Raw genomic sequence first — 72,089 nt, 5'->3', positions numbered from 1 at the left:
TGATGTGGGTGTGACACACCGCAGCATAGATGACTTAAAAAAATGCTGGTACGATTTGCGCAGCCGTGCAAAGGAGCGCATTGCCCAGAGGCTGAGGGAGGCTAAGAGCATCGGAGGAGGACCATCTACAGTCCCGGACAACACAGCCCTGGAGGACCTGGTCGAGGGCACAATCCTGCCTGAAGCTGCTGCGGGGGTCACGCAGATGGATACATCCGGCGCAGCCTGCAGTACTGAAGGTAAGAGGCACAATGATATACCCATCAATGTACATCATAATAGCGCCCATACAGTAATAAGAAGGCAGGCAGCTGTAACCAACCCCAGTCCACAGTCCATATACAGTAACTAATGCATCATGGGAGTTGTAGTCCCCTGAACCAATCATTGAGTCACATAGCACATAGTGTGACCATTGTGGCCAAGATGCATTACAGACAGGGAATACAGGGAGTGAGAACGTAATAGCAGACATAGTCACCATGTAGCAAAACTTTTTCCAATGAAACATTAATCCTGCACTGTTTCACAAAACAGGTGCTGAGGAAGGAGACAGTGATGACAGCGAATGTGGGGAGACCGTCCAGTCCACCGCAGAGACTGCCGTCGCAAGACCAGTCACACCTCCCAGCACATCCCAGGCACCCACACGACGCAGGGCTACAGTCCCTCCCGTGCAGCCAATGGAGAGCTCTCCTGAACCTGAAAGGGCAACTGCAGAAGGGGCGCCTCGGGTCAGGTCCCCCACCACCACCCCGCAGACACCCGTCCCAACGAGGCGAAGACGCAGGGCAAGGAGCCATTCAACTGCGCAGGAGCCATCGGCACCAAATGTCTGGGGACCAGTTGAGCTGCAGATGACAAGGGTGCAGCGCCTGCAGGCACGCCACATGGGGGCCATCAGCCTTCAAATGTCCAAACTGAACAAAAACCTCTCCACCATGGCAGAGCGCATGAGTGACCTCACTCAAGCTGTTGTGGAGGGCAACAGGGACACCAACGCAACATTGCACGAGCTCGTGCGTGTGATGCAGGAGGGACAGATTAACGAGCGGAGGAGGCATCGCCAATTCATCGGGCGCCTGTCTGGATTGACACGCTCCAACCTCAAGTTGAGCAACGCCACAGCACTGCTGTCATGTCGGTCTGTGGCAATGCAGATCGACATGGGGCATTGTTGTGGGGACGTGGCCAGGGCCCTTGGACAAGTTACAACAGCTGTAGAGCAGATCCAGGCTGGTGTAGGTGGCCTCAGCAATGCCACTGGCGATGAGGGGAGTGAGGGGGCATCCAGCGTAAGCAGCATGTCTGCACCAGTCAGCACCGGCAGAAGGTGTAGTGCACGCCGTTCAACACCTACAGTTCCACCAATGGGTGAGGAGGGCGCAGCAGGAGATAGGCGCCTCAGTGTGCGTGGGAGGAGGCGCTGAGCAGTCACATCCCTCCGGACAATTGGCCAATGTGGCGTAACCATGGTCAGGACGTACAGAGGGACTGCCAATGGAGTCCCAAACCTTGTTCATCATCGTGCCTCGGTACATGACGTCAATGTATCCTCAGGCTACATGTCTGTTCAGACACCCAAGAATCCATGTGCAAGTGACAATAAAAACTTTGCATTTGATGGATGATCGTTTCTGTCTCATTAATACGTACCTTTGTTGTGATGTTGGGTGATGTGGGCACGTATCAACTGCCCCGCCGCATAGCTTCCATGATTTGGGTGTGGTGGGTGTACAGGGGGCTGATTGGCTGCAGTGCCGTGGTCATCTATGGGTATGCGTATCGTGGTAGCTACGATGGGCTACATTGCACATGCTGCCACTATCCGACAGCAGGTCACCGGCTGGTCCTGCATCGCAGCCCTAGGTCTGTGAAGGATGTGGAGGCGACTCTTGACCTATCCAAATGTCCTTTCAATCACATTACCGGTGCTTGTGTGTGGTGCGTAGTACCGCAGCTCCAGTTGTGCGCCTGTGTTCAACTGTGGAGTCAGGATATCGTACCTCACCGCGCATGCACTATCACCTACAGGGTAGCGTGGAATGTGTATGTGTCAGGTTTGCATTGCCATTACAGTATGCTTTAGTGTGCATGAGTATATTGTCTGACCTAGCAGGTGTCCCTCGCCATGTCCCCCCCTGAGCAGGCGTGTGTGAATGCCAATGTTTTGGAAGATGTATGGATCATTGATGCTCCAAGGAGATTGCGATGTCCGACATGATGTCATCCACATTGCACATTGGTTGGACGTGGATGTAGTGATAACAATTCCGGTCATGGAAGCTCTACTCATTGACTGATGGTGGACATATGGGTCGTGTGGGCTATCTAGCCATTCAATTCACATCAGGGAACTGTGCAGTCCTATTTGAATGGAGTCTTGGTGGAATCAAATCCTTTTGAGTTCTGGGGAGGCTGATGTGGTCGTGGGTCTGAGTCAACATGGCAGGCAGGGAGGATCTCTGGACACGTGAGTGGGAGCCCAGTGATACCCCTCCTGCTAATGCCACTACACCCTGGACACCTCATGATGCAGTGGGTGCAGGCAACATTACACCTGGACATGGGGACCCTTTGTATGGGTCCTCTGTGTTTAGCGCAGCATTGGTGTTTTCAATTTGGATATGTGGGTGAGTTGTATCGCAGCGTTGATCATGTACTACTCATATAAGTCCTCTTGGGTGTGTCACATCTGAGTGATGCGCAGGCAGTATGCCCTCTCCTGGAATCTCCGTCTGCCCTGCCCTGCTGCATGGGTCCTCATCCCCCTATCACACATGTTGTGTGCCGCCTTTGTGTGACTCCTAAATGGACTCATTGGTTAGTTGCAATAGCCCTCACCAGCTCTATCATTGTTTTTGCAGTGAAATGAGAAAAAACATTTTTTACCACCTGCTTCTGATACTCCTCATTCTGCACTTGCTAAATAGCGATTTTAGGTGAAATCGCTATTAGCGAATTTCGATGCATCCATTTGCGGGTTCATTCTGCGATTCCTTATTTGCTCCCGCAATTCTGGTTGGTGCGGATTCCGAATCGCTATCTCTCGGGGATCCCGTTATTTGCGAGTCGGTATTTTAGCGAATTTCGGGGATTTGTTTGATGCATGGGAAATCGGTGGTTTGCGCTCGCAATTAGCTACTCGCAAATTTTGCGAGCTGTTTTAGGCTTGATGCATGTGCCAGTTTATTGTCAACAGTGGCACTTATGACAGGCTGCCACATGGTGGTGCTGTTTGTGAAATTTAGACACTAGCACAACAATAGTTGTTAATTAATTCAGTATATATTAAATGACTAATAGTTGCCACCAAAGCCATTCTTATAGCTTTGGGAGCCTGGAATAGTCCGAATTGTCACACTTGTAACAGTGTGATGGTTAGAAGTTGTGCTTTTACTGTAATTTGCAGAGCTCACAGCAGCAGTGGGTGGTGCAAGTGGAAGTGACCTCCTGACAAGGGTGTTGCGATGCATTTTATGATTTGTCCCTTATAGGAGCCCATAAGTCTGGCACTATGTCATAGGGATGGGTACTATGATGTAGTATTTAATGCCGGGAGTGAGAGATCAGTTGGAGAAGAAGAGGTTGAAGGGAGCAGTCTGTTTCTGTGCTCTCTATAGGGTCGGGCCTGTAGTTATTAAATATAGAACTTGAGCTCTTCAGAAGCCCTACTTTTCATCTCCACAAAGGGCCCAGGCACTTATTGTCTTACAAATTTCAGAAGGTTCAGAATACCATGATTTTGACATATAATAATAGTACTACTGCCCTAACCAATGGAATTTGTTTAATCAACGACTGAAGAATGAAGCACTGCATGGATTCAAATATATGCCACACCGATGGTATGCAGATGGTTTCAGCAGGCACATAACCCACTGAACTATTTATCTGGATCAGATCTTGTAACCTGCAGGTAACACAAGACTTTCCACTACAAATGCATGAACCAGCTGAGCAATATGACTTGGATCTGAGTCTTTGACCTGAGGGTTACAGGCTTTGCAGTTCAGGTGGTGTGTTAACATTGTTACTCAACTGCAAAACAGGTAACACGCAGCATGTAAAAAACATAAGTGTACCTGCATTCACCACTGAATGGAGGAACCTGATGTCTTATTCGGCAGGGACCCTGAGGGCAGGCTGTCACAAACATAAATGTGTGATCACACTGGTATGGTAAAACTGACATGTAATTGGGCCTAACAAAACACCTTTCTCCTCAGTTGCAGATTGTACCTTGAAAAATGCGTTTTAATCTTTTACTGGAATGTGGCTGGAAAAAACACCCTTTTGCCTCAGGATTTTAAATGTTTTCTCGGAGGAGACTTCCCAAAGCCTCCTTGGGAGGGTTGCGGTCGCTTGCTTCGCTCACGTAGCCCACTGGCTCCCATAAATACTGTGGGGTAGATTTACAAGGCCCTTGCGACACTTTTATGCCGCCGTTGCGTCACTTTTGTGACGCAGCGGCATCGTAAACAATGCGCCACGTTGCGACACATTTACAATGTGACGCATCTATGGAGATGCACGTCGTCGTAAAACCCTGCGTCACATTATACCTGCGTCAGGTATAATGTATGCAGGGTGGGCGTTCCGACGCAAGAAAGCCTCATAAAAGTGACGCAGTGAAATCTACAAGATTTCACTGAGTCACTTTTATGACGCCACTGCGTCAAAACCTTACGCCTGCTTAAAGCAGGCGTAAGGAGTGATGCAGCATAATAGAAATAGGCATTCCAAAGCATTGCTGGAGTTGCGTTGTGCTTGCAACACGACTCCAGCAATGTGTTGCCTTTACTCCAATAGATGCGTCACGCGTCTGTTAATCCTTGCCACACGGTGCGCCGCATTGTAAATGCAACACATCCATAGTGGCACAAGGGTTTTTTTACGTGACGCAAATTAACTGATGCATCTCTGCTAATTTGCAGAGATGCGTCAGTTCTTGTAAATCTGCCCCTGTATCATGTACTCACCCCACTTAAAAATGTGAGAAACCCCAGGTGTGGATGTTCCTGCGCTCTGCTGATGATGATTCTGAGGTGTCCACTGTCTCGGGTAGTATTGCACTCCAAATGTATACTCAAGTTACTCCCTTTATATGTATTTCAAAGGGTTGAGAAGTCAAGGCTGTAGCGTCCTCCCCAGCCCGGGAGCATGCGAATGAAATCCGCTACACACGGAGCTCTGGATTGTATACATTTATTCCTCAGCATACAATCACACACTGCTATTCTGATTATGTCATGACCATTAATAACCTCACCTTAACACCTCCCAGCACGTTACGTAAACTTCTGTTGAGTCCGCCCAGAACCAAAGGGTCCTAGTGCACGTTGGGCCAGATGATCATAGGTAGCCGTTTGCGAATACCAAATACCAAATTTTTGCTATTCGCTATTTGGTAATCGCAAACACCCATTTACAAATGTATGTGTTACACATTTTGCGATTCCCAGTCGGTCACAAAGAGACCTACCTCATGAATATTAATGCGGTAGGTCTCCGTTTGCCACCCATTCGGAATCGCAAAAATCACATGGGTGGTTGCCTGCAGGGGTCAGCAGAACACTGTGATTGCTTTTCGATAAAGCAATTTTCTTTTAAAAGAGCAGCCCGTTTTCATCAATGGAAAATGGGTTGAGTTTCAAAAAGATAAATGGAAAGTTTTCTTTTCATTTTTTAAGAGTAGGCAGTGGTCTGTGGTACCATGGCATGATGTCAAAAAACGCTTTTACAAACATTCATAAAGGGGATGGGGTGCCCTCAGGCCCCATTCCCATCTGCGAATGGGTTACCATCAACTTGAAGTTGGTGGCAAACTGCGAATGTTTTGTAACTGTATTTTAATCGCAAAACATACATGCCCTTGTTGTGATTCGTTATTAGGAAGGGACACCCTATACACGCCCCTTCATAATACTGAATCGCAAACCCAAATTACGATTCGGCATTTTGTACATTTAAAAATGCCTTTTTGCCTTTGCCAACAGCCCGGTTCACAGAATTGGGCGATTTGCGAATGTAAAAAAGCCTTATACATCTGGCCCATAGTCTCACGATACTACAAAGGCTTACTTCATGAAGCAGCAGTAAGGTTGGAACTCAGACACAGGTGACACACTAATCACAATTGACACGCTCAATGTTGAATTAGTGCTATTTCATTTCACAAAAATAAGGGTGTCCTTTATGGTCTGATGGGCTCGTCGCCAAGCCTCTGGGTCTCTGCCAGCCTAGCAGAAGTGGGTGCTCCCTGTTTAAAGATCCCTGCCATTTCTGTACGGACCTTTCAATGAAAGAGCTTTCGCTAACAAAACAGGAGCTCTTTTGCTGAAAATGTAACTTGGGCTGGTCACAGCAGTGGTGCTGGAACAATGTTAAGAGCGGAGGTGTGGTCTAATGTTACATCACTGAAGTGATAAGGATTGAGAAAATTCCAAGCGCTACACAAAGAGCAAGTACCACATGAGCCACTCTAATTGAGCAGAACATAGCCAGAGGTGCATTTTGGAGCATACCATTGCAAATGTATTACTGAAGCACTGTGTGGTAGCACAGTGCCCTTTAAATGCAGCACATTTTTTATTGAAATGGCCACTTTATGTACACAAACATGCAGTTGTACGCATAAGACTATAAAGCGCACAAAAGATAATGCGCGGAAATTGGTTTTCAGCAAAATGTTATCCTTTACGCATCACCAAGTAAAGTGTCTTGATTTATTTCAAATCTGTTTTCATCACAGTTCAGAATTACAAAAAAGGTGCTACATTTGTATTTTCCTGTTTTTATATTCTGAAATGTGTACAGATCATTGAGATATTTAAATTTTGTTGCGTGTTAAACAAATTTGACATCCTACAGTCAATCCTTTCACACTTCCTGCACCACAGTAAGATTGCCATATAGTTCAGTTTACAAATGCCTCTCAATTTTCAGTCAGAGAAAGAAAAGTAAACACCAATCTCCATGTTGAAAAATAAGGAGCAATTTGTCAGAAAACAGAGCCTGACATTTGAACTCTATCTTTGAATGCACAGGAAATTAGGTAAGATAAAAGTGCATCTTTATTGCTGATTCACCCTTTGAGCCTAATCATGATTATTTTGGGGGTGCTGCAGCACCCCAGTACCCCACTTCCATCACCTATGGGGTGCCAGTCCTTTTTGTTTCATAAGAAAAAAAGTTTGTTTCTTTAAAATATAAAAACACTGACCCTAATGCACCTGCAGTGTTTTCCCAGCGTGCACGGGTTATAGTTATATTTTACTGTTTGCATACACGGCCTTTCAAAATAGCATTGGTGGGGGTCATTTATACAGCAGGCACCCTGATGCTAATCTACTGGTGACCCTCTGACTGCTGCCGGCCCTCAGTGGATCCTCCGACTGTAAATGAACTGGGCGAAATGGGACATCTGCCTACTTACAGCGGAAGTCTTTTCCCGTCAGCTTCTACCTGACCCGGAAGTCTTTAACCAGGGCTTTAAGTGGGATGAAAAAACTAGAGGGTCTCTGAAAGGGGCGTGGCCAAATATAATTAAGAGCGTAGCTTAAAAACACGTAAGCTAAACCTCTGTGCTTAGCATGGTGTACCGCCCGACTTGTATTTTGCTGTTTCTGTCATTGCATCCAGATATATGATACAACAATATTGAAAAGCTTCCACTTAAAGCCCTGGTGACACCACCACAATGTTGCTGCTCCTGAGTTTCAAAAAGAGAAGGGAAATCCAGAGAGAAAATGACTCTCGTTAAAGGATTTTCCTTCCCCTGCAATGCGGACCTGGCATGCCTGTGTTACGCCCCTGCATGCCGTAACTTCTCCAGTAGTGGAAATGAGCAGTCTGAGCACGCGCAAATCGATATGCCTGCTTTGACTGCAGTCTGGAAAAAAAACATACCGCCTGTGCCAGGGTACAAAACAGAGCCCAATAGAGACCTGTTTCTAGGACCCCTTTAAAAAACTGCCGGTGCTGGGCACCGGTGAGACCCGGCCCACTTAAAGCCCTATGTTTAACTATAAGACCACAGTTGTGATAAAGTACAGTATTACAAATTGCATGAGGACCAATACTCAGCATTCTTCCATGGAATGGAGATTGCAGGAGCATGGAAATTTATGGATGCTTTTTGATCTCAGTTATTTTATTATTTCAGTGTTCCCTGATGACAAAAATGTGTCAGACAGAACGTTACTCGGGTACAAAATATTCTATGGTGTTTTTTCTTTGCCTTAATTCCTTAGAGACTCTTGGTAGAAGACAGCTCAGGACTTTCAAGCACCCTCACACCCGGTGGTTGAAAATCTGAAAATACTCTTCAAGGCTTCAAACCCCTTCACCCAAAAGTGAATCTGGATTTCCAACCACAAAAGATGCAGCTTTGTAGTTCCAAAGAACTGATTTTAAAATAACAAATCCATAGTGTAATTAATAGAGGTGGTTAATTGAAGTGATGGACACTCAATCAATCATCAATCACAATGTAGAGGGAGCAGTTATTGCTCTAACAGGCCCTAGAGTCAATGTTCAAACAAAGATACTATAGGGGCTGAAAATTGCACAGCACCCCACAGTAGCCTCCCTCTGAGGTCCCAAACTTTAGCAACTGTATCTCGTGCATGACCAGATGCAGTTTCCGGTTTGGGTGGTGTGACTCCCATGGGACCTGGGGGCACCCACAAGACCCACTAGTTCCCATTAGTGCTTGTAAAACTGGCATTTAGGATCAGGGTCCTTCAGTACTTGAACAACTTTAAATTGCAACATCTCCTGAATGTAGACATGTTGTCAAGGAGTAAGTTAAAAAGAATACTACGTTCAGGCATATTGTAGGATAGAGAATACTGAAGTCTCTCTTCGGCTTCCACATATGTGATTAAAGCTCCAGTAAAATCAGAGAAGGTATGGGGCACTAAGTCCCTTCCTTCAAATTGGGTACTATAGGGTGGAGCATTTACCACACATAGGTTCTCATTATGAGTTGGTGGTTGTAAAGAAATGTCTCTTTATGCATGATCACTCTCAAAGTTTGATGATGCTGGTTTTTCAAGTCTGAAAGTGCACTGAGGCCTGCTAACCAGACCTCAGTGCCAGTGTTTTAACCCATTACAAAATGTATGTTGAATTGACTACTCCCAATTGGCATAAGCTGACTTACTTATAAGTCCCTAGTAGAAAGGTACCAGGGGTAACCGGGGCATGTAAGTCAGAGTGACCACCCAAGCTTGCAGCACTGATTTTGTCACCTTGTGTTTGACAAAGTACAAAATGGCTCCCAGTCTGCCACTGCGACCTGGAAGAGCAGTTTTAAAACTGCTAGCTCGATGTTGCCATTTAGGCCAATGGCAAAGCCCCCTCTTACAGTAACAATATATATAAGACTCCCCTAAAGAAGGCCAATGGAGCCCTACAAAAGGGAGCTGTATATTTTAGGTAGGACATATAGTTTTAATATGTCCTCAGAGCAAAACTTGCACATTGTTGTTTTTGCTATGGAAAGGCTAGTAGCCCAATCGGCCAATACCAAGTTACCGGCTGACCTCTCAGTCCGACTAACTTCTGAATGGGAATAATAAAATGGGTACTTCAAGGTATTGAATTAATTGTGGCATTGAATGCAAATTGATGCCCATGTCACTTTTAAGGGAAGGAAACTTTTGTAAAGTTGCCACTCTGTTGCCCAGTTTGTCCAGTGACCTTGCACAGTTGCTGGCCACTATACAACCTTCTGCCCTCCTAGGGAATAGTGTGAATGACTCCCAGGCTCAGGAACAACAGAGGCCTGCCACAGAGGGAGGTGTTACCTCCCTTTTGCAGGATGCCAAACAGAGTTTTAGCCCAAAAGGAGAGCTCCCAGAGGGAAGCCGCCTTTGGTGGGCAAAGGGCGACCACACTTGTGAAGGACTGCCCCTTTGTTGAGGAAGACAGGATGGTGGTGTGGACAGATAGAGGGCACCAGTTGGAAAACCTGTTTTACTGTGAGTGTGTAGCCCACAGGTAGCCACAACTCTAGGTTGGGCTACCAAGTTCCTAACATCCAAGGAAGGGTTTAGACATCTTAGGAGTGGGCAGAAGAACGCACCCTAGGATTGTTAGATGCCATACATAGCCAGAAATCATCACAGGGCGGAAGGATCCGGTTAGCCGATTGGCTAGTGACCGCATCAACCACCCAGGGTACTTTCTGGACATAAATATGGTACCCCTGGCATCCTGAAACTCAGATTATCATGGAACTGGAGAAAGGACTGAAGAAGCACTGTCATGCTGACCCCTGGACCTGGCAAGACGAGAGAGGCTGCACCGACTGCTGGAATGCACCTGCTGCACCTGTGGCTCCTGGAAAAGTCGCTCTTGAGCACCAGACCACAAAAGTGTCTCCAAGGATCAGTCAGCTCATCCCCTGGAACAAGCACCAGGCCATCAAATCTGAAGAAGCCCATTCTGGCAAGTCAGTAGTCACATTCGTCAAATCACCACTGACTGCCGATGGGCAACCCAAGAGACTGATCCTCGATGGCCAAAAAGTGCACCCGAATCTGCTAGACCCAGTAGTGTTGTCTGAGTTCTGATTGTCCGCCAAAGATGGGACCCATCTTCACCAAAGGAAACCGCTGGACCCACTGTGTATGAATATTGGAAGCCCAGCAGCAGCTGGCCTACTCACTCAAAGAGGACCTCAATGGACGATGACCCCTGTGGCTGAAGTCCCTTGGACCGGGCAATAACCACAAGGACACCCCCGTTGATAGCACAGCACCCAGATAATTCTTCAGTATACTGCATCCCCAGCATCAGGACCACTCACATGAAGTCTATGGCGGTCTTGATATAAAGTGTGGAACAGGACTTGAGACTGCTTGGGTGGCCAGGTAACTGTCCATATTGGCCCCCTCACCTTCTCCCTGTTGAAACTGGTGGCGCAACTCGGACGCAGTAGCCAAACACAACGCTTTCAAACTTTTCAAAAGTTATCAAACTTTACAGTTACCAATGCTTGTTTGCACTTTGGAAATAAAAGTAGAGATTTACCTTTCTTTTTAAAAACCTACATCTCTGGAACCCACCGGTGGATTATGTTAATCTTGATGACTAGCAATTCCTAAAAATATAGTCAATTTTTATAAATTGGTGTCGGATTTCTTTCATGTGGCATGAGCATCTTATTTCGTTGTTTGGTTCTTATAAATGCTCGTTTGTTTAAGCCTTTCTGCTTGAAGTCACAGCTACCCAGGGCTGAACTAAAGATTTTACAAACGAGCCTTACTGGAGCCAAGACAGTTTTGCAAGTGTAATACACAGTAAGGTCGCACAGCCATACCATATAATACACCACAATCCTCACAACGGTTAAATTCTGATCCTGAAAACTCAGAATTGGAAGTATTTAACACACATGTTAAGTAATGGTATTTACCTTGTGTGGTAAATACACTGCTGTGTTAAAAAAAACTTGTATTGAGGGCCTATAGTAAATACCATTAACTTATAATGACATCCCAAGTGAAAATCTACTGGCTATTGGTAGTCAATATTTATCTAATACTTGGGGTAAAGGTAGAAAAGAGGGCCAATTAAAAGTCAGTGCCATGTTAAAAAGTTACAACCTCATTGACCCAAAGTAGAGTTCACTATTGCTAGTTTTCTACCCTGTGGGTTGTGTGAAGGCAGAACTGGGTAAAAAAAAAGGCATCCCCCCAGAGTACATGATAGACTATCCAGTGGCAGCTGGTGGATTTTCAAAGGGATGGGGCAGAATTGATAAGCCTGAGTATAATGAGCAAGAGCTTGAAGCAAGTGAGCCAGAAGTGCAAAAGGAGGGTGTGGGGGTGGTGTTCTCCTCCGCAAGAAGATTTTGAAAAAATGTATTAAAATGGTGGATTTTACAGTACAGATGTACTACAAATTGTTAAAAAGTGATGCATATATAGCGTTTCAAAGCACAAGTGTGAAGAAAACATTAGAAAAAAGTCAACAATCATAGCTGCCTCCTCTGCGCATATGTTCTTGCACCTCTCTAACTGCTCTCCTAACCATTGCTGCCTTACATGCTCTCAAGCGCCTGTACCCCTATAGTTCTGGTCTTCTCACCACGGCTGCCTTACCAGCTCTCATCTATCTTCACAGCCTCACAAATGATTGTCTTTTAGCCCAGCCATCATTTCTTACCCCTCCTCACCCACCTAGCCCTTACCCTCCATGCCACATAGCCCAACAATATCCATTATATTTCTCCTCAGCCAACTTCCTTTTTGCCCCTTAAAGTCTTATATACTGTTCCATCATGCCGCTCTTCCCCTCACCTATTACTCCTTGCCTGCGTTCACCTACCTGCATCTTTTAGACTCTATTTCCCTCGCCCGCACCATCACTGTTCCTCTACCCCTTACCAGAACTCTAACTAGCATGACCGCCTTCTTTCAGGTCAGTAAGATAGTTTCCAGGACTGAACTTTTATGTGATCACCAAATGCATTCTGGGTGTCGTAGTTTTCCCCCCCTTTGAACTAATTAGACTAACATTTGGAATCAATAATTTGTAAGTGACAATTTCAAGGCTAGAGACAGTGTCTGTAATGGCCTAGAGTGTAGCAGTCACTATATTATTCAGTGCTGCATACAGACCCCTTTCTCAATCAGCATTTCCATCTCACCAACCTGTACACAATTACCAGACTCACCCTTCCACCCACAAATTTTCCTCCCACGATGCTCTGTGCTCAAGCCCTCTTCGCCCTACCTCGCCCTACAGCCTCATGCCATTCTCCTGATATGACCCCTTCCAGCACTGCACCTTCTTACACATCAACCGCACTCTACCAGCTTACACCAACCGCAGTGTATGAGCCAACTCCGTCCGCACTTAGTTAACATGTCAAACAGTGAGCAAAGAAGGAACCCAAGCAAGAAACAGTGTAAGCAAATCACTGACTCACTCCTGACTCACGTCACCAAATGTAACAAGTGTCGCTAATGCAAAAGAAAACTAAGACGATATAGACCCGCAACTCCCAGCATGCACACATTTGCGGTAAGATGTTGCCACATGGTGTCTGGGTGTCAACATCCGACTGCGGACCTAAGTAGAATAAACAAGCTGCGAACTGTGGCTTCTAGAATATTTACAAGATGGTGCTGATAATATAGACAGGTTCTCCTATGTAATTTTAGAGTAAGGTCTATTTCACTAGGCAAAGAAATTAACACATTCTTTGTTTTTACATACTAAGTAGCGTATGCCTGTCAGAAGAATATTTCATTTTTTTTTTACTTTAGTCCACATCATCGACAGATTTATTTAAAAATCGGAGTCTTTCTCTCAGTACCATATCCAAACATAATTGTATTGACAAATTACAGACTGCAGGGTCCGCCTCTGTCTGGGTGTAATCATTGGACAATTTAGAATATCTGCTTGTTTTCGCACCCAAAAGTGGCAGTAAGTATCTCTAGAGCAGTGGCTCTCCCATGTTCCTCCCAGAGCCTCCCTTCCTCTCACACACCGTCACCATCATCCTGTTCTACCCGCACACCCCCCATGCAATCTCTCACCTTCCCTCTGCCTCCCTACCCTCTCCAGGCACTCAGACTTCCGCACCACTGCCCACGTGCCCTAGCTGCTGCCCCTCCATGCCATCGGGAGACCATTGTGTGCACCTCTGAGCAGAGTGCCCCTTCTTACCTGTGCCTCTGGCTCCTCAGCCAACCTGTCCCACATCTGGCAGCCGCTGGGCTTGGCTCAGCAACAGCCTCCACATTTTCATGCCAGTGTCCCTCCCTGACCTTAGGAGGGCTCCAGTGAGCATATTAGCAAGGGCAATATCGCCGCTTTAGCGAAACTTTCCGCCGTTAAACGGCGATATTATTGTCGCCCAATTAACAAGCTGTCGCTAACAGTAGTTAGCGACAGCTTACTGGCAATAGCGCCTGTGTCCTTCCCGCTTTGCATGTCAACGATAATCATCGCTAATGACATGCAAAGTGGGCGTACCTCACCTAATCCTGAATGAAATCCCTCGCCACCACAACATCGCCCTATTAACAATGCGGGTCAAGCGACAACAAAAGCTGCGCTGCCCGCGATTATTGCTGGAAATTAACACCTGCTCCAGACCTGACTTAGCCATGCTAACAATGGGAGGTGGATTGACATGTTAAATCCGCACTCCCCTATCAGCTAGGATTACTGTAGCGCACTGCCATTATCGCAGCTTTTCCTGCGCAGATGCCGCATAGCGCCGTCTATCGCTGGAATGTACATCGCCATTGTGCAAAGCGTTGATAATACGCCGCTGAAACGGCGATGTACTCCAGCGATAGGCGGCGATAATGCAAATTGCGCTAAGCGCGATTTGCGATAATTAGCACAGGTCCTTGCTGATATGCCCCTCACTGTCTAGGCAAAAGTAACAATATTTGTCCAATCCCGGACTTCCTCACCAGAGCACCCCACCCCATCTTGGCTGATACAGCCCTGCTGCCTCCTCTGTGACCCTCTTAACAGGGCCCCCTGAGCCTTTCTTTGCTCCTTCCCGTGGCTTCTTGCCCCCAAAGACCTCTCTAGGTTGGTGGTGACAGCCTCACTCCTCCTGACCCCCATACGCCTTAGAGGGAGGCCCATGTGTTTGCCTCCGAGCAGGCCTCCTGGGGTCAGTGTTCAATTTGTGCACTGGATACATTTCACAGGCTTCAGAAGATTACACAGGAATAAAAATTCAATTTTGGCTCAACATTAACACTTGCATGATAATAAAGGATGCATGCCATCTGATACTTATTTGTTTTATAGCAAAACATTACTCTGACAAAGTAACATACATGTTCTATTTTTTTTGTTTAAATGTTATTTAAAAAGGTCTGGAACAGAAGAAAGTAAATCCAACGAGCACAACGCAGGGAGCAGCGGACAGACGGAGGAACCAGGGCCATAAATGGGCTATTTTTATATATAACATATGAGTCATATTTCGTTTTTACATTATTGTGCACTTTACCGCATGGTTTCTAGGGAGGCATTGCATTTGCATCTCATTTATATACAATTATGTTTAAACAACACGTCCTAACATGGCGATTACTTTCGATATCTTTTGTATCTGTCACTCAAATGTGTCCGTTGCTTGTGTCACTGATGCACTGACTACATCAGTTCCTCTTCCCTTACTGTGATCAAGGCTACAGTTGAAACGCGTTGGTAGAGACCTACTTTGTGATTAAACGCATTTAAACTGCAGAGTGTCCGCGACATCCTTCAATTTTGAGTATTATTTTAGCTATAAATATATATATATATATGATTGTTGTGTCGTCAGGGCTCTGTTACGGTGAGCTTCTTCCACCCGGGTCCCCACACGTGGTGAATAACACACGGGACAGTTTGTGCGTTTGCTCCGTCACTGCTGCCGTGGCCGTTCTGCCGACGTGCATCAGTGACGTCATATTTATTCCAGCTCCAATACACGTGACCTGACGCGCACGCCGTTGCGTGTCGCGTCAGTCTTAGTATCGCGACATTACATATGATCTCCATCGGGCTGCTACTGCGGATGGGGACCCCTCCACCGAGAATGGCTCAATCGGCGGGATGTTCGCCATTTTGCACGTGCGCTGCCTGTACCAGGCGAGGCCTCCTACACGTGTGCTTCTTGCGCCGGGCGAGACCTCCTCCTATCCTTGACCGTGATGGCTCACAGATGGCAGGGTCTGCTCACAGGCCGGGTGTGACCTTCTTCAGACGCTCCCCCGGTCGGGCAGGGGTGTGAGGATGGTGTATGGCTCTCCCCTCGTGACCTCCTGGGCCTTTACTATGGGCTGGGCGTGGTGATCCTCCTTCCCCCCAGGCCGCCCTCCAGACAGGCCATCTACACGACCACACAACTCACTGGCACTGAGGAGCAGGGGCCCACCGGCAGTCCAGGCAGCCACAGGCAGGAGGCAGGGGGTTGGAGACGCTCCGCGCGTCTCAGGCAGGCAGGGGGCGTGGCGCACGTGTAGACTAGCGCGCTGGGGCCGTCGAAGCAACAGACGTCCCCGCGCGGTTACACCTTCAAGCGGGAGCGCTCCGATGCGCTCGCATTCACCGCCACAGCACCGGGGCACAGGGATCGCAGCGCGTCTCCGCGGGGCACGAGCACCGCGAGCGGGGAGCGCTCGCCGGCCGCCACACCAACGGGACGCAGGCAACAGACCACGAGGGCACGCCCACCCTCGTCGCCACTTTGTTGTGTCGTCAGGGCTCTGTTACGGTGAGCTTCTTCCACCTGGATCCCCACACGTGGTGAATAACACACGGGACACTTTGTGCGTTTGCTCCGTCACTGCTGCCGTGGCCGTTCTGCCGACGTGCATCAGTGACGTCATATTTATTCCAGCTCCAATACACGTGACCTGACGCGCACGCCGTTGCGTGTCGCGTCAGTCTTAGTATCGCGACATTACATTCCTCCCCAACACACAAAAAACCACAACGACAACTCTAAGACCTATCGCTGCATTTTAAACACGAACTTATCAATACCTCAGTAGTCATCATATCTGTGCTAGGCATTTGCAGTTCGACAACTTTCAAACAAAACAAAACAGTCTTACTTGACGTAGTCTCGTAAACGCCGGGATGGCTCAGGATGCGGCCTCAGGTCATATCGTGATCCCCCACAGTCTGGCACGATACCCCGGCCCCTACTCACAGAATTATCATCTGCGCCACCGTCTCCATCCTCTGGCATGCCAGCGTCCGCTGGCGGCAGAGCCTCTGGCTGGTGGCCTTGCTGCGATGCGGCACTTCCTTGATGCAAAGAGTCTGCTCCTCCGCTCGCATGGTCCGCGGGCTCAGCAAGTTCTACGAGTCTCTCCTCTCGCGGCGTGTGCCCCGGGGGCCTGGTTTGGTGTCCTTCATCTGCCCTAGAGGGCACGGGGACTTTCTTGAAGAACGAGATGTTCCTTGTTATCTTCTCGACGCCTTTCCTGGCTGTCACGCACGTGCCCACGACCTTCTCCACTGTCCATGGTTGTGACTCAAAATTCAGACGAAACTTGCCTCCTGGCCTCCGATTTCGCATGAGCACTCTGTCACCTGGGGCCAGGTGTGGGGTCACAGCACGCCGTCGGACATCAACCTGAGCAAAGGCTCCACGTCGTTGCTCGTCAATGGCACTGTCATTGGGAGTTTCGGGCCTCCACTCTGGGTGGTGTGGTATGGTGTCGGTGACAACCCGCCCCATCAGCAGATGTGCAGGTGCCACTCCCGTGGTAGAGTGGGGCGTCTGGCGATAGCTGCGGAGAAACGTGAAAATGGCTAGCTCCACGGACTGGTGCTTCTCGTGGGCAATCCGTATCACTTTGTTAAGTGTCCTCATGAAGCGTTCAGCCTCTCCGTTCGCTTGAGGCCATCGAGGGGTGATGCGCCGGTGATGCACTCCGAGAGCCTGCAGGTATGCCGCAAAGTCCTGGCTCTGAAATGGTGACCCGTTGTCGGTTCTGATTTCCTTGACTATGCTGTGTGTTGCCATGATCTTCACGAGCTTCGGGATCACTTCCTGGGCACTCAAAACCGTTAGTATTTCCACTTCGGGATATTTGGAGTGATCATCTATGGCAACCAGAGTGTGCCTTCCGTCCGGTAGGCTACCAAAGTCGACACTTATCTTGGACCACGGCCTTCGGGGTCGAGGTTCCATCACAACAGGGGCTGGCCGTGGGGCTTCCCCCGTTACCTGGCAGGCATGGCATTCTCGAACGGTGGCTTCTACTAACTCGTCCATGAGGGGGAACCACACTTTGGTTCGGAGCCGGGACTTGGTCTTGACTATACCTTGGTGGCCAACGTGGGCCAAATCCACCACTCTCTGGGTTAGGGACTCCGGGATGACCAGTCTGTGGCCTCTCAACAAACATCCGGTGCCGTCTTCCGTCAGCTCCATTCTTACATTGTATAAGCTCTCCATTATTTGTCGTGCCCTGGGCGTCAAACTTTTCCACTCCTCTCTGGCCCGGTTCCAGTCACTGTTTTGGGCCGCCACTCTTGCTCTCTGTAGGCACTCATCTTCACTGGTGGCCTGCGATAAGCTGGCCATGGACACTGGCCTGGGACACGATCGCGCAGTGATGCACCGGACGTACTCTTCTGTTTCAGCCGCCTCCTTCATCTCTTGGGGAGTTGCTTTGCGAGGGTGGCGAGATAGGTAGTCTGCCGGGTTCCGGGCGCCCGGTTGGTACTCGATCTTGCAGTTATAATTTTGCAGTTGCAACATCCATTTTTCGATTCTCGGCGGCGGCTTGGTGGACGTGCCCGCAAACAAGGATACCAGTGGTTTGTGGTCAGTGGTCACAACAAATGGTTTGCCGTAGACGTACAGGTGGAAATGATGACACCCCCAATGAATGGCGATTGCCTCTTTTTCTATTTGTGAGAATCTTTGCTCAGTCTCTGTAAGCGAACGGCTGGCAAATGCCACCGGGGCCCATTCCTCAGCACTTGTCTTCCGTTGTAGCAGGACTGCGCCCAAACCGACTGGACCGGCGTCGACGGCAATTTGTGTCAGCTTGGCCGGATCGAAGAATGCCAACGTCGTGGCTTCGGAGAGCGCCTGTTTTATTTCCTCGAACGCTCGATCATGGTCACTGTCCCATGTCCAGGAGGTGGATTCCTTGGTGAGCTCTCTCAGTGGCGCCGTGAGGTTCGCCAGGTCCTTGATGAACCTGCCACAGTAGTTCACCATCCCTAAGAAACTCCGCACCTCCGTGATGTTTGCGGGAGCGGCCGCTTCCTTTATGTCCTTTACCTTGTCTGGATCCGGGTTGACGCCATCCGCCGAGAACGTGTACCCAAAGAATTGGATCTTCCTGCACAGAAATTCGCACTTCTCCCGATGCAGTGTGAGGCCTGCGTCTCGTATGCGTCGTAGCACCTGCACCAGCCTCTCATTGTGCTCCGCCACGGTCGTGGCATGCACCATGATGTCATCGCTGACGTTGATCGCTCCAGGGATTCCAGCGATGAGTTCTTGTATTACGTTCTGGAACACCTCAGCAGCGCTCGACACTCCAAAGCTCAGCCGCGTGTACCGCCTTAGACCTACGTGCGTGGAGAACGTGGTGATGTTCCGGGACGCTTCGTCCAGCACGAGTTGGTGATACCCAGAGCGTAAGTCCAATTTTGAGAACCATTTGGCGCCTGCCATTTCCCCGACGATGTCATCGATGGTCGGAGTGATGTGTCGCTCCCTTTTGATGGCAGCGTTGGGGAGCCGCATGTCCACACATATTCTGACCGCGCCTGGTTGCTTGGGTTTCTTCGCTACAACGATTGGCGACACCCATGGGGTTGGTCCTGACACTTTCTCGATGATTCCCGCCGCTTCCAGCTTCTTCAGCTCGGCTTCCACCAGCGGCCTGAGGTGGAACGCTATGCGGCGATGTCGAAGTGCTATCGGCTGCACAGTGGGGTCGATGTGTAGGTGGACCTCTTTCCCCCGGAACTTGCCTATTCCGTGGAAGATTTCCTCGAACTCCTCCAAGGTGTGTTGTATTGACTCTTGGTGGACCCCAAATGCGAACGTTACCACTCCCAGATCTTCTGCCGCTCTGCAGCCCAGGAGCATGCCTTGCCCGTCTTCGGTCACATAGACGTTTGACGTTATTGACCGCGTCCCATGGGATATCACAGTCCTGAACTTTCCCCGTACTTTCAACGGCTCCTCCTGTCCATATGCGAATACCGTGATCGTCGATGGATGTAGTGTTGGCTGTGGGTGCATGGATCTGTGCATCGCAGCGGCCATGATATTGATGCTGGCTCCTGTGTCCACGACCGTTGTGACCTCTTGCGACCCTACTCGGATGCTGCATTGCGGCAACCTCCTGGTCCTACGTACCGCCGTGCATATCATGTGTACTCTGTGTATTACCTTCTCTTCCTCTTCATCATCGTCCATGTCACTGGCGACGGGGCCTCCTTCCTCAACTGTGTTTACGGCTTGGCGGGGCTTTCGGAACTTCTTTGACCGGCACACTTTCTCAAAGTGGTTGAAGCGTCCACATCCCATGCACTTCCTCCCTCGTGCTGGGCACTCTGCCGAGGCATGGGGCGAGCCACCGCAATACCCGCAGGACTTGGGCTGGTCTTGGGCGGCGGGGCCTGGTCCTCGTCGGGGCCATCTCTGTTTTGGCTTGACCGCCACCGCGTTGACCGGCTCGGACTTCACTGGCGCTTGTAGGGCCGCCTCCATGTGCGCAGCGCGCGCTTTCGATAGTTCTTTCGTCCGGCCCATTGTCAGTATGTCTGCTAGGGGCTTGCCGGATTCCTCCAAGATCCTTTCCCTCAGTTTGACGGACGCGCACCCCTGTATTATCTGGCCTCTTATCTCCTCCGTCTCATCCCGAAACCCGCAGGTGGCCGCTAAGTTCTTGAGACGAGCGTGGAATTTGTCGAGCGATTCCTCAGGCAATTGGCGTGCTTGGCGGAAAATGAAACGTTCATAGTCGCGGTTCGCCATTGGTTCAAAGTACTCGTTAAGCGCCGCTATTAGTGTTGTGTGCGTCTTGGGGGTGTTTTCCGCAAGCGTCTTCACTATGTTGTGAATCTCTTTTCCTCCAAGTTGGATTATCATTGCGTGTTTTTGATCTCTTTGGACCTTCGTGGCCTCGAAGAAAATGCGCACTCTATCTTCCCAGTCTCTCCATCGGGCTGCTACTGCGGATGGGGACCCCTCCACCGAGAATGGCTCAATCGGCGGGATGTTCGCCATTTTGCACGTGCGCTGCCTGTACCAGGCGAGGCCTCCTACACGTGTGCTTCTTGCGCCGGGCGAGACCTCCTCCTATCCTTGACCGTGATGGCTCACAGATGGCAGGGTCTGCTCACAGGCCGGGTGTGACCTTCTTCAGACGCTCCCCCGGTCGGGCAGGGGTGTGAGGATGGTGTATGGCTCTCCCCTCGTGACCTCCTGGGCCTTTACTATGGGCTGGGCGTGGTGATCCTCCTTCCCCCCAGGCCGCCCTCCAGACAGGCCATCTACACGACCACACAACTCACTGGCACTGAGGAGCAGGGGCCCACCGGCAGTCCAGGCAGCCACAGGCAGGAGGCAGGGGGTTGGAGACGCTCCGCGCGTCTCAGGCAGGCAGGGGGCGTGGCGCACGTGTAGACTAGCGCGCTGGGGCCGTCGAAGCAACAGACGTCCCCGCGCGGTTACACCTTCAAGCGGGAGCGCTCCGATGCGCTCGCATTCACCGCCACAGCACCGGGGCACAGGGATCGCAGCGCGTCTCCGCGGGGCACGAGCACCGCGAGCGGGGAGCGCTCGCCGGCCGCCACACCAACGGGACGCAGGCAACAGACCACGAGGGCACGCCCACCCTCGTCGCCACTTTGTTGTGTCGTCAGGGCTCTGTTACGGTGAGCTTCTTCCACCTGGATCCCCACACGTGGTGAATAACACACGGGACACTTTGTGCGTTTGCTCCGTCACTGCTGCCGTGGCCGTTCTGCCGACGTGCATCAGTGACGTCATATTTATTCCAGCTCCAATACACGTGACCTGACGCGCACGCCGTTGCGTGTCGCGTCAGTCTTAGTATCGCGACATTACATATGATGTGATCAAGCCCAGTTGATGGGCGAAACATGTCCTCTGCCATGCTGAGCGTCAGCTAAATAAAGAAGCAATTTTGCACGAAATTGGTGCCCGTGTCCCGCTTGTCGACCAGCAGCAGTCGAGGGAACTCGGTGATACGTGTATATATATATATATATATATATATATATATATATATACCGTATAAACTGTTGTTTTGTGTGCCAAATAAACCAATTTTTCCCAGCGAACCCTAGCGTGCTGGAGTCTGTCCAAATTCAGTGCCAGGCATTTGAAGTGGATATATATATCATGTAACAAACAACGCAAACACCAAACAAGTATCACGATTTGATAATATGCACTGTCACTTTAAAATTTTGAAAAAAGCACTGAAAAAATGGTATTTAAATGGTCAGGTGACTTCATGGCGTGTCATGTGATCAAGGCTCTACGGAGTTGAAACGCGTTATGGCTGGCATACCGTAAGACAATAAACTGCACAGTGAAGCGCTAAACGGTGGATGATTGTTTTGGATATTTCAAACCGGTTTTTGCCTTCCCCGGTTGTACACGGATCCCCCCCTCGACGTCGGGCTGACAGTGCGCAAGGAAGACGCTGTCTGGTAACGGACACCAAATAAGAAATCCAGGAGGATTATCGTGTGTTCAGCCCCCCAGTAACGCACAAAACGTATGCTGCAACCTACGGAAGCAAAGCGAGGCAGGACGGACTCGAGTCGGAGGACCTGAGAAGTGCTGACAGCGGCTAGAGGTAGGAACAGCAAAGTACGCGATTACACTGGGTAGAGGGGTGTGCCACAGACTCAAGTAAGGAACTTGCCATTCATTATTATTGACGTGCAAAGACTCACTACTTCGTAGTCTACTTAAATACTAATAATAAAATTCAATAACCTTAAGGATATGTCAGCCGATATGCTAAGAGATCGAGAGGCAGCTGCTACAGCGATGTTCGATGATATGAACACGCCGAGTTCAAACTACGTAGCCCAGAATGCACCAACAGTAATGAAAAATGTAAGTCTCCATGACAAATATCGGAGCTTAGAAAAGTTAATGAGAAGCGAGCAGAGTAAGTGGTGCGAGGGCCTTTCTCTCCAGCGTTATTTAGATGTGGGAAGGATTCCTCGGGGTCTCCGTATACTAATTGCCCCAGCTATGAGACGCCAGATACACAGATGTTAAAAGAGTGGGCGGAAACAAACCTGGTATTTTCAAGGAGACTAGTAATTTTGCCAGTCAAATATGCCGAGTCAGATCGTTTGAAATTACAAGGACAAATAGACAATCTGAATGTGGAAATGGAAACCATGGGCCAGAATGAGGAAGCGAAGAGATTAAAAGATGAGATGACACAGCGTTTAAAAAAAGAGGAAGATAAAATAAGGGAGCGCAAGACGTACAAGTATCACAGAGATAAAGCTGATTTCGAATGTGGACGCATTTTTACCTTTGCTAAAAAATATGAAAACATGAAAATATCGAAATATAGCTCCAGCCATCAAATGTCATCAAAAGGTAACAAAGGATCAAAACAAGTTAATTCGTCCACTTCTGACTTAAGCTCAGCAATTGAAAGCGAAACCGAGGTTGATAACAGAGACAAAAGAGTCCCAGTCGCAATTTCCCTTTGGTGAAGAACTTGATTTTTTAGTCGAGGAGAGAAAAAAAACGCTTCGAGCAAAAAGACAACAACCAGCAAAAAAACAGTCAAGTGAAGAGAATGGAGAAGGGCAAAACAAAGGAGAACCAACCATGCGATGTCAAACATGCCGGTGGAATCGGAAATAAAGGGAGAACAAGGCAATGTCAATAACATCACGGTGATTAATCTAACATCAATGACTCTTAACACAGCCGAATCACAATTGCTCTCACTGGGACTCTCCTTTTGCCCGGAGAGTTCGTTCGACTATGCCGCAACTAGGATTGATGTTTACAAGTCCATTAGAAAACTTCAAAAACAAAATCTCATCAAAGGGGGAAACACCAAAGCAATTGTGACATATTCAACTCCCCTCAGCTGCTCCCCATAAGCCTATGGTTTAACAAACCACGATATGCTACTCTTTAAAGACATGCAAATATTGGCACTATCTACTAACGACCAAGATGAACAAGCAATAACCACTACAATAAACACTGATGACAAAACTGCAATTACGAAGTTCAAGCCACGTTCAGTCTATGTGCCAATCATGCCAAGGGATGTTATAGATGTATACCATGAACAAGTTATAATGGGACTTAAAGATCTGAATGCCAAAGTCAAAAAAATGAATAAAGACACCCACAGGACAAAGAAGAACAAACAGAGTATAAAATATCAACAACTAATGAAAAACTTGTCAAGCAACAAAGATAGCATCATAAGAAATGCTGACAAGGGCAGCAATTTGGTAATTTGGGCAAAGGAAGATTACAATAAAGAAGCATTAAGCTAACTCACAGACCTACAATGCTACCGTAGAAGTGATCCATTGAGGTTAAAAGCAACATACGATAGCTATTACAGCAAACTTATGGCCTGGAGGAGTCTGGGGTTAATTAACAAGGATGAATATGTTTTTTTAAGGAATAATACACCCACTACCCCGGTAATATACTTCATACCCAAACTACACAAGAATTCTATCAAACCTCCTGGATGTCCAATTATCTCTGCGAAAAATAATCTGACAGAAAGTACGTCACAATATATAGACTACTTTCTTCAAGAGTTCGTACAAGCTTTGCCCTCATACTTAAGAGATACTGGGGATTTTTTAACAAAGATACATGACTTTAAGCGGCAACAAGGCTACCTATTGATAACTATGGACATCACAGCTTTATATACGAGCATCAATCACAACGACGGCCTGAAAGCAGTGAAACACTACCTTAGAAAACGGGCTGCTATTTACAAACCACACAACAAAATGCTCATTGACATGATTGACTTTTGTCTTCATAACAAATTGTTTTTATTTCAGAACACTGTCTACCAACAGCTACAGGGAGTAGCTACGAGGGCCAGTTTCTCCCCCAGTAACGCCTGTCTCCATATGGGTTGGTGGGAGGAACTGGTCCTACCTAGAAATGTTTCAGACACTCTAGAGAAAAAAGTAAAATGTTGGTGGCGCTATATAGATGATCTGTTTTTGATATGGCATGGTTCTGAGATAGAGGCCAAAATATTCATTGATGAACTAATTATAAACGATATTAATTTGCACTTTACATCTTGCTATTTGAAAGCGTTTAGAGCGCGCTGCGCATTTACTCGCCTGCTATATCGCTTACTCCTGGTATTTTTTAACATCCCTTTTTATATTTTGGTTGCAATTTATTTGATATTTTCCCCTGATCTTAACTTGCGCCCTCTTACTTGCACGATAAAAATCTTGTTGTCACCGCTGTTGGGCGGGTCCTTTCCCTGGTGAATACGAACGTTTGCCGGCCATATTGGGGGAACTCTGGGACGCCTGGCGGCGCCATTTTGGAGTTTGGACGCTCTAGTTGTCATAAGGACGCTAGACCGCTATTTAAGGGGGTCATGCCGACGCGCAGCGGAATCGCGCAGCGGGGTCGCCGGCTTTCCGCCTGAGTTCAGCCCGTCTGCGCCCGTCCGCGCTGAGGACGCGTTGCAGGACAGCTGGGCATTGAGGATATGTATCTGTCGCCTCAGGTACTTGGTTTATATTCATTTCAGGAACTGATTGCTCTAAAGCCTTCCCATTTAGTCTGTCACCATAGTTTTTCGCCGGTAGGCCTTTTACGCACTACGGTTTGTCATACTTGTAAGGACACTTTACGCCCCTCGTGTTCTAATAATGGGGTGATTCAAGCTCCTATCACTCAAGGGAATGATATCCAACTTCGAAAGGGCTTCCTAGTCAATGCTAGGTCTCTGATTAAAAATAATGTGGCTTTCCATGAGTTTGTGACCGCAAGGAAACCTTCCTGGGTCTTTGTTACTGAAACCTGGGCGTCGGACTCTGCTGGTCACGACCTAAGGCTGGCTGTTCCTGATGGCTATGCTTTGCAGAGACTCGATAGAACAAGATGTAGGGGAGGAGGGCTGGCTATTCTCCATGAATCGTCCCTTGTTTGTAGTACTAAAGCCTTGTCCGAGTCTTCAGACTCGTTTGAGGCCATGTACTTCTGTATTTCTTGCTCCCAGTCTGTATCTTTTACAGGTGTTCTTATCTACAGACCACCTGGACCTAGATCTAATTTTAGCTGTGAGTTGTTTAGAATTTTGGAACCTTATTTTGGTAAGCCTCATCTGACCATTCTTGGAGATCTAAATTTTCATTTAGAGGATTTGGGTTCCAATGATACACGTTCATTGGTCGATTCGCTGGACGCATGTGGCTTTGGCCAATTGGTAAGTAGTCCAACCCATCGAGCAGGACATATCTTAGATGAGGTTGTCAGTCGGTTCCCCCTTACGGCTGATCTGGTCCGACCACTTGGCGGTGCCTTTGGAACTAGCAGTTCCCCTTGTAGGAGCGCCTAAATTGAGGTCTACTAATAGAGTACCTAAAAGGTGCTATAAGAACATTACCAATGAGTCTCTCACTCCTTTCATAGGGGCTATCTCACATTCCTCTTCTAAGGATGCAGGTGAGGCTGCGCAAGAGCTTGCTAATTCCATCTCTAGAGCGGTTGATGTGTTAGCCCCAACTTCCCTTCGGTATGCAGCAAGATGTAAACCTTCTGCTCCATAGTTCTCTGAGCCATTAAGGCTTCTGAGGCAGGGCGTTAGACGACAGGAAAGAAAATGGCGGAAACTCTGCGATCCTAGGGAAAGAGAGACATATAAACATCTGCTGCGAGATTATAAGGCCAGGGTTATAAAGGAAAAGCAGGAGTTTTTTTCTAATCTCACCTTATCCCTTTCGTCTTCTAAGGAACTTTTAAAGATCATGGACTCCCTTTGTTCTCTTCAAGTGCCTGATCCTGTGGTAGGGTCGCAAGAGCTTTGTAATAAAATCTCGGAGTTCTTCCACAACAAAATCGAGGACATCTACCTCTCCCTGGAATCTCAGAGGAGCACTTTGGGAACTTATCCTTCCTTGGCCTTGGAAAAAATGGAGTTGTGGAATAGAAATCCTTTTAAGACCCTTACTCATTTTCCTTCGCTGTCCCTTGAGGAGCTTGAGCTTTTGCTGAAAAAGATCAAATCTGCCTCTCCTTTGGATCCCTGTCCCCTGAAAGTGTTGAAATCATGTCAGGATTCGTTATTACCTCCTTTGCTGGAGGTGATGAACGATGCCATGGCACAAGGAACCTTCCCAGTAGCCTGGAAAAAGGCGATAGTGAGGCCTTTGCTTAAGAAGCCCACCTTGGACCCAGAAATACTGAAAAATTTCCATCCGATATCTTTGCTGCCCGCTCCAGCTAAAATGCTTGAATCCCACCTGAATTTTCACCTGTCGGCCTTTCTGGACTCCTCTGGTTATTTGGACAACTCCCAGCATGGTTTCAGAAAATTCCATAGTACGGAGTCGGCTCTTACTATGGTGGTAAATAACCTCCGACTGAAGGTGGATCAAGGTCAGACCACACTCCTGGTCCTATTGGATCTTACGGCAGCTTTTGATACCCTGTCTCCCTCAACTCTAACGTCTCGTTTGAGGGAGCTAGGAGTAGCGGGCCCGGCCCTAAGCCTTCTGTCCTCTTTTTTAGAGCTAAGAGAGCAGAGGGTTAAACTTGGTGAGTTTCTCTCCCCTGCCAAATCCCTGCAATGTGGGGTTCCACAGGGGTCGGCCTTGAGTCCGGCCCTGTTTAACATCTATGTGGCCCCATTTGCCAGGCTGGTGAAATCTCAGGGGATGGAGGTGGTGTCATACGCCGATGATACCCAAATTATGGTGTCCTTAGCTCATTCGGCCTGCACCTCTGCACTCAGCTTCAGGAACTGCATGCAAGCAGTTGCAGACTGGATGATCCAAAATTCCCTGAAGTTGAACGGTGAAAAAACAGAGGTGCTGATCTTTGGTAATAACCAGTGTCTGGTCCAATGAGTGGTGGCCCCCATCTCTGGGAACCTGGCCTACGCCACCTGGTTTGGCTAGAAATCTCGACGTTATATTTGACACCTCACTGAATATGACTCTACAGGTCAATAGAACGGTGGCCACTTGCTGGGGGGGTTATTAAGATTCTGAGGAGAATTGTTCACTACCTCTCCCCTCAGGCTCGTAAGCAGACGGTAGTTGCCCTAGTGGGTTCAAGATTGGACTACTGTAACGCTTTGTATGCTGACATCAACAAGGGTCTCATCTCTCGCCTCCAGGTGGTACAGAATGCCGCAGCAAGATTTGTTATCGCTGCACCCATTCTGACCTCTGCTACTTTAGCCAGGAAAAGTCTGCACTGGCTTCCAATCCAGCAGAGGATTTCTTTTAAACTCTTGTGCTTGGTGTTTGGAGCCCTATCTTCTGGATCCTCTAACGCTTTAGGTTCTCTGCTAACCCCCTATACTCTCAGTAGGAGCCTGCGTTCCTCTGAGAAGAATTTATTAGTAGTTCCTCGGGTGAAGAAAGTCAGATGGGGTGGTAGAGCTTTTTCCAATCTGGCTCCCCGTTTATGGAATTCCCTCCCTGCAGAAATTAAGGCTCAACCGTCATTAGTCCAGTTTAAAAAAGCCCTAAAAACATGGTGTTTTATTAATTCCTACCAGTAAGCAAGTTTATTTTATATATCTAGCTTTGGTTAGGCGCCTTGACGCCCAGTGGGCTGAGTTGCGCTTTATAAATCTGTTATTCATTCATTCATTCATCATTCATTCATATCAGTGCTGAAAAGGTTACGTTTTTAGATGTGGAAGTCTACATAGAAAGGGGGAAGATTGAGACCAAAATCCATAGAAAGCCCACAGCGGTAAACTCAGTGCTACATGCAACCAGCCTACACCCCAAGCACCTTATACAAAGTATCCCATATGGAGAGATGATCCGGCTGAAAAGCATCTGTAGTACCGATAGTGAACTACTGAAGGCCCAACAGAATAGCCGTTTGAGATTTCTCCAACGGGGGTACACTAAAAAATGTATAAATGCAGCTATCATAAAGAGTGAAACAACAGGGCCAACCAGTGAGACACCCATGATACCATCCAAATCTAAAAAAACATCTAATGATGATTTTCGGATGATATTAGGATACAACAAACAAAGTAGGGAAATCAACCGGCTTGTTCAGAGAAATTGGCCTTTGATAAAGAATGACCCAATCTTAGGACCTACCTTACCATCTAAACTCTCCATTACCAACAGAAGAGCGCCCAATATGCGGATCAGGTTGGTACAGAATAATCCGGTAGACAAACCAAAAGGAAATTGGTTAAGTCAGAGAAAAGGTTTTTTTAAATGCCGGAGCTGCAAAGCGTGCCAATGTGGCATTAACACATTGACATACAGAACTGCATTTAGTGAACAAGAACAAACCATTAACAAAGCCCTCTCCTGCAAAACAGAATATGTTGTATATGTTCTGATGTGCCCCTGCGGGCTTAGGTACGTGGGAAGTACCAAGCTGCAGGGGCACAAAAGGATTCTGCAGCATATCAGAGCAATCACTAACCAAGACCCTGTGTATCCGGTGGCCCGGCACTTTATGGAATACCATCAATCAGATCCCAAACACCTCAAATATCTTATAATAGACTGTGTGCCATTCATTAACCGTGGAGGCAACAGAGAAAGATCTTTAAGACAATTAGAAACTCGTTTTATTTTAGAACTAGATTCTAAAAGACCTAAGGGCCTCAAGGCAACACAGATGATCTGTACACATATCTATAAATAAGATAATAATGCATAATTGCCCAACACTACGACCTTCTACCGCTATTTTCAAACCTTTCAATGATTATTAGTTTGATATACAACAGATTACAAAAATATTCTTTTTCGCTTTATATCAATCTAACAACATTCTAGTGGCACAAACTATTATGATGCAACAACTATGAGCCTCAGTTCATATAGAAGTCACCCCAAGATATGGGCTTTAATCTTGTTTTTTTACATACTCACGTTTTTTTAGTTATTTAATAACTATTGACCAAGGCTTTTGTCAAAAAGATCAATGTGATCTGTACATAATCTGCACATTTTGCACATTAGACTTGTAGGTTCAGGCTGCTAAAAGTTTTACATTGATATAATACATGAGGGAGAAACTATCGTAACAATACAAGTCTCCACTTCTAAATCAGGTATTTAATGGTATTTTATGATCATTGCGCTACAGTAATTAACTCTAATTGTGTGACATAGAAAAATATGCATGGACAGAAAAAGATCGACTTGATATTTAAATCATAATAGCATCTAAAAATGTGGATGACCACTTTTTACGAATTTTATGAAAACTAAAAATGGGTTTTTATAAATGTTATACATGTTGTATTTACATATTTATTTATTTCTGTATTTATAAAGACTACTTATAGATTTCGCACAAATTACTGTTGTTCCAAAAATGTTATACCAATGTATATATACAGATATATATATTTTTTAGAAAATATATTGAAAACAAAAACATCGAAGCGGCAAATAATGTATTAGGTATTCATACCATCATGTAACAAACGACGCAAACACCAAATAAGTATCACGATTTGATAATATGCACTGTCACTTTAAAAGTTTGAAAAAAAGCACTGAAAAAATGGTATTTAAATAGTCAGGTGACTTTATGGCGTGTCATGTGATCAAGGCTCTACGGAGTTGAAACGCGTGATGGCTGGCATACCTTAAGACAATAAACTGATTGTATGCACTGAGATGTGGTCCGCGCTTCTTTCTTCAGCACAGTGAAGCGCTAAACGGCGGGGGAGTGTTTTGTATATATATGATCAAGGCCACCTTGTGGCCGAAACGCGTAATAGCGTGCTGTGTGGGTGCTGACGTTCATTAAAATACTTCGAAGCACGATTTGGCGTCCGTGTGCTTTCTCCCACTTCCTGACGGCGAGGAAGATCGCGTTTGGTGTTCATATATATATATATATATATATTGCGTTTTTTCCGCTGCATAATGAAGATAGCTCCACAGTACAGACATGGACCCAAGTAGGTGCTTTTAAGATGTGTTTACTCTCCCGTCGCCATTACGCGTTTTCGGATAATATATATATATATATATATATATATATATATATATATATATATATATTAAAAAACAAAGGTTACAGTGTCGTTTTAGTTAGGCTCAGGCTTCACTCATACAAAACCAGGGAAATACCTGTAGATAATGAATAAAGGGAAAGGCGGCTAGGCCTGGGCGTACCCGAGATGTGGTACATCACCTCCATCAGGAGAGATTGGGATCCTTAATCTAGCCTGCAGGCAGAGCCGGAATTCCATTTAAACTCCTAAACAAATACTGATGTGACATATGAGGACTAATTTTTTTTTTTTTAAATAAACATAAACTACATTTCCCATGGTGCTCTCTCCACCAATCATGTCCTATCTATAAGAGTCACCATCTCCTTCCCATGAGCCTCTTTCTTTGCTCGAGTCCATTAGTCCAAGTGCGAACATTAATTTAAAAAATCCACCAATGTATCCTCCAACGTGGAAGAACTTTAACCAAGAACTGGGACTTGGTCCAACCTCTTCAACCAGAAGGACGATTATTCTGATTTCTTTTCCGAACCTGGAATAAATGAAACAGACAAACCCATAATCTCTGTTGAACAGAATACAAATACATACGAGTGGGTAATCATTGTAAGAAAACATTGATATACAACCGGGTGGGATAATCCTCGCCTCCATGTCTTTAATAGAATTGAATGCTAGCAAATTTTTATTCTATTACAGGACCGGAGGCTTCGGATTATTGCTCGTTTAATGCTTATCAAACACCACAGGAGTTATATCACCCACCGGTTTATAATAAAAATGTTTAACCGTAGACTCAGATGACCAATCCGCAGATTTCATAATGTCTTGAATAGTTGAACCCAACATAAAAGTTTTGAATGCCATGGCACCACTTACAGAACGCGCCCCAAATATCTGGGTATCAATACCAGCTTCTTTCATAACTGACTTTAACCATCTGGCTATTGTAGCTGCAGATACAGGCTTGAACATTTTTTGCAGAGCAATCAATAATTGTGTTGAACCCTCTGGTCGCAAGGACCGGGTAAATTTTTTATACGCTTTAAGGCATTGCACTACTCACAACTTATCATTGCTGGGGAAAGTGTTAAAATCAATGCTAAGTGACAGTTTTTTTCCTGCCAGTAATGTTAAAAGATACGCCATCCGAAGTGAATACTCTTCCTGTAATGTCTAGAGCTTTCACGTCTGAAGAGCGTCTGCAGGCAGATAAACACAAAAGCATAGCTAATTTATCTTATGGCTGCTTCCTAGATAACAAAGCATTACTCGGCCATTTGTCAAAAAGAGTTATGACCAATGATACATCCCACAAACTGGATTATTTCGGTTTTGGTGGATTAGCCACTCTAATTCCCTTAAGTAACTTACACACCACTGGGTGCATACCTACTGGTTTTCTGTCCATCTGTGTATGTCCTGCGGAGATGGCTGATCTGAAATTATTTACTGATCAAAATGCTAAATCTTCTGAAGTTTTATCAGACAGGAAAATTACAATATGGGATAACTCTGCCCCCATTGGGATCCACGTGCCGTTCCATGCACCAACGTACCCAGCATTTCCTAGCTGAGGAATATCTCTTCCATGTGGAAGGGGCCCAGGCTTGCTTAATGAATTCGGGAGACTTGTCTGAAATTCCTGGCATTTTCCATTGTTGCCGGAAAGCCTCCATGCCAGCAGGGACAACTGTCCCGATGTCCCCATCGGATGCAGTTCTCCGTGAGGGCCCTGGACCATCGTCTGGGACCAAGGGAGCATCCTGGGGAAGTCGAAACTCATCTCCAATAATATTGGGAACCAGGGCTGCGACTTCCACAGGGGGTCACCAAAATCACCTCTGCTTGCTGTCAGGCTATCTGGGTCGTCACTCTGGGGATTAGGATAAAAGAGGGAAAGGCATAATTCAGATTCATTGACCACTTCTGGGAGAAGGCGTCTGTCACTCTCGCTAATGGGTCCGGTCTCCAGCTGAAGAACGTCTGCAGGTGCCGGTCCAGTCTGGATGCAAAGATATCTATCTTGCAAGGACCCCACAATGTCTGTAGCCATTGGAACAGTTGAGGTTGGAGTTGCCAGTCACTGTAATCCTTTAGATACCTGGAATTCCAGTCCGCGACAATGTTCGACTGTCCCGGAATGTATTCCGCTATCACCGATATCTGATGCTTCAGGCAATAGTGCCAAAATCTTTCGCTATTTCCACTAGCTGGGATGACCTTGTGCCTCCCAACTTGTTGATATATCTCACTGCAGAGATATTGTTCATCCTGAGAAGAATGTAACAAGAGGCCTGTTTGGGGAGCGCATTCGTATCGCAAATGACCCTGCTAACAACTCCAGACAATTGATTTAGAGGGATAATTCTTGAAGAGACCATCTTCCTCCTGTGGAAATATCTCCGCAGCGTGCTCCCCAGCCCCAACGGCTGGCGTCTGATTCGATAATGACTTCTGGCTGAGAACCGAATATAGCTCTGCCGAGCCACGCCTCTACGTGGCCCAACCACCATTGCATCTCTTCCCTCACTTCCTGTGTCAGAAGGACCCGATCTGTACAAGGCAGACCCTTTCGCAGGTGTGGAATTTATAGTCTCTGAAGGGCCCGGTAGTGAAGAGGGCCCGGGAAAATAGCTTGTATTGAGGATGCCAGTAACCCCATGATTCTGACAATTGACCTGAGAGAGACCATCTGTTTGGTTACACTGATGTGAGCTCTTTCTTGAGATCCAGTAGTTTGGACCTGGGAAGACTCAGCTGAGTTGTCTGTGAGTCTATGACAAAACCTAGGAAGTCCATCGTCTGAGAGGGACGTAAGGCCAATTTGGGTTTGTTGATTACAAATCCCAAATTTTGCAGAAGGGACATTGTCATCTGTAAATGAAGACTTGCTAGTGATTGATTCTGAGCTATGATAAGTATATCGCCTAGATATACTATCATGCAAATTCCCGGTTCTCTGAGATGGGCTATCACCGGCTTCATTACTTTGGTTAAACACTATGGAGCAGAGGAAAGCCCGAAAGTAAGGGCCAAGTATTCCAACCACCGGTTCCTCCATGGAAACTGCAGGAAACGCCGATGGGGAAGGAATATAGGAATCGTCAGGTAAGCATCCTTTAGGTCCAGACGGACCATCCAATCTCCCTTTTTAGTAGATCTGCTAATAGATGGATACCCTCCATCTTGAAATGTTTGTAAACCATGAAGTGATTAAATTCCCTCAGATTTAACACCAACCTGTGACCACCACCCTTCTTCTGCAAGAAGAAGACATTGCTGCAGAAGCCGCGAGCCCTGTTGTCATAAGCAATTGCGCGCTTCTGCAGCAATTCCTCCATTTCTGCGCCTATAAAAGCACATTCTTGTTGGAAAAACCTGAGCTGTCTCAGATATTTGTCCTGGAATGGGGTTTGATAGAATTCTAGGTGAAAACCCTGAATAGTCTGTATAATCCATGCATCCTGGGACAACACTCTCCAATTGTGTATGAAGAACTGAGTACGACCCCCCATGGGTACATGAGATAGTTCTGTTACTCTTACCTGTAGGGTTTTGGGCCTGAAATCCTGCTCTGTGGTCACCTCTGTTGAATTGACGCTTGTTGAACCTTTGTCGTATAGGGTAAAAGATTCCGCCTCTGTTAGAGTCCCAGTCGCCTCTACCGCGTCCATAGTCCCCTCTGGGAGGACCTTGGTGATACCGACGGCCTGGCAAGCATCCTCTGCCTCGCCAGGCCCTGTTAAAAAGGCCAGCCTGAAACACTTGTTTGATCCCTGACTGAGCCTTGTCTAGCAACATAAAAGTACCCAATTACTTTGAGATATCCTTAACAAATCCCTCACCAAAGAGATTGCCCTCTGCAAGGGGACCTGGTTCAGGCGAGGCTAACTCTGTGAGCTTCGAGTCCATCCTCATCAGAAGTTATTTACGTTTCTCCGTAGAGATGGCACAATTAGCGTGGCCCAGAAGGCATATCGCTCTCTGTGTACAGCCCGCGAGAATGTCTAGATCCACTGGACTGGCTGACTCTTTTGCCACAGGGGCCATCTCCAGAATCTTGGCTAAGGGTCCTGCCACATCCAAGAGTTTGTCCTGGCAGCCCCACCAGGCACAGTCGATACCCTTTTTGGGGTCCTTTGCGAATTTTTTAAGAAAGATCAATAGGTTGGCATCGATATCAGGTGTCTCTGTGACCTTGTCTGGGATGTGAGGTCGAGGACGCTCGAATCGTAACCTGTTGCGCACTTCTTTGACAAAACCTTTTCTAAGATTGCCGTGAAGGTATTCCGCCACCTCAGGGGCCGGGGCCCAGTCTGAGGAACAGGGGTGAACAATGTCAGCCCGACTAAAGGTCCTCTTGGGAATCAAGCGAGTTTTGGAAGCCATCTCGCTTCGCAAAGCTTTCCAGTTGCCTGGTAATGGGCTTTAATGCTGCTGCCAAGGCTTGTTGCACAGTGTTCGGGACCGTACTTTCACAGACAGGGCGTCAACATTATTATCTTCCAATACAGTATCCTGCTGTCCATCATAAAAGGGTGCATACACTTCATCCTGGTATCTAACCCACTCTTCTATTGCAATTTCACTTATCTCACTTTTGACAATATTAATATAGGAATTCTAAGTGAGTGTTGGAGAAGTCAGGTGGGAGCCAACCCACGTGCACTAAAAAGACAGCAAAGTGCTTAGCTCCTCAGCAAGGCTGTGTTCAATAGTTATTCCAGCCCCACTCTCAGGCCGTCAAGAGCCAAAATACACTTTCGTGAGTGTGTACTCACTCCTGGGGCCAACTGTTATTTCAGCCGGTCAGGGGTATCACAGACGGCGTTGCTCGCAGTGTGCACCGGGCTATTTTGAGCCTCAGTGCGAGCAGGGGGCAATGCTCGACGTGCATAGCACAAATCCACCCAAAAGTAGCTCAATCGGGCTACACACTTTGGGTGACGAAGGCTCTCCTGTTTCTGGCGGGCCTGTTACTAGGGAAGGCTTCCAACCATCAGCACCACCAGAAAAAAGGCATAAATTACACCACTTACCTTGGTGTGCCCTCACGTTCCCTACCATGAACCGGGAACAATTAACTCTGCCCGAACTGGACTGATACACTCCGCGCAGCCAGCGTGTAACAAAATTCAATGCACTAGCACACTAAGTGAATAAATGAAATTAAATCAGACTATCAGACATGTAATACATGTAAATATATTTACTACCCCTGCTGCTCTTTCCGATAAGCGTGTGCCCTTATGGAAAACAGCTGACTGTAATTACGCTATACAAAGCTTAATGTAAATGAAATAAAGCACTTATCTCTGCCATGAGCAGCAAAGAAAGAGGCTCATGGGAAGGAGCTGGTGACTCTTATAGGGTCTGATGGGACATGATTGGTGGAAACAGCACCATGGGAAATGTAGTTTATGTTTATTATGAAACGTTTTTTCATTGGCTGCTGTGATTTGACAGTAAAGAAAGAGAAGCAATAATCTGAAACCTCCAGTCCTGTAATAGAATCACCGCAGTGAGAATTTTCATTGTGGAGATTTCACCTTGATTGCGAATATTCCCCCAAGACTGCGGGCCTCCATCATCAGTGCAGAGGCCCTTGTGAATCAGGTCCAGAGTGTTTTACAAACATTTGTGTTAATCATTTAATACAACAGACTTGGTTTGCCCATGGTTAGCTGTTGATCCTCTCACATTTCTTGATTTGTTTTTTTGTCCTTGTCCAATAAGATGCAAATCAGTTTGGCCCAGGCTGGCTGACTGGCAGTGTGAGCAACAATGAGAAGGCCTAATATTTTAAAATAAATTTGCATACGTCCTCCACTATCTAAGCATGTCCTTGTGAAGATACTAACCAGTTTGTTAGAAGACCACTAAGGAACTGATTATGAGCAGGTCCAGTCGAATGTGATACTTACTGCGCTCAAGGAAATTCCGGTACAAACTCCTTTGGAATTCATCGGAGCATAGTCTGAGCTTTTAGGGAATAACAAGTGGATTTTAGTGCTTAGAGCACTAAATCTGTGTGTACCGGTAAATACTTAGCCTTTTCCTCTTGTTAAATTTAACGAAGGGCATGCTCTTTATTGCACTTGGTAATTACCGGGTGCGATAAACATCTCATCGCTTGTAAATGCGATCCCAGTGCAAGCAGTCATTTGAATAGCGATCGCAATTTAAGAAGCTCCTTGTAATTGAGCCCAAAGGCTTCGACTATAGTTACCTTGTTAAACTGTAACACCTATGCAATTTCTGTTTGCACAGGTGTCTCAATTACGAGAGGGCCAGAGATTTCTGACCCTCTCAGAGTTTTTAACAGGTAAATATCAGCAGGTCAAACCTGCTGATATCTACTGGATGAAAAAATCTGGTAAATACTGGAACATTCCTAACTTGGAGTGGAAAGGACCAAAATCTGCATGCTGTTCCCTGTTGCAAACAGGGAAACTTGGATTAGTTGCTGTTTATTTCACCTTGTAAGCTCCAAACCCCACAATATTGGTTTTTAAAGGTTGTGATAAATAGCACTTGGTCCCTGAGGCACCCATAATCGAGGCCTAAATGTCTGTAGCAATCTGCTTGGCTGATTCATAGAGAGCCACCTAAGACCCTGTGCTATCTAATGTGAAGGTATTTATCTATGCTGGTTAGTCTGGAAGCAAGATAAACCCATCATCTTATCCTACCTGTTAGAAATTGAGTTTCTGGTTGGCAGGATTATGCATACTGTCCAAGCAGGAACCACAATCCAAGTCAGATTAAGTCACAAACACACCCTACATTAACCTGTTCTCACCCCCTGGTAGCTTGACACAGAGCAGTGAGGCTTAACTTAAGAGGCAATGTATAAAGTATTTGTGCAACAATTCAAACTGATAAAATAATGAAAACACCACACAAAAAGATACCACACCTGGTTAGAGACATGGAGCTTAATTTAATGAACAAAAAACAAGACCAAAATGACAACAATCCAATAAGTAGAACTTGAGTTATGAATAAACTGAAATGTAGTGCTTGGAAGTATGAAGTGCCAGCCGGGGCTATCTGGTCGCGCTGGACCGAGTCAAATACAAAAGGTCCGGCCGACCACATTGGAGCACGAGTTGAATACAGAGCCCAGTTTTAGCCCTTTCAAAAGTAGTTTGTTTGTATCGATGTTGAGGGAGATGTGAGGAGCAGAGGAGGCGTTACATCATGGCATATACTTATGATAAAGACAATGTGTGACCTCCGAGCCGTGCAATATTGAAGATGTGACCGAAGTAGAGGCGATGCGCGTGCAGATGGTGATGCAAAGCACTCAATCCACACAGCAGTGTTGATGCATCGTCGTCAATGGAGACGCGCCGGTTCTGAGTGGCGCAACAGCATCGATGTGTGGATTTGTGCTGGAGCAGCACTTTATACCCACTTCCAATGGTTCAGTACTGGGTAGGCACCACCTGGCAGGGCAAGACTCACAGATGGCAGAGTCCAGGTGTTGTAGCAGGGTGGTTGGAAGTCTTTGATAGATGTCCCTAAGGCTTCAGACCAGGACGCAAGACCTTGGGTCAGGATTGAAGTGATGTGGGTCAAGTCCTTCTCACTCAGGCAAGGATGGCATCATGCAACGGGTCATCCTAGTAAGAAAGCAGTTCTTCCAGAGCAGCAGTCCAGCAGAGTGGTAGTCCTTCAACAACACAGCAGTCCTTCTTCCTAGAAGAGTACCCACAGGTCCAGAAGTGTACTGAAGTGGTGAGGTCAGACGTCCAGTTCTTTTTAAACCAGTGTTGCCTTTGAAGTGTGGAATACTTAAAATAAGGGCTTTGAAGTGCACAGAGGTCCTCCCTTCCTGTCCTGGTTCCAGACTCACTGCAGGGGATATGCAGATCTTTGTGTGGGGATAGGACACAGTCTATTTAGGTGTGACTGTGTGTGAGGCTCACCTAGGTTTTCCGCAGGGGCAAAATGGACGGAATTATGGTAGCTCCCTACTTCCCTCACCCACCTCTTCTGCCCAACACAGTCAAAGCCAAAAAGGGAAGGTGGGGAAGAAGGGGAAACAAAACAAGGAAAGGAAGAAGGAGTAGAGTTGACTGGTCTGTCTGATCCGATGTTACCAGGATTCCTAATGGGAAAAAACACACACGGGTCTAGAGTTTCGCTGTAAACATATGTGGCTATTCTAGTGTTCTACCTGTTGCAGGTTCGGCAGTTGTAAGAAGACCATATCAAAAAACTAAAGCGAGAAACTCACAGAATGTATATAGAAAATAAACACACACTTATTGTTCATAAGGACTGCAGAATGTAAACTGTAAACAATGATAAATGTGAAACATACCAACCTTAACAACAACTACCGTAGAGAATAAACGGACCCACAAAAAAACATATATCTCGCCTGAAAACCATGAAACAAACAAAGAAACGTATTTTCCTAGTCAGGAGAAATAATAAAGGAAGAAAATGTGTGGCACAAAAAGGTGCAGGGTCTAAGTGAGTAATTTACAGTGAAGAAGAAGAGGTTAAAAGACAATCTCTCTTTATTTTGAGTGAGAGATATGAAGAAATCTTGAAATGATATAAGTTCAAGGCAGGAAGCACCGTCTACAATGACTGAAGGAGTATTAAATCAGAGAAGTATCCTAAGCCACTAGATACTTCAATAATATGCATCCTACCTTGATTAAGAACTAGGATTCTTAGAAATACCTCTTTTGTATATTTTTGATATGCAGGTACCAGAAGTTTACAGCTTGGGAAAATGCTGTATTCAGGAGGGGAGTAAACAGGCTGACTGACGAGGGAAATTCAGGACAACGTTATGCCCCGGAAGAGGAACATCAACCCGGAAGAAACAGAGCACCGCAGGAATCCGGGAGAGAAACACCCAAGCCGTCTCTACACTTGCGGCGCAGAAAAGAGAATGCAGGTAAGCGGGGAAAAAAATCAAGGGAGGCCTGGCGGAGTTCGTGATGGAATGCAAAGCGCATTTCCCTTGCGGATCCCTCCCTTTTGCGTGCCTCAAGGAGTCGGCAGGCAGAGCTCACGGGCGGGGTAAGGAGCGCTGCTGCGAGCAGTGCCGACTGCAAAGCCTGACTGTGTGAGGCTATGCCCAACTCCTTCCTTCCATCCTCCCAGCAAGACCCATTAAGTCACACCTAAGTTCCCTTTGTGTGTGGCTCTCTATAGAAAATACACAAAGTCCAGCTGTCCCCCACCCCAGACGTGTATTAGAGACAGGCTGCAGGCACACAGGACTAAGAGCAGAAAATGCCATCTTTCCAAAAGTGTTATTTTTAAAATTGTAATGATAAATTTGACTTTACCATTAAAGAGAATGTATCATTACAATTCCATAGGTGCTAAACATGACAGTGCTACCTACTTCCAATTGGGACGAACAGCGCATTAGATGTAACAAGGAATCCCCAATGTTAACCTATGGAAGCGGTAGGCCTCACAGTAGTGAAAAATGAATGTAGGATTTTTTCATTACCAGGACATGTAAAACTTAAAAGTACATGTCCAATCTTTTAATTAAAAAGCGTCCTGCCCTATGGGCTACCTAGGGCCTACCTTAGGGGTGACTTATGTGTAATAAAAGGTGCATTTAAGGCCTGACAAGATATTTTAAATGCCAAGTGAACATGGCAGTGGAAACTTCACACACAGGCTTTACAGTGGCAGTCCTCAGACATGTTTAAAGGGCTACTTAAGTGGGTGGCATAATCAGTGCTGCAGACACACTAGTAGCATTTAATTTACATGCCCTGGACAAATGTACTGCACTTTCCCAGGGACTTATAGGTAATTGATATGCCATTTAGAGGCATGCCAATCAAACCATGTTTAGTGAAGAGAGTACATGCACTTTAGCACTGGTCAGCAGTGGTAAACTGCACATAATCCTATAAAAAGAAGATCAGCAAAATTGGAGGCAAGCAGTCAAAACATTTGGGGGAAGACTGCCCTAAGGCTCTCAAGTCTAACACTACCACTGTAAGCATTCAACGTCCACTTCTCCCACCTCCAAATACATATTGGGCAAACATATAAACTGAATATGTTTATGAATCTTAAATGACAGGTGCCTTCCCCGCTAAACATTCCCAAGAACTGTGCAGGCATGTTGATGTCACAACCTGCATCAGCGGTATAAAAGGGGGTGGTGATGGACGGAGCATCAGAACCAATCAAACACTCACACCCAGTCAACAGATCTGGGTTTGATCCATCACCGTTCTTTAGCCCACTCCGCCACCCTAGTTCAGACATAGCCATATGCAAATCAGTCTGACCCCGTGCCTCATGGGAACAGTCCAGCCCGAACTGCCAAGCCATGCCTTCCCTGGACCGGAAACAAGCTTCTTAGGACCGGTTTCTGGCATTTCAGCCATCTTCAGACAGGCTTGCTTGAATCCAGTGGCAAAGTGAGCAAGGGACTCACATCTGAGCATACCCTGCCAACTTATGGCGAACAAAGCGGTACAAAAGGGGGTGGTGATGGACGGAGCATCAGAACCAATCAAACACTCACACCCAGTCAACAGATCTGGGTTTGATCCATCACCGTTCTTTAGCCCACTCTGCCACCCCAGTTCAGACATAGCCATAGCAAATCAGTCTGACCCTGTGCCTCATGGGAACAGTCCAGCCCGAACTGCCAAGTGTTTGGGTATGCTCAGACGTGAGTCCCTTGCTCACTTTGGAAAAACACCAACCTGCAAGTATAGCGGAGACACCGAACGGGAAATTAGGATATCCCCAATGGTCCTGCGGTACGTTCCACTGTTTCTGACCACCGCAGTCGCACACAGGGCTGATTGGGAGAGCCAGTGGAAGAGCTGCAGCATAGCCACCGCTGCGGATGATACGTGAAAAATATGGCGGGCGAAGGAAAAAAAAACACAATTATGCCAAAAAGCGCACACAGCAAACTAGCCTTGCCCCCCAAAAACACAAAACACACCCCAATGACACAACCACATGGCAAAAAGAAAAATACAATTCCCTGGACAACACACACAATGCACCTGACAGCAATACCCAATTTGGACACACCCACTTAGCTGAATATAAAACCGGCCCCTTCCCTGACCACAATCCTTTGCAACACTCCAGAAGAGAAGGGCATTTACCAGATCAGAGAGGAGAAGCAAAAGAATACAGCACACACATCACCACCACCACCATCACTACCACACCTGCACCACTAACCCCCTGCACATCACACACCATACACATCACAACCACACCCACCACTCACACCCCTGCACCCACAACCACTTTGCACACCACACACCTTGGCAACACATAAAATTCCCAAATTAACAGAGAGTGAGTTGACAGTCATGGTAAATGAGATAGTCAGAGTGGAACCACAACTGTTTGGTAGCCTGGTCCAACAGGCATCATTAGACACAAGGACACAAATGTGGGCAAGGATAGTTGAAAGGGTCAATGCAGTAGGAACCACCCAGCGATCCAAAAAGGAGATCATGAAGCAGTGGCATGATCTGAAGAGGGTTGTCAAAGAGAGGAGAAGCAAGAACCGTGAGCTGGCTCAGAAGGCTGGCGGTGGCCCTCCCATTCCACCAAAACCATTCACACCATGGGAGGAGAAGGTGCTTGCCATACTGCATCCAGAGAGTCTCACAGGAGTACCCGTGAGAGTGGAGGCTGGTAAGTACAAATAAATTACTACCACCACACTGCCATGTACTGTCTTGCACAACTACAAAGCTACACCACCTAGGACAAATTCCATTCATCTGCACCACACACCCACAAAAACATGTCTCACAGATCCAACATTCACTCACTCCCATTCACCCCAAACGTAGGTAGCAACATTACCATGGGGACATGGTAATGTTGCAGCCAGCACTACAACTCCCACCAGGCCCCCTTGTCCCACAGCATCAGCAAGATGGAGCCCTTCCCCACCCCACCAGAAGCATGTGTCAGCCATTACATAACCCACATCAAACGTACAGGTAGGTAGCCATCTTCCCTGGGAGGGTGTTTGTGGGTGGGAGGCCAGCACTACAACTCCCACCATGCCCCCTGTCCCACACCACAGCAGGATGGAGCACTTCCCCACCCAGAAGCAGTTGGAAGCCATTGCAGTACACCTAACAAACTTACAGGTAGGTAGCCATCTTCACAGTGAGGGTGTTTTTGGGTGGGAGGCCTGCACCACTACTCCCACTATGCCCCTGGTCCACACCTGAGCTGGATGGAGCACTCACTCACACCCTGAAGCAGTTGAAAGCCATTGCAGTACACCAAACAAACTTACAGGTAGGTAGCCATCTTCCCTGGAAGGGTGTTTGTGGGTGGGAGGCCTGTACCACCATGCCCCTTGGCCCACACCTGAGCTGGCTGGATGGAGCACTCACTCACACCCAGAAGCAGTTGGAAGCCATTGCAGTACACCAAACATACTTACAGGTAGGTAGCCATCTTCCCTGGGAGGGTGTTTGTGAATGGGAGGCCTGTACCACTACTCCCACCATGCCCCCTGGCCCACACCTCAGCAAGATGGAGCCCTTCCCCACCCCACCCAGAAGCATGTGTCAGCCATTACATAAGCCATCTTCCCTGGGAGGGTGTTTGTGGGTGGGAGGCCAGCACTACAACTTCCACCATGCCCCCTGTCCCACACCTCAGCAGGATGGAGCACTCCCCCCACCAAGAATCAGTTGCAAGCCATTGCAGTACACCAAACAAACTTACAGGTAGGTAGCCATCTTCCCTGGGAGGGTGCCTGGGGGTGGGAGGCCTGAACCACTACACCCACCATGCACCCTTGTCCCCCAGTACAGCACTATGGAGCTCTCCATACCACCCAGATGCATTTGGCATCCAATGGCCCACCTCACACAAACTGACAGGTAGGTGGACATATTATTCTGTCTTGTGACCCCACTGAGCAGGATGTAAGCCTCCACCACGCACACACAGATGTGTCACATAACAAAGCCAAATGTGAGCACATAACAGGTAAATAGCCAGTACATGCACCCACCCATTCGTCACAAAAGAAATGCTGCTATATGACAAAACCAGCCCTCTCATTGCACAAATATGCACACCGACCCCATTGCCACGCACAGTGTGCACACAAGCAAAGGAAACTGTCACAGCTACCAAAGTGTGACACACCAATGCACATGTAGAGGAAGTCTGGGCACAATCATGCACAGCACCTATTGACATGTGCAGTGCCATGGGGCCAGAGCAAAAAGGACCATTTTAAAAATAAGAAAGCATGTTTGGTGGTACAAATCAAGATATGCACATGACAGGACAAACGTATGCAGGATATGACAATGGCCAGTCCATGGCCAGATGTGACGTCTGCCAGGTCAGACAAATCAACAAAGACTCCTCGATGAAATAACATGTGCCAGTCCCTAGATGTCAACAGGTCCCTGTAATCATAAATTATGCACATGGTGCATGGTATGTATTGACACCTCACACCATGGACAAGTAATGCATGTACCACGGCATCATGTCTGGAGGCACAGTCAATTGTGTAGTGTACCAACAGTGAATGACACACAGCTAACACAAAGCTTGCGGGGTGCACTACAATGACCATTTCACATCTGACCCACAGGTGACCAAGAATTCACTGCAGAGGACAATACCAGCAACCTGCAGAGTTAGTCTCCCGCCCCCCCCCCCCCCCCCCCCCCCCCCGGTCCATGGACTCTCGGATGTTGACTCACGGGATTCTCTAGACGATGAGCTCGAAGCCGGCCCATCTGGTGTGCCAGGGAGCAACAGGTCCCAGGACTCCATCGTCCCCCCACCACATCTGCTGCAATAACAACATCACTGCAGACCCCTGCTGTTGCGGCCTGTGCATCCACCGCCACCACCACCACCACCAGTGCTGCCTGCACCACCCTCCCTGTCCCAGAGAAAGACCACCCCACACCACAAACTGAGGAGGGCAGGGAGAGTATGTGGGTGCCCACAGTGGTGAGGCAACAGGTCAGTGGCAGCAGGGTAGGTGGGAGGGGCAAGGTCACCCACAGACACCAAGAGGACGAACGGGCCGGTCGGACGAACTGTTACGTGAGTTCATCCTGCTGATGAGGTCCATTGACACCCGCATGGGACAAATTGTGGACCTCTTGGGCCAGCAAGTGGCGGGTCTGAGGGACAGGCCCGAGCCACAAACAACACTTCCACCTCCCTCTGGTTGGCTGCAGGATGACAGTTCACCATCCTCCCCTGTGCCCACAGAGAGGGGTGAGTCCTCAGACCCCACTGGGCCTGCAGCAGGCCCCCCCCCCCTGCCAAGTGACGAAGGGGCCATCCTAAGAAAACCCTGGGAGTATCTGGAGGCAAAGCACCTACCAAATGCCAGTCACGGAGCCAGCCCTGATGGCAACCCTCCTCACCACTGCTTTGACTTTTTGGACTGTCCTTCCCCACACTGCCTTGTGAATGGCATCTGTCTGTTGGACTGGGTCACCACATCAAGGTGGTGACTACTCGATTATCTCATTTACCATAACTGTCAACTCACTGCTACACCACCACCTCAATGTAAATATACACCGCCCCTCACATGTCACCATTGTAAATAAAACATCCTTACACACATGTTGTTGTGTCTGCTCCGTCTTTATTGCAGGATGCACAGTCTTCAACATGATCACAATGTACCAGGAGTATGGACAGTATGTAGGCAAGGAGAAGTTGAAGGCACCTAGGGAAACACAACAGGACAACATTCACAGGTCTGGGTGTGGCATAACAGACATCACACAACAACTACCATCAAGATAAGCCAACATGCACAAGTCACAATGGGCAACAAGTGTCAACATACACATCCTGTAGATGTTCCTAAATGACCTCTCCTAGAAACATTGCCAACCATCACTGAGTCTACAACTGGCTGCTGTTCTAATTCTCACATACCCCTTCACGACAATAGCAACATCATCAGACAGTGAGTATGCTGTACATTGTCACCCACCTTCAAGTGAAGTAGCGGGTGATGAGCTGTTGACGCTGGTCAACACCTTCCTCCTCTTCACTGTCCTCATCACTGGACACGGATTGGTTTGCAGGCGGGGGCCTTGGGTCCTCATCATCATCCAGGAGCAGGGGAATCTCCTTGCAAATTGCTAGGTTGTGGAGCATGCAGCATGCCACTACAATCTGACACACCATCCCGGACGAGTATGCCAGTGCACCTCCGTTCTTGTCCAGGCAGCGGAAACTTGACTTGAGCAGATCAAAAGTATGCTCCACCACACGACGTGTCCTCCCATGGGCATCATTGTTGCGGAGTTCAGCCGGGATCCTGGGATTCCGCAGTGGGCTCAGCAACCAGGGACGGTTGGGATATGCAGAGTCACCTAGGTATGACAAACACAAATAGACATTGCAATGTGGCGGAGGCAGAGGGCAGCAGGTCACACACCCAGCACTCCATATGACTAGGCATACTCACCCACAATCCATGCATGCTCGGGAAGCAGATTAGCCATCAGCTGGGGCACAATGCTGTTCCGCAGGATGTAGGAGTCATGGGCTGAGCCTGGGAATTTGGTACACATGTGGGAGATGATCATATCTGCCAGGCACACCACTTGCACATTTATGGAGTGGTAATGTTTACGATTCCTGTAAATGTGCTCACTTGCCTGTGGTGGCACAAGCCCGACATGGGTGCAATTAATGGCACCAACAACATGGGGGATTTTTCCAAGGGGATAGAAATCTCCCTTTACAGCTGGCAATTCAGAACCCCTGGGGAATTGGATATATCTGTCCTTGTATATAATCATGGCGGACAGAACATCACGCAGCACCATGCTGAACATCGGTTGTGACATCCCACCTGCGCTGGCCAGCGTGTGCTGGAACAATCCTGTTGCAAAAAAATGCAGGGCCGCCATCACCTTACAATTTGGGGTCGAAAGTTGTTGGATATGTCCTGCGAGGCTGCAGGTGGGGCTCCAACATATCACAAAGGGTTTTTAGGGTGGCTCTATCCAGACGGCATTTCCGGATGATCGCCACATCCTCCATGCCCTCCAGCACTGTCAAGTGACGAATCAGATTTGGTCTCCTAGTTGAGATGAAAGTGGACACATGTCAATGCAATACATCATGAGAGAGGCATAGCATCTCACGTTCTGGATGACACAAGGCCAACAATGACTGTCATCAAAATTGAGTTACAGACCAGCTTACATGTAGGGACACCTTCAGCTACACAAATGGCACATCTGTCAACTTACACAAAACAAGTATCTCAAACACCACCTTCGTCAATATCAATGCACATAGGGATATGGCCACATTTACCATGGGCACGCCTGGGAGTACAGCATCCAGCATATGTGTAACAAATCAACCCCATTGTCTCATACCTAGCCACTGTACCTGACACACCTTCACGCGTTATTTGAACCTGGCACACATCCACAACACAATGACCACAGTCGGAGCAGAAATGACGATTGTGTGCATGATCAGACATAAGAGGACATGCAAAAAATATCATCATTCATTGAGACGAACATTGCTGTGATTGTCACTGTACCGCAACACATTGACATGTGTACACATTGTAGAGTCCAGAACAACACTGTCCTGCCTACACGACCATCCATATCATAAGTGATATGTAAGGGAGTACAGGCCAATCAACGAAATCACATACACAAACATCACATGTGTAGTCACCAGTGGAGTAAATGGAACATTGGCATCGTGTGCACAATGATGTGCCATTGACCATGTGGGCACTGTGCACTGTTGATGTTTGCCAGATGGCCATTGCCATTGCATGGCACCCAAATCGTGGTAGCTACCGCCTGGCCCCAGCGATGTGTCACCAGCACCCCCATTCACACAAGTGCAGTAGTGATAGGCATGAAGACATGCCCAAATGGCGGTTGACATGCTCCGCCACCCAAATCACGGTAGCTACCGCCTGGCCCCAGCGGTGTGTCACTAGCAACCCCCATTTACACAAGTGCGGTAGTGATAGGCATGGAGACATACCCAAATGGCGGTTGGCATGCTCCGCCACCCAAATCGCGGTGCCTCATGTCAATGTATGGCACCCATATTGCGGTAACTACTGCTTGGCCCCAGCGGTGTGTCACCAGCACACCCCATTCACACAAGTGCGGTAGTGATAGGCATTAAGATATGACCAAATGCTCTGCTGCCAAAATCGCGGTAGAGCACACCGGGCCCCTGCGGTGTGTCACCGCCATGGAGCATGCCCTTACAGCCAATGGGAACCTTGATTGCGGTGGCATGATGCAATCTTGAAAATCGCGGTGGGCATGTTCCGCCACCGCGGAGGCGGTCATTGGATGCATTTGAAAGATGCCCCATCACTGTAGCGCACCCTGGGCCCCAGAGGTATGTCACCACCATGGAGCATGCCCTTACAGCCAATGGAAACCTTGTTTGCGGTGGCATGATGCAATCTTGGAAATCGCGGTAGGCGTGCTCCGCCACCGCGGAGGCAGTCATTGGATGCATTTGAAAGATGCACCTTCGCGGTAGCGCACACCGGGCCCCAGAGGTATGTATGAGTGACCTGTGTTGTGTTGTCAGCCATACAGTGACGCAGAAAGTTGTTCATGCAGGAGTCAGGGCAGTGATTGCTTGGCTGAATGGCTGTGTGTGCCCCTGTTGACCATCTTAGTGTGAGCCCAGCTGGCCTGCACAGTCCCCGCCCACAAAGACAGGGAGACATCACTTCACTTACAGAGTATTACATCAGTCTTTTCTCATTGCACTCCAGCTATGAGCCATCTCAGCACTGTAGATTGCACATGACTGCCCTTGTAATATGGGTTTTTGATTTGTGAGATCATGTCCCTCAATGTGACATCCATGACACAGTTATCTATTCACAGGGCAGGGACATTGAGGGCTGCGCAGTCTTGGACACAGTGAGTCTTCTTCCAAACACAGGTTGATATGTGATGTCTGTGTTGCTCAACCTAAAAATGGACTGGAGATGTGGGCAGGATACATAGGGGTTTCAGTGCTGGCATCCTGCATGTGTGTGAGATCGCCAGGGACTGTGTTCCCCCTCACACCTGCATGCATTTACATCAGCTTTTCCCATGCAGATGTACCATGTGAGATGTATTCTCGTCTCTGTTAGACATATCTTTGGATTTGTGATCAGTTTGTATCTTGCTGCTATACGGTGCATAACACTGTGTCACTGATCATTACCCCCTCTTGTATCCCATGCCTGCAGCTCAAGGTACACCAGCGTAAGGCCATGTGGAGGGCCATTGCGGCCAAGGTGCGAGCTCTGGGGGTCTCAAACCGATGACGCATCCACTGCCACAAGAGGTGGGACGACATCAGCCGGCTGGCAAACAACGTGGCAGAGTTGACCTTGGGGCTGCTTCCTCGCACTGGGAGTTTGGCACCGCGCAGCATGACACCCCTGATCTTGGCGGTGACACAGCCTGAGCTGGATGCACGTTTGAAGGAGCATCAGCAGCAAGCCAGGGGTGAGCATTCGGGGAAGGTGACTTTGGCTGGGAGTGGCTGCATGTGTACAGAGCCTGTGCCAGCGCTGGCCTATGTGATGTTGTTAGTGTGATCCAGTGGCATGTAAGTGGCTGCTGGGCTGGGTGCCGGTGTTACGCATTTGCCCTACCTGTACCTACAAAGGTAATTAGAATGCTGTGCATTCTCATTGCATTCTGAGTCGTGGTCTTTAGGTTTCGTCTGCATTGGGGTAGTCTGGGGAATCCCATGGTAGAGAAGCGCACCATGGGATGTGAGTCTCTACCATGGCGGTGAGTCTCCATTGACTCCCACCGCCACGGTGGCGGGCGCACTTTGATGGCGGTGAACGTCGCACCGCGGCAGACGGGAAATGGGCTATGTTTGGCCTTACTAATATGGCGGCTGTGAGAACCGCTGCTCGCGGGCGGAAAAATGAATTTTTCCGCACCACTAGCACTACGGTGGTGCCACCGCCCGACATCCTAATAGACCCCTTAGTTTCTAATCCAAGTCCAATCAAATACAGATCAGGATACGGATTGGTGCTAGGTCAGAGATCTTCATAGTGAGGGGCTGTGATCTGCACTAAAATTCAATGTTCAAGTTTCCCATGTTAGCCTTTTGTAGTTTATCAGACTTAATGGTAAGTGTAAGGAAATGGCTTTTTTTGCATGATTACCCCCAAAGTTGCTGCTTTTTTGACTCTGAAAGTGCACAGCGGCCAGCAAACCAGACCTCATTATCAGTGTTCTAACCCCTTACAAAGTATATGTTAAATTGTCTACCCCTAATTGGCATACGCTGACTTATTCTTATAAGTCCCTAGTATATGGTACCAAGGGTACCCAGGACATGTAAGACAGAGTGCCTTACAGGCCTGCAGCACTGGTTTTGCCACCCTGTGTGGGACAAGATAAAAAATGGTTCCAAGCTTGACACTGCAGCCTGGAAGAGCAGTTTTAAACTGCTAGTTCAACTTTCCATTTAAACCAATTGCAAAGCCCCCACTTCACTTAACAACATATGTAAGTCTTCTCTGAGGAAGGCCTATGGAGCCCTGAGGCAGGCAGCTATATATTAATAAGTAGGACATATACATTTTAAGCTTTCCGACAGCAACACTTACAAATTGCCGTTTTACTGTGGAAAAGTTATTAGCCCTATTGGCTCACACAGAGTTACTGTTCTGGCCCCGCAGTCCGGCTAACTTCTAAATGGGACTACTAAAATAGGTACTTCTTAGTATAAAATTAATTGTGGTTTTTAATCCGACTTGATGCCAAAGTGAAATTTAATATCACTTTTAAGGAAAATCGACTTTTAGAAAGATCCACTCAGTATCCCAGTTTCTCCAGTGGCCTCACCCAGTTGCTGGCCGCCAGAAAGCTTTCTGTCCTGTCCTCCTGGGAAGTAGTGTGAATGACTCCCAGGCTTACGAACAGTAGTAGCCTATTACAGAGGGATGTGTTACCTTCCCCTTTCAGGGAGCTACTCAGGGTGTTGCCCCAAGAGGCAAGCTTCAAAGGTGAAGCATCCTTTGGTGTGCAAATGGTGAACACACTCCTGAAGAATTGCCCATTTCTCCAGGTAAACAGGATGATGGCGGGAACAGAGAGGGGAGACAAGTGCATAAACCTTTTTTCTCTAGGGTGGGCTACCAGGTTTCTAACATCCGAGGAAGGGTTCAGACATTTTGACAGTGGGCAGAATAGTGCACTATGGAATTGCTGGATGCCACACATAGCCGGAAGTCATAACTGGGCAGGAGAGATCCTGGTAGCCCATTGACTGGTGATTGCATCATCCCCCCAGGACACTTTCTTCGCATAAATATGGCACCACTGGCACACTGACCCTCAGATCACACCAGAACTGGAAAAAGGACCAAAGGAGGACTGCCGTGATGACCCCTGGACCAGGCAAAGAGGCTGCACTTTCTGCTGGACTGCACCTGCCACACATTGGACTAGCGAAGAGAGGACAGAGCATGTGGCTCCGGGCTTGAGAAAAAATCACTCCCAAGCCTCAGACCAAGGAGGTGACTCCAAGGATCAGTCTGCTGACCTCCTGGAACCAGGGCCATCAAAGCTGGATTAGCCCAACTTGACATGTCAGTAGCGACGTCTGGCGACTCACCGATGACCACATCTGGGCTTCCCAAGAGACCGATCCTCGTTGGCCAAAGTTATACCTGAGACTGCCGGAACCGGGAGGGTCATCTGAGTCCAGATTGGTCATCTAAGAAGGAGAGTAGACTCCACCAAAGGATACCTCAGGAGCTGCTGTGTACGGAGACTATTAGTCCAGCATCAGCTGACCACCTTCTGTTTCAAAGAGGACTTTAAGGGGCCCCAATCTCTGTGGCCTAAGTTGCCCCACCTCATCCGCGGGCTGAGAAATAACTGCAAGGACACATATATCGATCGCACAACACCTAGAGCATACTTGATCATCCTCCCTTTCCTACATCCTCAGCATCAGGACCACTTCATTGAAGTCTATTGCGGTTGTGCTGTAAAGCTCATAGCTGGACTGGAGAACGCTTTGGTAGGCAGGTAACTATCCAAATACTCCTTAGTGGCCCCCTGAAGTTCTCCCTGCTGGATTTGGTCACCCCAGTTGAGGCAGAGTAGTCGAACACAACTCTTTCAAACTTTTCAAAAGTTTACAAACATTGCGGTTACCAATGCTTGTTTTTGGACTGCGGGGTGCTCTTTTACGAGCAAACCTGTCGAGCCCACGGATCCCACGATGACTGGGTGGAAATTGCTAGAGAGTGGCCCCAGGAAGATTACCTGAGCACAGTACTCCACAACATGCCTGGGGGGAGGGCAGAGAGGGTGGGGTTGCCACTTGGCAGAAGGTGTAGGGTTAGGTTTCTCATTGCACTGCTTTTGGATGTGAGATGTGAGCTTTTTCGTCAATGTATTTCCTGAAGGACTATTGACTAAATATGGCTGTCTCTGCAGCAGTAATGAAATGCACGTATATCAACAGTGGATCCATGTTAGTTCACATGCTCATTCAAATGTCTATACTGCACGGGTATATGTCTCGTAAATGCCTAATAAAGATTGTTTACAAAAAAAACAATGCTAGTTTTTGGTTGAACTGATATTTACTTTTTCTCTAAAAATCTTTATCTCCAGAACCCTCTGGTGCATTTTACTCATCTTGATCTCTGAAAAATCATAAAAATATGATCTAGTTTTGTAAATTAGTGTTGGATTTCCGTTGTGTTGTGTGACTGTCTTATCTCGTTGTTTGGTGCTTCTAAATGCTTTACACCAGTCCTTTTGTTTAAGCCTTTGCTGCTGAAGTCGCATCTACCCAGGGTTGAGCTAAATGTTTTTAAATGAGACTGACTGGATCCAAGATGTTTTTGTGACTGTATTACACTGTAAGGTCATACAACCACACCACATAATACACCCAAACCTTCACAGTAAGCAAGGTCCTTTGTCAACTTCATGTAATTTGAGGAAGAGCTTTACACAGATGCATACATGGAACTGTGATGGCCTGATTTAAATGGAATACTTGCAGCTCCCATTTCCTAATGTGCCTGTCTTGTACTTTACTCAGTATCTGTGCCTGTGAGGTGCGGTACTATCTCTAGATTTAAAGGGCAGAATCACAGATTCCCTCTCAAGAAGATTAATAATCTTAAAGAGTTGCACATGACTGGTACATGTTTTTTCGTCTAGGCCTGTCAGACATGTATTCCTCCTATCTTTACTTGGCTCCATTGTGGACACGTCTGGTACATTGATTAGTGTCACATCCTCACAATCAATGATCACATTTCTTGTCTCCTTTTCTGTTAATTGGGATGTGATAGACTTCGAAAATTCCTGTTTGTTTGATTCTTTCTCTGTCTGACTTCCTTCATCAGGCCAACTTCTGTCCTTTTGTCAGTGGCTGAGATTAATCCAATGATTCCACTTATCGTTTTTTGTTTTTCTCAGTGAGAAGCAAGCCCTATATGTTATGACTATGCCCAGACTTCGGTCAAAGCTCACTGTGCCATAGGTCTTAATATGTACCTCATTGATGCGCTCCAACACAGCTGAAAGGGGTCTGGTGATCCTTGTGAACAGTGGAGGGGGCGTAGCCTGGCTTTTCAGGTTGAACTGTTCTTGTTGGAGCAGGACCATTCATAAGGCTGGTCCCTGTCTATAGTGGCACAGTGAATGCAAAAACAATGGACTAAGAGGTGGCCCTGAGTAATTAATTGTGACTGATTACCTGAAGCAGTGCACCCATTGCTGTTTATTTTTCTGCCCTTTTCTGACTCTATTTCTGATATGGAGATGTCAGCTGTTTCACTTCAGGTATTTGTGACATTTTGATCAGTTTGGTCCATTATTTGGTCTACTTGCCTCAATTCATTTTTAGAGAAGTTGATCTTCTGTGGTTCATGTTGATATAGATTGAGTTAACCTTGTGTGGGAGCTTGGGGTTTGTCTATAAACAGTGGTATAACCAATCGATATTAATGAGAATTTTAATACGGCAGGCAGCGTACTGAGCTCAATCAAGAACAGTAATCAAATTAATGCTGTACTATAACCGAGAAATGCTCTGATCGAATAAATAGCTATTTCTGGCAGATCATGAATTTGTAGACATTTTAGGTTTGAGTATTTTTCAATATCTGTTTCGAATTCCTGTCCTGATGAAGGGACTGCATTGCAAAACACATGTTGGACGGCTGATGCATTAAACTGTACAATCAAAGAGAAATCAAAGTTTTATTTTAGAACATCATTTGAACAAAGAGACTGTTGCCTCCTGTTAATTTTTTTCATTCTTTGGAAAACACCAGAGTGGAGTTCTGGGGTGCGCCATCAGCGCTGGGAAAAGTCTACTTTCCAAAAAACATAGTGCTATCACATCTCTGTTACTTGTGATTCATATGATAGTCTTGATTTCTAAATTCCTTATGCTTTCCATTTTCTGAATCATGTATTAACTCTACACCGACTGTGCCCGCCAACCTGCACTGTTGTTGGTAAGTTGCGTTGTTCGTTTCTGAACTTGTTCTGATCTTTTGTTCCTTTCTGATATTTAGAGTTGTTAACATTTTTTCATTGCTTTATTGTATTTTTTGCAGTGCATCACTATTCGGTCCAGGAGAAATTCAGATATCAACAAGGCAATCTGAAGGTGGAGACATACACAATCCTTAAAGCTTCCAAAAGCTCACATACTCTGACATGATTTAGGTGACTTGCAACGCTTTATAAAACTCACAAAAAAGCAAAAAATGTTCTTACAGTACAAAAAAATTAAATTACATAAACAGGTCACATAGAAAAATGCAATGTCTATACACATGTCAGGTTTTATATTTTGTAAATTTTAAAATAAAAACATTATTTGAAAAATGTATATAATACCTCCATTACAAACAGACCTCGAATGTCAGATGCAAACGTAAACATTTTATGCCTCAATCAGGATTCAAGATGTGCTACAAAACGTCTCTTTTTCCATGCACACATTATATTTTGCCAGGCGGAAAATCCTGCAGTTTCTGAGTTTTGCATCTCAGATAGAGGAAAACATACGGCATTTACAACTTATCCAGAATTTGAAGGTACTGTACTCTGAATGTGAAGGAAATACTGCGTTATTGGCATTTACCGGGTGCTGGAATACCACACGAAATGCAGGGGCACTCATATGTGGACCCTAGAGAGGAAAGTGTTAGAGGGACAAGTCAGAGAAGGGAGGGTCAGAGAGAAGTAGAAGAACAGCTTAATCGACTGTATGAGCGACCTTTATGTTATGTCAACAACATCATCATTTTAAGATGTTACAATGCTGGCTCGACTAAATTCATAACAGGCAAAGGGTAGTTACCGGTGACAAAAAAAAAGTGCTGCCGGGGAATGTGTGATGAAATCGCTAAACGTGATCTGTAGGTTGTTGTGCAACAGCAGCTACTTACTTACCTCTGTAGCCAGGTATTATTAGCAGGTATGCCAACAAATCATATCATGTTAAGCAGTTCAGGTAGAATAGTTGCGAAAGGGTCTGAAGTCTCCACGTCATTGTGATGTAATCCTTCTGGTTGTTCAATCATTAGGTCTCGCCTGACCCAGCGCATGCGCTGGTCTGGCGAGACTTATTGAGAGGGCTCCAAAAAGTGCTACCAGGCCAGCCTAGAGCTACAGTGCATGTGCGCAGGCGCGCACGCCACTTTTACCACGATTACTTTCACTTTGGCGGCCGCTTTGATGTTTGATCGCTATCGCGATCACTTTCACTTTTGCGGCCGCTTGGCATAGCCAATAGGTCTCGCTTTTGGGCCCTTTTAAGTGTTTAGTTATGCAACTGTTGCATGGCTAAACACTCATAAGGTCCCAAAGGCGAGACCTATTGGCTATGCCAATGCTTGGTTTTATTAGCTTTAGGAGCAGCATCATTTTGATCTCGTCCTACGATACCGTAGGAGTGCATCATGATCACGTGTAGTCATCACTCAAATACATTCTGTCTGACTAATGTTACTAAGAGAAGATGGGGTATTGTATATTTAAACTACTCCACACGAACCTGATAAGACTTATAAATGTGGTGCATAGAAATGTGACTAATAAAAGTTTTTCAACACATATTAATATTCTAAGGGAAGTTAAAGTTTAGACTTGTCTCATTGTGAAGCTGGTGAAATAAAGTGCATGTGTAGACTAGTGTTTAGGCATTTTTACGTGTAACAAGAAATTATATTCATATTGTTGTTCTTTGAAATAACATCTCTTTCGTAATCTTTTGCAATTTATTCATGCTTTAAGAAACTGATTTGCTATGTATTTAGATATGTGCACGCATTTGTAACCCTGTGTACTATTAAGTTGACATGATTTTAGGCCTTTAGAATAGTTTTCAGCACAAGCTCATGTTTAAGTCTAGCATCTATTTCGTATTTAACCTCCAATGTATAATGTGTTTGCTTGTATTTTGGTTTCTTTTGCAAGTGTGGACAAAGCTTCATTAGTTAGTAAAGGAAGAGTTTGTGTTTCCGTTAAATAGTTTGGTAAGTGAAGAACGATTTGGCAAGGGAAAACGCAGTAACGAGTAAGGAGGCGAGTTCCCATGTAGGAGGAGAAGACTGGCCAAGGACGAATGAAGTAGCAACCGATCGATATGGGAAATGTGGTGCCAGTAGTCAATTTGTGCTGGATTCGCAGAAAGTTACTGGAGTCGATCACGTGATTTACCTTGAATGCAACTAATATTCTATGCTGTAACTTAGTGAGGGACAGAGGACTCCATGAGTGCAGACCTCTCCTGCTTTGTGTGACTTTATGCAACATGACCCTTAGTTGGAGTTTCTTCTACTGAAGACTTTGACAGCTGACTTTCTATTATACATTCTTATTCAACACTTCTTAGTTTAGGGTTGTCCCTTTTAGAATAGTGTAGGGAAAGATATCGTGTTCATGCTTAGCTTTGAAAATCAACTGATGCAATTAAATATTCAATTCTTTCTGCTGCTCATTTGCATCGCTGTAACTGAATTAATTGCATGCTTTTTGTATATAAGGTACATCTCTTTAGGAGATTGTGACTTATTCAGTTTGTCCTATATTTCTATACCGTGATGCTAAGACTGATTTATATCAATCTATTTTTGAATTTAAAATTAAATCTTACTAAACTCAATATTAGTTGTCGGCAGGTATTGTGTTGCAAAATTGGTTACACTGTAATGAAATTAAATAGTGATTGTTTTCTTTCCCTCTTACCTCTCAAGAAGCTAAAAAGACCATTGGATTGAGCTGGGATGCTTAAGCAGGCCATAGCTTTCTCACTTTCAACAGCCATCCTAACAGGCACATGTAATATCCCTGACAGGTGCATAGAACCAATCATTCTATATATCTTATTGCGTTTCCTTGGTGGGAGATCATCTATTTTCTGAATTAGTTTTGGTGGGTGCAAAATTTACATAATTGGGGTTTATATAATTACACAACATTTTGGCAAATTTCCACACATTTGCATGAAATACAAATCCATCAATTAGTGCTATTTTAGCAGGAAATGCATTCATATGTCAATTTTGACACACAGGAGGACATATTTCAAACTAAAAGATACTACAAAAAAACAAAAGCACAGCAAACTACAGCCACTCATGTTCTGTTGTTTTTGTGCTTTCACAGTAAATCTTTATAGCGAATGGTGCGCACGCTACAATTTTTACCATGAATGATGGATAATTATGCTAAGTGACATAATGGCATTATTTTGTGAATTTTGCATAACAAGCATATTGAGAAATGCACGCAATTGCGCCAGCGTAATTTAAATTTCACCCAGGCCTAATATATTTGACTCCTAGCAACCCCCTCAATGACTTTATTTGCATTTTTATATAGCGCACACCCAACTTTACTTGAAAATAAGTTACATTACACAAGAATACATTAGTTTTTTTTAAGGGATGGAGAAGTAAGTGATTTGCCCAGCATCACAGGATGTTGAGCTGAGGCCGAGACTCGAACCTGGTTCTCCAGTTCCAAAATCAGCAGCTCTGGCTATAACGCCACATCCTCCCCCCTTGGCGGTAGGTTGTGATCCCAATGTAAGCAGATATTATATGCACCCCAGTTATTATTCTATGATTCCATGCTTCCTCTTTCCAGATCATTGCCACCTCTCAAAGATATCTCTCTCCATACATTCAGATTACCCTGTAACAAAAGGAATTCGAACTCTACCCATACGAATGTCTTTGACTAGCAATTAAAGATCACTCTTCTACAAGGTCAAAGCTGTGTTGGGGGACTGTACCCAGTGAATTACAATACTCCCTCTTAATTAGTAAGAGGCATAGGGCGACAAATTTGTCATCTTAAGGATTTTAGGGCCTCTGGGCAAGAAATATTTTGGAGGCTCCTCTTGGGAACAACTTTGTAGTTTATTACCCATTTTTTGCTAATTGAAGCCCTAAGTTGCCTAACAATATTAAATTATATGTTAAAGGTTAAGATACAAAAATACACATAAGTGCATTGGAGGCAAACTTCACTTTCCTAGTGGGCCCCTTGGAAGATGGTGGCCCTGAGCAAGTGCCCTCTCTGCCCAGATCTTAAAAAGTCTATGAGAGGCAAAGCAGCTTGACACATGCTGTTTAGGTTGTCTTTAAGTCCTAGGAAGGAAGGCATGCATGATGTAGGATCTAAAATCTCTAGCACAGTCTCACTGTGCTGCCCTGATCCTCATTTCATCAGCGTCTGATATATCTGGTATGTTTCATGAGACTCGTATCCGGAGTCCGGTGGTGGGAGCTCTGTAAGATTTTGGCAACTCCGTTCCTCTGTTGGAGATGGGCTTTACTCAAAGGGGTACTCATTTAACATGGGTGATGTGCATACCCACGTCCAGGTCATGACATAACTAATAAGTACGGCTAGATGATGATAGGGTCATGGGTTGGGTTAGACATTTCTACCAGTGAACCAGTTAGGAGAGGATATAATTTGGCCCTTTTTAGTAATCCCTTACTCAGCCTAGAGAGGAACATCTCACTTATCAGAGTGTGATGGCGAGCAAGAGGTTCACTAGTGTATGAGAAGCCCTGAAAAGGTGTGTTTGATCTTGGAAAGCATAGGGACTGAGATGGTTATCTTTCCTGTCCCATGAAGCGCTCCCATTTCTGTCCCCTGACTATTGTTTCTTGCCCTTTGTGTGTCTGGTTCTGATTCACTGAACTCTAAATGGAACAGGCAGAGGTCATTTGTGACTATCCCACTGGTGCAGATCATCCTGGGATGACCATCAGAATAGCAGTCTAAGTCCCATTCTTGTGGCACCTGGAAGGGTGCAGCTCCATCCTCTAGTCTGTCTCACACCACACTGGTCCCATCAAAAGGCTACAGCACATCTCATCCAAAGCCTGAAGAAGTTTGACCATATGTCTCAGCCTGAAGAAGTTTGACCATATGTCTCAAAATCTAAAGGAACTATATTGGCTGCCTCTCCATCTACCCTAGAACAGCTGTATCACATTCAAGGTCACTCAATCAATCACTCAGGGGTTTGTAAAGCATGACTACTCACCCGTGAGGGCCTCAAGGTGCTGCCACTGGAAATAGCACCCCTGCTTCCGTGGCTGAGAAAGAATCAACTTAGCCTGAAAATGCCACACTAGAAGCCAGGACACATCTAGATTAGAAAGATAGCGACTGCATAAAACAGAGAGCGAGAGGACAGGCCTTCTGTATGTGTGTGGTATTTCTATAGCGCAAACCTATCCAAATGGAATCTGGGCGTTGTATGCGGTCAAAGGCAATCTTAAAGGTGGTGAATACTAGGAGAAGCAGAGCCATGGACGGTTAATGCATTGTGATGCAGTGTTCCTAAATTGGAGCAGTATTGGGACGACACTTCCAGGCTCTGGAAGAATATCATGCAGCTTTACAGAAAGGATCTGAGGACTCATCTTTTAGGGGACCACTGCATCACCACACACTAGGAATAGCCACACCTGCAGTGTCCTCCCTCTTGTAAACAATCCTGGTCGGATCCCTTGACTCCTGCCTATGTTCAGGTCCCCCATTGCATTTTAGCTAGGCTCGTGTCATATATAAAAACATACATATATACACTGATGGAAGAAACAGCTTAACCACACTTTTAACTTTACATTGGGTAAAGTTTTATTCTTCCTATAGAGCTATACATACGCCTGGACATTAAATTTGGGGTTGTGTCATTCAGATGTTCATCTGTTCCTGATTTTTCTATACACACCTTTTCTTAGGAGTAGGTCTTAGATGCTTGCTCTACAGCCCTCCCCCGACAGTTGAAGCCTAAAACAGGTGTCCTGGGCATTCAGGGAGCTCACATTCATATCTGGTTCCAGGGACAACAGCTAGCACTTGTTACAAGGATTGAATGAGTTCCTGAAGCCTCCGAGAAGTAGCTGGATAAACCATGTTGTTACTTCAAAATGTCACAGAATTTAGGCTCAGAAAATTTGGGAAGAAACATGCAAAGGGTGGTTAAAGACACACAAGATTGTGCATCTAGACGAACTTGTGATGAAATGTTGAAAACAAGATTTCTATGGGTCGTTGCTCAACATCGCCAAACATTTTGCAGCAGAATACTTTTAGATGACGATTATAATTGTCATAACAGGTCATCGAGTTCAGGCATATTAGTTGATTATGCGAATACAGTTGTCTTTTACAAACATTTCCTCCCATCATGTGATAGATACTGCAAACATTCCACCATGCTTAACTGTTGACCGTTTCATGAGTGCAGTTCAGATTTTTTGGTCATTAAACCACTAAGATGCAGAATGTCTTGATCTAGACAGTCCAGGCTACCTGGGGCCATGTTATGCATAAGACGCACTTTCCCATTAAAAGCCACAGCGCACCTTTCAAAAGGTGCGCCAGGAGCAAACAGGGACAGCGCACCCACTTACAAAGAATGCACTGCCCCCACGCAAGTCGCAAACTTCCACTGCCCTCTGGGCACCACATACAAGTGAAATATGGAGCAACGGCTTCAAAGCTGCTCCATGTTTCACAGTGCAGGAAGCATGCCGCCTGCACTTTAAAGAAGGGCGAGAGATATATTCTCCAGCAAATTGCCTTTCAGCTGCAAAGGTGCACTCGACGTTTGGCCTGCCATCCAGCTTAATAAGTGGCAGCTCGCTTTGTTTCTGAACGTTTTATTTATATTGCCTAACGCGTTTCAAGACACCCTTGTTTCTTCCTCATAGGCTGTTTGTGGATTTCACGGAGCTTTCCTCTTGATGATTGGATAGCTGCATGCTGACTGTTCATTAACGGCCTCCATTGGGCTGTGCTGAGTTCATGTCACAAATAATGCATGCTGGGGTTAGTGATCCCATAGAAACGTTCATATTATACCCTGAGTGGGTTCCGTGATAAACCATAAACCATCTTTTTTAAAACAATATTTCTTTTCCTTTAGTAGGATTGCGAGTTCCGAAGCAATTCTCGTTACACTGGCCTTTGTAGCTGAAAGGCAATTTGTTGGACAATATATATATAAATATATATATACATGTATATAAATCTATGGCACACATCACTCAATCTTTACTAGACATGTTTTTCGATGGTATCGATATATTGATGACATCTTTTTAATCTGGCAGGGCACCGTACAACAGGCCTTGGACTTCATTTCTACAATCAATGTAAACAATCTCAATCTTCAGTGTACAGCTAATTTAAGCCAGAAATCTGTTTTCTTTTTAGATGTAGAGATTTTTGTCTCAAATAACAGAATTGAGACCCGTCTGTTTAGAAAACCTACGGCGGGAAACACAGTCCTACATGCTGCCAGCCACCATCCGGCACATCTCATACGCAGCATCCCATATGGTGAGATGTTGCGTATTAGACGCATTTGCAGCACTGACTTTGAGTGTAACCTGGCACAGGAGGCTAGCAAAATTAGAGTCTTGGCCAGAGGTTACACACACATAATGATTGACAAAGCCATCGCCAAAGCAAACAGTGTCCCTAGGGCATTGGCTCTGCAAAATAAAACATCTATCGCCAAGCCAGCACTAAGCAGGGAGCCCACCAGACTAATCCTGACTTATAACCGTCAGCATCAGGCCCTCCGTAAAATCTTCAAGAACAATTGGAGTCTGATACGGAACGATCCCGTTATTGGGGATTCATTGAAAGTTAGTCCTGATATCACATTCAGGAAAGCATACTCCATGAGTAATGCTTATGCTTTGGTAAAAACCAGCCCAGAGCTATTGAACAATAAATATTGGCTCAACTCCAGTAAGGGTTTCAGAAGATGCACCAGCTGTAAAGCTTGCAGACATGGTGTGAACAGAATTTAATGCAAGACCCCCTTCTGTGAAATCCCCAAACCAATCTCTAGGTTGTATACATGCAAAACTGAGTTTGCTATCTATGTGCTGGAGTGTCCATGTGGCCTGCAATATGTTGGGAGCACCAAGTTGCAGGTTCACAAACGGATACTCCAGCACATTAGGGCAATAAATGGCAACGATGCAGCCTATCAAGTTGCTCGACATTTCAAGGAATGCCACAATAACAAAAGTGAATTGCTTCAATATTTTGTTATAGACTCAGTCTTGCCTCTTGGACGTGGAGGCAATAGAGAGGCCCGTTTACGAGCCCTTGAAACGAAATACATCCTAGAACTTGACACAAAGACGCCACAGGGTCTAAATTCTAGTGAGGATTTTTTTACATGTCTTTAATCGGTTTTGATGTTTTAAACAATTGCACTGCTATTACATGTCATTTAATTGATTGGTCCAATCCTCTCTAAAGTTCGTAATTTTTTATGTTCGGTGAAATTGTTCTATGTGTTCAAGCACTTTTTGCACTTTATCAGAAACTGACTTGGGTTGGGGTGACATGCTCAATCACTGTCTATTATTTCATGGATGAGCTCTATTTAATCTTTGGCACATGTATATATTTTAACAGTTTTTTTTAAATATCAACATATTAGGAGATTTATCACCAGGCACAGCCTCATTGGTGGATTTGATGGCCTCTGTTGAATTGAAAAAAAAAAATTCCCTCGTATATGCATTGTGCATGTAAGTCAATTCAGTATGGTCTTGTTTGTGAGGGATTATCAATATTTGGTAATAGAACTCAACCATAGACATTGGTGCAATTCTGACCCATTAGGGTTTATTATGTTTCCAGATATTGCACGACCGACCTTTCTTTCTTGGTGTTTGGATTTTCTACATTTTTATCCAAGTTCTCTCCCTTTGCGAAAAACTGTTCTCTACCTCAAAAATACAGATTATCTGCTTATTAATATTGATTTTCAATGCAATTTTAACAACAAATTTTTTTGGGGTATTTTAAATAATGTGCCTCTTTGTCACCCATGTTCTTTTCTCGTATTGTGAGGGGAAAAAAAGTACACTTTTATTTTTTCTATGTCCTTGAGAATGACCAATCAGGTCTGTTGTTACTAAGCACCGTGCACTTTAAATATGAGCATACTACTCTCATTGCGTCATGTGAACAAGGCCTCTAGTAGGCTGGAACGCATCATGACAGACATGCTGATCGTTTATTAAAATATTCACCTGCACCTATTTCGTGGTCTGTAATCGTCTGTTCCGGTCCTCGTTCTATCCTTGAGGAAGTTTGGGACCTTGGTGGCGAAGTTTGTTGATATATATATATATATATATATATATATATATATATATATGAATCTCCAAAGTGCCCCAAGCATTCGAAAGGTCACTCGACGTCACTCGCACCAACCGGCCTTATGTTGCTTCTCTCCTCGTATTTCAGCCATAAATTGTTTCCCCAACGCGTTTCAAGGCTACCACGACTCGGGGACATGGTGCTGAGTTGAGATGGTGCTACAGTCGGGTATGAAACCTAGAGCCTAAACCGGGAGAACATTGCTGTAAAGTGATGTGCTCTGGTGTTTGTAGGATACCTGTGGAAGTAGTGTTAGTAGGCGTTTATACCATACAGGGAGTGGGAAGCGAACTACTGAGCTCTACCGTGCATTTATACTACACCGGAAGTGGGAAGCGAAGTACTACGCCTACCGGTGTGAAGACTCGGGGATCAAACTGAGCTGATTGTTGTAAAGTGATGGGCTGTGGGGGCTGTAGCATACTGGCTGCTGTAGTATAACCGTAAGTAGTGTTAGTATGGGTTTATACTATACAGGGAGTGGGAAGCGAACTACTCACCCCTACTGGTCTGAAGACTTGGGGATTAAACCGTGAGCTCATTGCTGTAAAGTGATGTGCTCTGTGTACTATTTCAATGTAAGTCAAAGTACAATGTTAGTATGTAATGATCCTATAATGTAAGTATGTAATGTCAGAATGTAGGGCTGTCATGAGGGGAATCTTGGGGAGTTTGTACACGGTGCTGGAGAAGACGGATTCCTTGGTGTCTGGTCCTGTTGGTGGCTGTTTAAGCTGTCTTCTTTTCCTGCAATAAATCTACTTATTGGATCCACTGCTGTCTTCCTGTTCACTACATAAATTTGGCGACGAGCGGGAGACGGTGAAAAGAAGGCAGTACTCACCAAGATTTTGCACTTGCTTGCATTGTGCTGAAGACCCGTTTTCTTGGTGAATCTGTTTCTACTCATCCTAGGGTCGTGTGCTGAAGACCCGTTTTCTTGGTGAATCTGTTTCTACTCATCCCAGGGTCATCGGCTGATCGAACTATGTGATCCTACCTCTGGTAGGATTAATATTTTTTGATTTTGGGCTTCCTCTGCCTCTTCACTACACTCTGGTTGCTGTACCACACGTGTGCAAGTAGTGTTAGAATGCGTTTATACTAATTCTGTAGTTATGCATTAAACAAAGCATCATGGTCCCATGGAGCGCCACCTCCCAGGCGCAGGTTATACAATGTCCCGGGGTGTGCAAGCGCGGGACATTTATGTTTGCTATTACAGGGCGGGAGCATTGCTTGCACCCTGTGATAGTAAATTCTTGTTTGCCTCGTTGAAGCGAAAGGAGGAAAACCTCGTATCGTTTCAATAAAGCGGAACCGGATGGTAAAAATGGAGAAAAAAAAATTAAGCGGGGTCTCACCCGTTCATTTAAATGAGAACACTGGTGGGTAATGTTCCGGGGCCAATCCTATTATTATATTGCGGGGTCTCTGCAGCACTGGGGATCTTAATCTCACATGTAAATTAGGTGCGGGAGGGCACAGAGACATTTCGCAGACTAGGGGATCAACACCTCCCCGGGTATTGTTTACGAATTGTTCGGGGGGCTTTGAGGCCAACTCAAGACCGGGGATCCGCAACCTCCGGGGCTTTATTTAAATATGGAGGGTGGGCCTCGCCAGTCCTTGAAGCCTCGATGGTCCTAGGCAGTGCCTTATTGGTTCTGAAATCACACGGGCAGTACTCATGGTGTTATAAAGTGATACACTCATAGAACTCTTGCCGTTGTACAATTACCCAGGCTTCATTTATGTAATAGTCTGTTGGTTTATATTTGGTAGGTGCACCGGAAAATTAAACAAAATTTCCCTTATAACCTACTATCAACCGCCGATTTTCACAATAAACTACAGACAAGTGTTGTCAGAAAAAGAAGACCCATACACAGTTATTTATTGGTAAAAAAAATAACTTTTATTAACACAACACAAATAAATGGAAATGTAACTTTATTAGCACAACAGTAAAATATGAAAGAAGTGGGTGGGACTCCTCCGGAAGCAACATACAAAACCTGCAAGACAAAAAAGAAACATAAGTATATGTGCCATGGCTAAGAGAAAAAGAAAGGTAGTGAGAATGAATGGAGGAAAGTGAGAATGGGACAGAGAGAGAGTGGGTGGAAGGGAGAAGGGGAGGGAGAGTGAAAAGAACAGAGGGAGTAGGAGACAGAGCGCCGGCCTACTGCACCCAGCCCTCACTGTTCACCTCCCGTCACCCGTGTGTCTGGGACGCTGGGGTCCGCGAGAAAGAGTGCAGTCCAGCAAGTCCTTAAAATGAAATAGAGATAGGAATGAGGCCAGAGATTACATTATTATCTATGGCAACATCGCTTTCCTGCACCTGTGCGCCCAGGCTGCTGCACCCCAGCCCCTTTCCCCGCACTGTGCTCAATTGCAGCTCCTGCGTGCCGAGGTTTGACTGCTCACCTGCCACAACCGGTGTATCCAAGGATGTGCCGCTGCGAGCTCCAACTCCGAGGTGCTGCTCTCAGGGTGGCCCAGCAGGTCTCCGGTTGGGGATGGTGTCTTAATACCACGGTGGAAGGCGTCAGAATGCCCAGGGCATCATCACGGGGTGAGCACCTGCTCCGCCCATTTTGGCTCCACTAACCCAGTGTCTGTAAAGGGAGAAAAAATATAATGTTGGAAACGTCTTGAGGTAAATGAAGGTTTCTTTCAACGTTAATAGAGAACACCAGTTGAGTGCATCCTTCCTTCTTGAAGTACGATCTTCGAACTGTTAGTGGTAATCGTGGTTCAAAGAGGAGTTGGAGTGCACGAGAATACACAAGGTTAAATAATAATATGTTATGCCAACGTTCACATACAAAGGAACAGAGCGCATGCTAGAAGTATAATGTGCGTGTGTAATGCAGTGGCGCAAGCCTGTGTGCATGTACACTTAGTAATCAGCTTACCACAGTGCCCCAAAAGCCAACGCCACGTGTCTGTAGGACAGCGCTTCCGGCTGGCTCAGGCCTACAGTGCGGTCCAGCAGGTCCTTAAAATGAGACAGAGATGTAACTGAATGAGGTCAGAGATCACATCGGTACGCAGGGTAACATCGGTTGTTCGCACCTTTGCACACAGGCTGATGCACCCCACCCCTCCCACAGCACTGAGCTCAACACGTCCCTGTAGGGTAGCGCTGCCCACTGGCTCAGGCCTACAGTACGGTCCAGCAGGTCCTTAAAATGAGACAGACATGTGACTGAATGAGGTCAGAGAACACATTATTAAGCAGGGCAATATCGTTTGTTTGTACCTGCGCACCCAGTCTGATGCACCCCACCCCTCCAGCAGCATCGCGCTCAATTGCAACCCCTGTGCACCCAGGCCCCACTGCTCACCTGCTGTCATTGTTGTGTGTCCAAACACGATGGGCAGCAGTGTTCACAATTCAGGTGCAGTGTTGATTGCGACGATGGTGTACGCCTCATGGATCCCTTTTTTTTATTGCGCATTGTGATATGCGAGGTGGATGCAGCCATATCACCTGAGGCAGTGTAGAAGAACTGGGACATGTGGCGTCGTCATTATCCTATTTATACGTACGCAAAGTGGGCTGGGCTTGCGTACGCCAGGCGAGCGTAGGGGTGTGAATAATAGTTCCGTGGACCTGGGTGTTGTTCAGTTTCTGCCTGGCCAGGAAGTGTACCTATGTGTTTTTCTGTTGCAGTTTTGACATTGCAGAATGTGCAATTTACATTAATGTAGCATGTACCGGTAGGGTGGCAACTATCGCTAATGAGATGCTGTTCGAAAACATTGAATGGCCAACATCACATGCCGTTGTCAAGGTTGTGGATATGCGCAGACACTCATGTGAATGGTGTGCGGTATTATTGAAAGTGTTGCTATCGCGAAGCGCACACATGTGAATGTGCTCGGATGGAGGGAGGATCAGCAGTGAGGCTACGTCATAAATAGTGATACCGTTCATTATAGTTAAGCAATGCATGCCAAACGTGAATCTGAAAGTCTCCCATATGACACACTACTATACTGGTAAAGCCTGACAACAGAGAATACAGCAATACAAATGTACACATTACTGTTTACTGTTTGTCACATGTGATCTAGGATGTGTGTGACTAACTCTATGGATGAGCGGCGGAGTGTGACTGCATGTATAGATGTATGAGTGCATATTATACTACTGTATTGATGAGTAACTACATGTATAAGTGACTGGATGTGTGTGTAGACCTAGGAAACATTGAGTGGTATGTAGTATATGCATTGTTGTGTATATAGTTTCAATAATTGTAGTCTGCATTTTAAAATGGGTGTATCAAAGTTTATATTAGGACATCAGTATGTGCATCGGATTATCACGTGGATGATGTCATCAGTGATATCATCAGTGATGTTATTTGAGATGTCATCAGTGATGTCATCAGTGATGTCACTCACCATGTCATGAGTGATGCAATATGTGACATCATCAGCAGTGCATTGCGGGCGCGCGAGTTATAGTTAGCTCAACTAACTATAACAGGCAAATTTCTCTGGTTTATATGAGTCAAATGTCCAACTAACTATAACGTCCCTGAAACCTATGTTTTTTTTTGTGAATTTCAAAGGTTTTTTAAATGCTAATTCCTAACTATAACGTCTGTAAAACCTATGTTTTTTTCAGTGAATATAGATAGATAGATAGATAGATAGATAGATAGATAGATAGATAGATATGTAGGTAGATAGATAGATAGATAGATAGATAGATAGATAGATAGATAGATAGATAGATAGATCTATATCTCCTATCTGAAACCCACCAGGTTGGTGCCCAACTCTCAGTGGGTGCTACTATCGTGTGAGGGTAGGACTCATGTAATATAAAAAATGTGGAACGCTCATGAGGCATGTAAGCTGATTCTTTAAATGTAGACAGACGTGTTTCAGCAAAAAATGCCTTTCTCAATGTTCCTCAATTAAAAGCATCTTTCAGCACGCAGAGTTCATCTGATTTAAAATATACCAATTTGCCTCCTTTTGGTAGTTCCAACAGAATAAACAGTGGCAAAGGACTGTGGGTCTGATGGTGATGGATTAGAACCTCGGTTACCTGGGAATTTTTCCTTTGGTGGATCTCCAGAGGGCAGAATATTTTAGGAGATAGTTGTTGGAGGCTCTGGTTTTCTTGATTTTCATCACCCGAGATACCTAAACCCGCATTTTTCTTTTCTTTCCATTCGCCTCAGTATTTATTGTGTTTCTATCCCCTGGTGGGGTCGAATTTAACTCTTTTTTATTTTGTAAGGCTTTGTCGTTATTTATTAAATTAGTATAGTTGGTTGCTTTCGTGACATGACGACTTCGGATTTCCTCCATTGTTTTAGTAGCAACCTTTAAGAAGTCCGTTATCAATGCCCGTTTGCTGCTATTTGGGCAGGAGTTATGCCTATTAAGGATCGTGCGGTTTGCCTTCTTACTATTGATGCACTTAGCTTGTGAGGCTGCCTCTCTGAAAGTTGTTTCTGTTGTTTCCAAGACTTTTGCCATAAAGTGTGGTACATCCATTGTTGGTCCACACTCATGCCATGCTCCTCCTGCTTCTATTACTTCTGTTACATCTATGCCCTCTATATTTCGTGTGCCAAAATTTACCGAGGACATATCAGAAGGGTTACACTTTTGAACTGTGATATCGGTCAAGGTTCCTTCCTTGTCCTCATCTTTTCCATTTTTGGCTGGGGCTGGGAGGTATTCTTCTTTCTTATCCCCGCCTCTTATTTTCCCTGACCGCATATCTGTTTTTTTACCGATTGTTTGGGCCGACACTCTAACAAACTGTAGAGTCTAACCAGCAACGGTAAACGGTTTAAGCTGATTGGGAACAGAGCAGAGTGTTGCAGAGTGTTTGCTTTTTGAAAAGAGAGACCATCAGATGTAGTATTTTAAATATTTGTGATCTAGTTCACATTTAGGAATTGAAAGTAAAATAATGTTTTTGTTTTTTTTTCTTTCAGAAGACTGATATGCGTGAATACAATCACATACACAAGGGCGGTCCCACAATATGGCGCAGGTGTTGCAGTTATTTTCAGAGTGTACCCCAGCTCTCTCTGCTCACCTCTGCTCTCCTCTGACCTCCTCAATGCACAGCTCTCCTGGAGCCTTTGGCCGTTGGCCTTTGGCTCACACTCACTCTCCTGGGTTGCTCTTGTGGCTTTCCCCACGCTTCCTCTTGCTGCGGGGAAATCACGGCTCCCACCCTAGCCGCTCCAGCTGCTTCAGGTCACACCGCTTCCTCTGTGAGGGCACTCTCCTGCCGTTGCCGGGCTTTTGGGGCTCCTGCACCCTCTTCCCACAGCGTCGCCACCGACGCCGACGACACCAGGCTCCCCCCGCCTGTCAGCTGGGACCAAATCCGAGTCCAAACCGGCCACTCCGATGCGGCGAGCGGCAGGCGGCAAACTGCGGACACCACCAGCGCAGGAACCCCCAACTGAGCCCCTGCCCGAGCTCAAGCGGTGCCCAGTGTATCTTTGGTGGCAACGGCAGCGGGCGGGCGAGCGGGTAAGTGACGGAGCAAAGCGGCATGGCAGCCTCCTTGCACTCTGATAGTTCGTCTGGCGTTTGGCGTTCCGGTGAACCTCAAAGCCCGGCAACAGGAACGACAGTAGCACGGTTAACCATCTTCACCTGGACACAGTGGTCATAATGGCCATAGTGATCAAGTTCATCACATTAAAAGTAACTTAACATATCAGTATAATAAAATCACCTTCAGTCCCGTGGGCACGTTCGATCCACTGAAGGGGGGCTACTATCCCACTAGTCAGGGGAGAGCCAATTCAAGTTTTGACACCCAAGCCCATGCCGATTCATCCTCCCACATGTTGGAAATGGTAGAAAACCTTTGGCAGGATAAACAAAACGATGCATTAAACTACCATCCAAACCACTTGGGATCAGCCTCCAAGATATCACTTAATCAAAAAAAGGCATCACCCATCAGGCCCTCAGTTCATTTGAGCGAACCATTCCCAGGGCAATTGCCCCACTTGGACCACAGTGCCAACTCAGCTTCATTAACACCTACCATTTGGCCTCACCTGCTAAGTACAATGGATACAATTGGTAAAGCAATGATCCTACACGCAGACAAATTAGATACTTAAGTAGACCTCCTAAATATCCTTGCAATTCACGTTCAAGGGGTCGAACAAAAACTGCAAAGCTTTAATGAGATGATCCTGAAGGTACAGCAAGATCGGGAAACTGCTTTCCAAATGTGCCACTGTCATTGTACCCGAATAATCGACAAACTAGCCTCAGTTCCAACCATACTTACCGATTTACTGAATACAACAAGGGAAGTTGCAACCAAGCCCACAACATCAACTAAGAAAGACAAAACAATAATATTAGAGCAAGAAAACGTAGCCTTCAAGGGTATCAATTTGGAATGTCCCAATTCCTCTGTGGGACAAAAAAGTAGCGAAACTGAATTAACACCCATACCGATTAAACTCACCGAGTCAACATTACCTACACTTATGCCATCAAGCGTTCCCGACAACTTAAGCGCCCAGGATTCTCTATCTCAAGATCTATGTAATAAGTCGTTCAAAAGACAGCTAAAAGCCCCCAAGATTTCAACAAAGTGGGAGCGTAAACGACTGAGAAAATCCAGAAAGCGCAAACAAACAAGCCAGGTACCAGATCTATCCCTGGCAACATCAATTCAAAACAGAACACTTCAAGAAGACATCGCAACCCTTAGTAGCACGGAAGTAGTAATCCTAAGGAGCAATCAACTTTTCCCCTTAATTCTCCTGTCATGTCCAACACATCAAACCAAAATATAAGGGAGTCGCCCCCGCCAAGAAAAATATATAGCTTATTCAAATTTGGAGCTGGGAAGGGAAAACATAAATCAAAAACTCAGGCTACACAAGTATCAGTGAGATGCCCCAAGTCGGCAGCAAGGAAAACAAACCAGGGTGCGTCCACCTCGGCTGAAGAAACCGGTACCGACGTAAGGCGACCTGTGGAAACAAATGGGGGAGGCGTAAACCACCCACAAAAAAACAAACCAGAACCACGAGATTCATCCCAGACCCTCCAAGAGCCAATGGTGCCGAAATACACGGAAAGGACCTTGGATAATGAATCGGAGTACGATCCACCAGTCAATAACAAAGTGGTCTTTAATCCACAATATGTTTCAAGGGGAACGCACAACATACTAAATAGAAATGTCTTGCTAAAATTATTCCAAGCTCTTCCATCCCTAAACCACATAAACACCAATGATATTGAAAGTATTGAATTTCATCAAAACCTGAGTCTTACCGGTCAAGAAGCTACAATAGCTACATTTACCAACAAAATGCACATCGACCTTATTTGGCAGCAGAAGGACACGTTTGCCAAATGGGGAATCGAGTTAAAAAAGATAATCCCCCCTCGTTATCCCAGCCCATTACAACCTCCTTCTAACACCACGAGTCTCCCTAAAAGGGGCAAAAGGCCCGGATCACCTAAGTCAAACGAGGGACAAAGAGCACCAGGCCAGGAAAATTACTATCACTTTTGACTACCCTGAAGCCGGCAAGCTTTCGAC

General features: G+C 46.2%; 1 long non-coding RNA gene across 1 annotated transcript; it reads left to right on the top strand.

The window, feature by feature from the left end:
- The first annotated feature begins 22,024 nt into the window (after nt 1-22,024).
- LOC146797785 (uncharacterized) lies at nt 22,025-56,940 on the top strand. Its single transcript, XR_014968535.1, has 4 exons — nt 22,025-22,358; nt 39,470-39,663; nt 49,006-49,267; nt 54,385-56,940. It is a non-coding gene; the product is annotated as an uncharacterized LOC146797785 (long non-coding RNA).
- The last annotated feature ends 15,149 nt before the right edge of the window (nt 56,941-72,089 follow it).

Source organism: Triturus cristatus, chromosome 9, assembly GCF_964204655.1.
Source record: "Triturus cristatus chromosome 9, aTriCri1.1, whole genome shotgun sequence".
Classification (NCBI taxonomy): domain Eukaryota; kingdom Metazoa; phylum Chordata; class Amphibia; order Caudata; family Salamandridae; genus Triturus; species Triturus cristatus.
Note: the sequence above shows the minus strand (reverse complement) of the source record. Positions and strands in the feature narration are given on the sequence as shown.